At 42.1% G+C, this 72,089-nt stretch overlaps 2 protein-coding genes across 2 annotated transcripts; both read right to left on the bottom strand.

Moving 5' to 3' along the window:
* Positions 1-43,378: 43,378 nt before the first annotated feature.
* On the bottom strand, positions 43,379-49,967 carry LOC117041095 (urotensin-2 receptor-like). Its single transcript, XM_033139459.1, has 2 exons — positions 49,648-49,967; positions 43,379-45,434 (listed from the first exon to the last, which is right to left on the bottom strand). Exon 2 carries the CDS (start codon positions 45,264-45,266, stop codon positions 44,157-44,159), a length of 1,110 nt encoding a protein of 369 aa, XP_032995350.1. The 5' UTR covers positions 45,267-45,434; positions 49,648-49,967; the 3' UTR covers positions 43,379-44,156.
* A 3,280-nt stretch (positions 49,968-53,247) lies between these two features.
* LOC117041094 (sulfhydryl oxidase 1-like) lies at positions 53,248-67,952 on the bottom strand. The gene is made up of 12 exons (XM_033139456.1): positions 67,634-67,952; positions 66,242-66,342; positions 65,246-65,294; positions 64,200-64,305; positions 63,629-63,710; positions 62,578-62,723; positions 61,510-61,644; positions 60,116-60,245; positions 57,420-57,542; positions 55,990-56,134; positions 54,968-55,123; positions 53,248-53,574 (listed from the first exon to the last, which is right to left on the bottom strand). The coding sequence occupies exons 1-12, from the start codon at positions 67,896-67,898 to the stop codon at positions 53,417-53,419; spliced, it is 1,596 nt and encodes a 531-aa protein (XP_032995347.1). The 5' UTR covers positions 67,899-67,952; the 3' UTR covers positions 53,248-53,416.
* Positions 67,953-72,089: the final 4,137 nt, after the last annotated feature.

The following is a 72,089-nucleotide window of genomic DNA, read 5'->3' as shown; positions in this document are numbered from 1 at the left end:
AGATAGCTTATTAAGTGAGGAGAAGTGTAGAGGCACCATGATTTACAGGGGCAAGGGGGATTGAAGTACATGATGGTTGTCTAAAGAGTGAAAAGTACCTTATGAAGGGTCTCCTGTAGAACATTGTGCAGGAACCTGAGCCTACAGGTAAGAATTTGCACATTCAAATTCCTGAAATACATCATCTAGTGCAGGGGTGGGGGAACCGCGAATCTCCTGATGTTGTTGGCCTACATCTCTTATGATCCCAGACTGTTTGCCATACTGGCTAGGGCTGATGGGAGTTGGAGTCCAACAACATCTAGAGGGCCACAGGTTCCCCATCCCAAACTGCTCAGATAGGAGAAGCAGAAGGGTGGATGATCCCTTAATGAAGTCACATCACTTCCACTAAGTGACTCTCAGCTTGGTTCTGGTTTGTGTGTGTTACTTGCCTGGGGGTGAGTAGGAGGACATTCCTGTGTAGACTGCAGCTGCAACAGAAGTGACTCTGGTCAGGTATTGTTAGGTTCAGAGTTGTTGCATATGTTTAGCACTAATAATTTTTTTAAAAATCAACAGGGTTATAAAATGGAGAGGGGGAGAAGCATGTATGCCAGCTTGAGGAAAGGTAGACATAAATGTAACAAATATGTGAGTGAGCATGGCTTGGCAATTCTACACTAGAGGCATAAACTGTTTTTTTTTCTGTTGTGAATTTTCTTCAGTAGTTACCATATATACCCGAGTATAAGCCGACCCAAATATAAACCGAGGCACCTAATTTTCCTACAAAAACCTGGGAAAGCTTATTGACTCAAGTATAAGCCGATTCACCTTTGCCGCTGTGGAGGAAGAGGAGGAACGAGCAGCCCGAAAGCAGCCCTTTGGGCTGCTCCATCCTCTTCCTCCTTTGCCAAGTTTGCATTTATGCGAGCAGTTCAGGAATGGAACAAGCTGCCTGGGGAGAGTAAAGAACCGCTGTTCTTATACACTTCTTAAGGAATGGTTGACCGGGGAGAGCGGGTGGCGGCACGAGCGAAGAGAAAGGGCTTCTTTCTCGCCGCCCCCACTGCCCGCCTCACTCAAGTATAAGCCGAGGGCAGCTTTTTCAGCACAAAAAATGTGCTGAAAAACTAGGCTTATACTCAAGTATATATGGTATTTGAGTTCTCAGAAATGGGGATGAAGGGCCAGAGAGATGGAGCTCTCTTGCTGTTTTGCTTTCACAGCTCTTGAGGATAGGGTGGGAGTTAAATGGAGGTTACTGAGACATGCAATTTAGAGCCCATCAGGTAATTTTTTGAAAAGCATTGTATCAATACACATTTGTAAATGGCTGACATACTGCTTTGGAGAAAAGTGGTCTCTTTAGTATGTCAGTGAAGAAAATACTGAAACTTTAAAAAGTTGGTGTTTGAGATGAGTTTGTTTCCCTTACATTGTCCCAGAGCTTGCTTGTTGGTTGATAAAAAGACAGTATTTTGACAGCAAAGGGTCACCTGACTGATTTCAACCTCTACCTGCTCCTGTGGCCAGGCTCAGGGGTTTCCTGTTTTTGCTTTCAACAGTTTACCAGGATAATAATAATAATAATAATAATAATAATAATAATAATAATAATAATAATAATTTTACAAACCCATCTAACTGGGTTACCCCAGCCACTCTGGGTGGCTTCCAACAAATATAAAAGCATAATAAAACATCAGACATTAAAAACTTCCCTATACAGGGCTACCTTCAGATGTCTTCTAAAAGTTCTGTGGTTATTCATCTCCTTGGCATCATTTTCCATTACAAAGCCTGACAGTGATGTGTATGCAAGATGTATGCCGTTCCCTCCCTTGGTGTCTGGGATTGAGTCTTCTATTTGCCAACTTTCCCTCATTCATTATCAGACTCTCTCTCTCTCTCTCTCTCTCTCTCTCTCACTCACACACACACACACACACACACACATGCCTTTGTTGGCTGTAACTGCTGTACCATACAGCACCTTCTCTGACGCCACCAGCTGTTCCTTGTGTAGCAATTTGGCATGTGCTAAAAGAATAAAACTCAAAAGAAAGAAATGTGAGATAAATTAAAAGGCTTGCATAAGAAGCTTGTCAAAATGTTCAAATGCACGTTTCCTCGGCTTGGGGAAATGTTCAGTTAATGTGTGTGTGTGTGTGTGTGTGTGTGTGTGTGTGTAGCCCATTCGTTTAAAAAAGAAACTAATCTTCAGAGGAAAAATGGAAGTCATTACTAAAAAGTGGAGGGGCATGCCGAGAAGGGAGTATCAGTAGGGAATAGGAGTTAATGTCGCCTGTTATGGGGTCTACTAAGGTGGTGATCATATATTAAAAAGCCCTATGTATGTCCTCAACTTGTGTGTGCTTGGTTTGTATTGCAAAAAGCCTAACAAGCCCTGACTGGGAGCACTGCACAAAATGTATTGGAAAGTAAATGTGCCTCCTGTGTTAGGCCGAGAACTTAAGTAGCCTGAACCTCTAAGGTTTATGGAGCAAATAATGGTGTCCGATTGTACTTTGGCTTTCTCTTGCATGCTTGATTCCTCATTACTGATCAGGCTTGCTTTAAACACAATTGAGAAAGGCTAGGGAGGCTCAATGCAGTGAACCATGAAAAAGGTTCATTTGTCCCCTTTTTCTAAGCAGTGATTTTTCTAAGGAGGGGTTTAAAGGGAGTGTTGACTCTTAATTCAATGAGAAGCTCACATTCTTTTTTCTTTTTTGTGGGGCCAATAAGCTTATATTAGCCTTCAAAGCCATAAGGCATTTCTGACTCTTTTAAGCAATCGCACTGCAGTTATGCTTCCTGTATGCAGCCCCAGAGATACATTGTCCAAACTTCTTGTCTAGGCATTATATTTTCTCCCTTCTCCTCTTCCCCCCCATCTTTGGGCTCCAGTTTATATTCACAGTAGTTGGCTCCCTTTTTCAATTATTGAATGATACCTCAAAAGGCCCTTTCCTGGTATTAATGTGGCAAAAGGCTCATGCATCTTTCAGTTTCATAAGCCACAAAACGATCATTTGAATGCAGGCACTGTGCCAAACAAAACCAGGATGCTTCTCACGTATGGAGGTATGGTAAGGGGACCCCTGACCATTAGGTCCAGTCGTGTCCGACTCTGGGGTTGCGGTGCTCATCTCGCATTACTGGCTGAGGGAGCCAGCGTACAGCTTCCGGGTCATGTGGCCAGCATGACAAAGCCCCTCCTGGCGAACCAGAGCAGCGCACGGAAACGCCGTTTACCTTCCCGCTACTTTTTTAAAAATGAGGCAAATGACTAGCTTCACAGTGGAACCACCTCAGGGTCCACTTTAAAGAAGCTTTAACAGTGCTGAGGTTGGCCATCTTTTCTCTACCTCATTCATATAGTTCTCATATTCTTTCTGGGACGCTTCACATGAATGCTGCAGACAGCGTGTCTCTGATTCTGCAGTGCATTGTTTTGTCCTTTGTTCTCCATTTCCTGCCCTGCCCACCTCCCCCCCCCACCAAAGAAGCTCTCCTTTACTACTGTCCTGGAAGGAAGAAGGGGAAATGGGCACCATTATCAGTCATTATTACCATGTAACACTGTGCTACATTTTAAAATGCTGCTGCTGCTGCTGCTGCTGCTAATACTCTGGATCCCCCCCCCCGCCCCCCCAGAATTTGCCTCATACTGTGCCTGAGGAGGAAGTGGAGACTTAACCATTCACAGCTTTTAATTCTTTTTCTCTGTTTCATTCTCCCAGAGCTCTGTTTCAGTCTCCTGGACCACATTTATCATCTTTTATGCATGATATTCAAATGGGTTTTCATTCTACACCTGATCCAGGATGACATGTTATCTCAAATCTACTGCGTCTATAATTTAAGCCTCAATATTCTGCTTTCTATTTCCTTCTATGGTTATGTTGGAAATAAAGTATTTCTCTCTGGCTTGTTGCTGCCACATAGATCCTAGCGTGGGATATGGCTCTATATGAATGACAGAGTGAAGGGTAAACAACACATCATTCTAAAAAAGAAAAGAACTACACTACACTACCAATTCCTGTTAAACAAAACCAAAAACCAAAAACACCCTGAAAGTTCAAGAGGCTGTGACTGTGGAGGGTGCTCCTATTTTATGTGCAAAAGAGGCATTTTGAGGGAGCTCGCTTCCTCTCTGATTATCTCAGCAAAACTTAAAATCCAGCAACAGGAAGGTCCCAAAGGGTACTTTAGGGTAAATATGCAATAACTGATTATTCAAGCAAGAACTTAACTAGCAAACTACTCTTTGAGAAGCTGCATTTTCATGGTTGCAACATTTCCTACAGGAAGACAGCTGGCCCTGAAGGCAACAGAAGGTGTTACTTCTAAAAGCATTCCTTGTGTCTAATAAAAGCAAATTAGCACCACCATAGCGCGATCTTCAGTGAAAGGATTCATTTAGCTTTCCTGCGATTCCCTTGTACTCTTTCAGTGCTCCTTTTGCATCATTACCCTCTTAAGAATCCTGATGGCTGGCTGCTTTTCTTGCTTTTCCTGGATTTAAATAAATCATTATTAGCTTTCATATCTAGGAACCTGCACCTTGAAGTCCGGCATGGCTTGTGACTTCACATCAGCTTTGCAGAGCCTGTAGTTTTAATTATTTTTCCTCATTTGGGGGCATGACTTCCACTTTTATAGAACTCTTATCATTTATTTATTTTTTACTTTACTATTTAAACACATTGTTATCATTTTAGACTCATTTCTCTTAAATAATGGAACATCCTATTTCTACCCTTTTAAAGAAATCCACAGCAGCCTTTATAACCTGGAGCTCCAGTAAACGTTGGAGCCAAAGGAAGTGATCATCTCTGTTAGCAGCAGAACTTAAATTCCAGGCATTTTAGTGTGTAAATGGGGGACAGGAATGCAATCGCCCTGAATGTTAACATTTTATTCAGTGGGCATTTAAAGAGGAACATATCGAAACCATTACTAGAAGCTTATTTATTAGCTATTAAAATGTTAACTAGTAATGCATTACAGCCCCTAGTTACATTTTCAATTTCAAGTGCTTTCACATTCTGTGGATTTGTCAACGCTTGGTGAATTAAGTTGCGGTTTATCTACAGCCACCACCATGAGCTGGGAAATGGACTGAGTGCATCAGAGCTCTCAGGTGGGGTGGCAGCACCGTAAAAATTAGAAGTCATCTACCCTTTAAATGTTAATTCTTTGGGGTGAATCTTACAGCTGTCAGTGACACATTGCCCATCCGTTTTGGTAGAGTTGGGATTCTGTTCTGACTTTGCATAGCGCGGGTACCTTAATTGCAGTAATTCAAATATTTCATCCAAATTTCCTTTAATTTAGGGTTAGGGTTTATTTTTAACTGGTAATGAAATTTTCAGACAAAGCAACTTGATTCCCCACCCCCCCCATTTCCAGCCCCAGAATTCATTTTATGTAAAATAAATAAATGAAGCAGCATCAGAAAAGGCATTCAATATGAATGTAATCTCCTGTGAAGTAAATAGGTTTTTCAATAACAAACAAAATACAGAATGCTGATGACAGACCAACATCTAATTTACTAGTGTAAATTCATGCAAAAGTTTGTTCAAATCAGTAGTCCAATGAATGATAGGGGAAGGAATATTTTATACTGCTTATACAAAAAGGACTACCTATAGCAAGCGAAGTGTCATGGAATTATATGACTCCCACCCTCATCCAGTCTGCACTTCTCTGGTAGCAATTCAATACGATCATTGATGGCTAAATTTATGGTAAATATAGCACCGCCTAGTGCAGAAGAATCTACCATCTAATAGGAAAGTTGGATATTCTATGGCAATGGGCAAGATATGCCACATCTCTTTACCCAAACAGAACATGTCTCATCCATAGAGTTTCATACTGGGACAATGGCATTTTTTCAGGAAACGTCACCCAAATTAAAAATGGTAAATACACACACACACACATACACACGGTGTTAGCAACACTAACAAGTTTTTAAAAGCGACCCAACCAACCTTTTGGGAGTGATGGGAACCACATTATGCAATATATAGTCAAAACATGTAAATAAAAGATTGGGAGATGGGAATTGAGATCAGAACCACACACCATTGTGTATATCCAGGAGGCATTTAACCCTCCTCTCCAATAGCAATTGGAGAGTCCTAATGAACACTCCCTGCTCCCCACATGTGGTGAATGGTGCTGTGAGGCTTAAACTTGAAAGCATTGCAGATACTCTTCTCTGGGGCTGCTGGTTGGAAGGAGAAAATGCAGACAAATTCCAGGTGGGCACTCTCGCTGCAGCCCCAAATATTCCTATTCCATGCAGTCTGGTGAAACTAGGAGGTCAATCCAGTTCTTGCGACTTAGTAGCTCCTAGATCAGCTGGTGGGCAACTTGTCACTGAGGGAGGCTGCCAGGTTCTTCTGCTGTGTTGCCAGACTACTTTGGCTTGTCCACTGCTCAAGGGATTTACATTATACTCTTCAGCCGAGCACCTAACACAGCAGAGGATTGAGCTAGCTGTCTTTTTATTATTATTATTATATTCTCTGTCCCTTCCAACTTGGAGTTACCCAAGATGCATAGAGTATGCTCTGTGGTTTGTTTGTTTTTTTGGTCTTTTTTTTTTTACAGAGTGCAAATAAAAATGAAAAGGTATAGAAAGATTTTACAGCATTTCCTGCCCCGGTGTCATGTCCTTCCCTGGAGTTGTGCGAGTTGCTTTCATTCGTTCATTGAACCTGCACTGTGTGACGCACAACCAAGCACATTCCCCCCCCCCAAGACCTTGCATGGTGATCCATTCATATAAAATATCTCAATGGTCTCCATGGGAACTGTGAGCTGTGCGATGATAGATGCTCACTGAACAAATACAGAGCACATCTGCTTGGGATCAAGAATGAGAGCTGCCTCCACAATGAACTGTGAAGTACAGCAGGTCAGCAATGAGTATGAATCTTCTTTAGGAGTCAGAGTTGGACAACAGACTTCATACAAAAGTTTCACTCTTTTCTCCCCAGTGGTATTTATACCAGGTTAGAATGTTACCCTCATTAGCCCTCCTTTCTGAAAAGAGACAAATTAGTAAAACTCATTTTCATCAAAGTGTCCATAAATTTTCATAATTTCAGGCTGCTTCTTCTGCCACCTCTGTCTGCTTTGGCCTACTAGAAGAGGGCAGAATGTTCCAGTTTTTCTGGCTTTGACACAAAGAATCATATACTTCAGTCAAAGGATTCTGAGGATTCTCCACTCTCCTGCATTTATTATTATTATTATTATTTAGTTAGAAGTAACGAAGAATAGGAAAGTGGCTAACACATACTGATTTATAATCTTTGTTGACCAGTCTTTTCTCCAGCTGACTTCTGTTGGCCTGAGCTGGACTCTAGGACTTCAGAAGTTCTCACTTCGCCCCACAATCCTTAATCCAAACCAGTTTTACTGTCCTCTTTTCAATACAAGGAAATCCATATGAGGTATGAGGGCTTTCCAGAAATGTAGATCATCTACATGACAGGGGCAGACTTTGGTATTTCAAATTTCAGCGTTGCCCTGTGCAAGGCCAAAATTTGGCTTCTCTCCCCACCCCGCCTCTCGCCTTCCATTCTGCTCAGTTCACTATGTCGTAGTTGTGTGACACCCTGCAGTACCCCCTAGGCTCAGCACCCAGTGTGGCAGAACTAGTCACACCACCCTAAATCTGCCACTGTGCAATACTTATGTAAAATAAATGCAGCTTAAAGCTCAGTCCTTCTGAGTGCTGATTGGGCCAGAACCCCCACAGCAAAACTCCTTTTTCCCTAGGCATGCTCTTGATAAGGGTAATCATTTAAGAGAAAGCAATCAGATTTGTTCATTTCTTTGGGTGGGTAACCCCCAGCCTGATCTAGCTGTCTTGGTAATTTTTTCCTGGTCTCCCAAGACAGGAACTCACCGGAATTCAGTTCCAGCACCTCTCATTATAAGAGAACAAGGGAGGCATTCATGGTGAGTTCCAGCACCTCATTTTGTAGAAAAATAGCACTGGGAGTTTCTATGATTACCTATCTTCTGAGCCTACCTCTCATGCTATCACTGGCATGAATAATTCAGGGTTCAATTAACCCTGACAAAAATCGTTCAGCAGTTGAACAAAGTTATTTTCATGTTTGGCTGCTTACAGGCCTGATTTTAATTTGACAAATAAGCTAGGCTGATTTGCAGAAAGAAAAGCACACCATGAACTTTACTGCTTGGGAGGGGGTTGGACTGAATGGCCCTTGTGGTCTCTTCCAACTCTATGATTCTATTCTATGACTATTCGGCAGGGGAAGGATTCACCAACTAGGGAGCTTTTATCTATTGATGCAAAACTGCTACCGCTGACGGTGAAAGAGAGACCATCAAAGAAACATCCGCTCTAGAACAAGAATGAATATTTAGGCAAGCAATGCACTGATGATGAATATAGCTTACAGAGTTTAATCCTGCACCATCCCTGTAGCAGTTCATTGTCAAATAGATATGTACAGAGAGTGGTGTTATACTTTACATAAATACTCTTATTTGAAAAGTGACTTGCCCAATTCAACAAAAGGCAGCTTTTCTAGCCAATAGAGCACGAACACAGAATCTGCGGGAGACATTTCTCAAATAGTAGAAAAGGTGCGCTTCTCAGGGGTTTGCAGCTATGGCTTTCTAATCCTGCTAATTTGTTTGTACTTCCAGTGAATAGTGGGGAGAAGATGTAACTCAATATTTTAGTTACATAAAAATCTGCCTGTGATCACAGATGTGACAATTTACTGAGATCATGTGTTAGCCATAACTTGGAGTGCCACATTTCACCTGTCCATAAATCAGACATGATCTTCTTGAAGTCAAATAGGCATACAAGGGCAGTCATGCTGAAATACATTAATTTTTCTCCCTAATCCAATACTTGACATTTGCCAAGCATACAGAAAGCACGGGAATTATATGCCTCATACCAGGCAACTTAACTAATATTTTCATTTCCCCACAATTACAGAAACAATAAATGCTTGGCTGTTTTCATACTGGATGCAAGCTATTATAGCCTGGGTGGAGACCCAAAAAGAGCTTAGCCCAGAGACCAGTATGCTCTCCATGTGGTGGTGCTCTCAGAAACATGCTGCAGCAGAGCTTCAATTTGCTGGAATTCTGATCTGTAATGCCCTTAGGCGGTGTACACACTACAACTAAACTAAGTACATTCTAAACTCATTCTGTCTTTCAAATAATTCTGGACGCTGTAGCTTAGCCCTCATGGATTTACACCTCCCGGCGACGTTTAACAAACTACTGTGCCCAGAATCCTTCAAGTAAAAGAATGCTTTTCAAATGTGCATTAATGTTATTAGTAGCCTACATGCGTAGCCCGAGTTTAAGATCTGATTGAAAGTGATGATGATGGCTGTTTGCACCAAAGGGTTGGCCGTGGAATGGCACCAAGGATTTCTAATAGAATGATGAGGGGAGGAAGAAAGAGGGAGTACATTCACATAAACTGCATCTCCTTTGGGGAGAAACCAGGGCTTTCAAATATTTGCAGTACAGCATTGCTTTTTGTTATCTGCTGCCTAAATGCAATCCCCTCCATAACTGCTTTAAAGGGATGCAGCCACGGGATGGAATTCAACACCTTTGCTATTATAACGGTTCGATCGGCACAAGTATTCCTCCCTGCCAGATGGAATAATCACCCCTCTTCTCTCCCTGAGTGCAGGTAGATTTCACAGCCAGGTGTGCCCTAAAAGCTCATCCATCAACATCCCTCACATGGATGAGCTTTAAGCAACTGTTTGTGCTGACCTTTATGTTTGTTTTCTTTTTTAAGTGAGGAGCAAACAAAATCCCACTGCACCCATCAACCTTATGCAGGAACCTCATACAACAGAGTGATCTAGCTCTCTTTCACCCATCTAGACTTGATGGGTGGTCACGAAGCCCCTGTGTAGCAATGTCAATTAGAGGTGGCTTCTTCATTTACAAAGCTGTCATCCTCCAGTGTCTCTGCACTCCTCCAGTGCCAATTACAAACCTCCAAGGTAGAAATATCCTGCCCCGTTTTATCCATTAGAACTGTTCTCCAGTGAATTACAAAGTGCACCTCAGCTGAAAGCAATTATTATCCTATATGTAACCTGAGTGGACCATAATTACACTTGTCACTTAAGAGGCAGTATATAAATTGCTCCTTAACTGCTACTCTTCAGGTTAATAACTACCTAGTTACTCCCCCCCCCCCACTTTGCTCATGCAGGTGCACATATGCACACAACCTTATGTTAGTGGCCTTTCTCTTTCCGATAGAAAAGTTTTGATTTGCCCTCTTTTAGTCCTGAAACATAACTACCCGTGATTACACTTCCTTTAAAATGGTCACAAAAATAATCACAAGGCACTTTGCCAAACTGGATCAGTAGCATCAAAGAAGTTGGCACCAAGGGTGCCACTACAAATTTCAGTGACGGTGAGCAAACAGATTTCACGGGAGATAACAAGATCTAGGGCTGCTACCAGATGGCACTGTGGGTTAAACCACAGAGACTAGGGCTTGCTGATCAGAAGGTCGGCGGTTCGAATCCCCGCGACAGGGTGAGCTCCTGTTGCTCGGTCCCAGCTCCTGCCAACCTAGCAGTTCGAAAGCACGTCAAAGTGCAAGTAGATAAATAGGTACCACTCTGGTGGGAAGGTAAACGGTGTTTCCATGCGCTGCTCTGGTTCACCAGAAGCGGCTTTGTCATGCTGGCCACATGACCCGGAAGCTGTACGCCAGCTCCCTCGGCCAGTAACGCGAGATGAGCGCCACAACCCCAGAGTTGGACATGACTGGACCTAATGGTCAGGGGTCCCTTTACCTTTTTACCAGGCTGCAGAAGTTGCTTTAAAGCCCAGGAGCACAGACCAGTAAAATGATGGCAATTCTAGGTGTTGTTGTTAGATGCACTCATGATGCAATGCATGTGTCTGTGGTACATGAAGGAGTCCCCAAGCCTCTAAGTATCCTTACATGGACATTGGCAGATGAAGAACTTCTCTCCAGCTAATATTTCTCTGTACCCGATTCATTCTTTCTGCCTAAAAACCAACCTCTGTCAGTGTGGGGCAGTCAACATGAAAAAAAGAAGAAACTGAAACTCTCCTGTCTCTGCCCTGTCTAGGCAAACCATTTTAGTAGAGATTCTTATGATCAACTTGAGATGGAAGGGGTATGTGGAGAACTGGGGTGCCTGAATTGTTCTAAGACAAAATGGCAGGAAATTGGTGGTCTCTTTGTCTAGAAGTTGGGGGGGGGGAGGCAAGTGCCATGCACTGCTAAGAAGATTAGAGTGCCTGTAAGGAATTCCATAGCAGGTGCCTGGGTGCACTTTTATTTCCTTTGTGTCACTTTACCTTTCAATTAAACACTTTATGTGAATCAGGCTTGAAGAGGTGATTGCATTACTTGGAAAGTACATTTTTAAAACGAGCTGGTTAAAATTTATCCTTTCCAAAAGTGAATTAGTTCCAGTTAAAAGTCTGTACTTTAAGAAGGTTAACTAGTTCTGCTCAAGGTCATCAAAATGACATATTTTTTTTAGTTCATAGAAAGGTTTATCCTCAGTAATTTCTCCGCAGCATTCAGAATGTTATTAGCTGCTGTATGGGATCCAAAAGTAAATCAGGACCACACACAAGTAATTAAAAATGTCAACAAGTAAGGCTTACTCTGTTTAAATTTTGTCTGCCTCACAGCTGTTAGAGGCATCATTCCCTTTGTTCCAGTACAGTACTTGTATTTCTCACTGCAAGCTGCTCCTGTTGGAAAAGAATGTATCTTTTCAGCAGGGAAGATACAGGAAATGCCTCACATTTCTTCCTTCTGATTGCTTGGCAACAGAGATTAAGTGATTAAGCGACCTTAGCACCAGCAGCACCTGCATATCTGCCTAATAAGCCTTAGAATGTTGCCTCTACTGTTTGCTTTATAACTTTCTTTATATGTCTAGCTGACTTACTTTTTAAAGAAAAGAAAGTAAAGCATTAAGGGTCCCTGGTGGGGTGACGTGTGTGAATATGAAGACGAACTACAAATTGTTCAAAGGTCTATCCCAAAATGAGCTTAATTTACACTTAGTTCACCTGGCAATTATGGGAACTACTTTCAGGTGCTATTTGTAAATTTTGTGAACTAACTCAGTGAACTTTGTTCAAGCACACTAGTTCATTTCGACTACCGGATGATTGGTTAGGGATGAGGAACCAAGATAAGCTATTAACTTTTTAGGGTGTTGCATTCTTTACAGGGGCAATGCTCCTTTTCTGATTCTCCTCAAGCACACGGAGAGACTTGGGAGAAGGGCACCACAGGTAATGCTGTGGTTCCTGAGCAGAGTTTGCTTGCACTTTGAGCACCTGAGGGACAAACAAAATCCATGATCAGATCTGCAGATGAGTTGGAAAGCTGAGTAAATGTTGCTGTTTTCCTGATCTAAATGTCCCCCATAGGGGGATTTGCTCCACCGGTGGGTTATCTGATAACCGGTGGGATTCAACTAATGAGTCCCAATAGCAGAGGTAAGTGCAATATCTTCAGCTAGCACAGTGGGGCTTTGCCCCTCTCTCCTGCCGCCCTGAATTTGGCTTGGGGTCAGGGAAGAACTTCTAGAACAGTGCATGGGGAAGGAGAGAGGATTGTTCTGACTGGTAAGTTTAAAAACATGCACTGACAGAACAATTTCCATTGTCTTACGTTGAATCCCTCCCATGTCGTCTTTATGCTTGCTCTTCCAATGATATGGCTTATAGTGTATTTACATCTGTAGTTGTATTTACAGTTGTAAATGTGTTTATATACATACAGTGCAGATGATGAGTTAATAAACAGCAGCTGATCAAGTTCAGTAGCTCCTGGAATGAGTGCCTCTAGCCCAGAGATCTCTTTTACATTTTTGTATTGACAAGCCAACCAGCTGGTATGATTATCAGTCTGTGCCTCAGAATTCAGATGAGAACCAGATGTGGTAAAAGACAGCATGTTCTTATGTGAGAAATAAATGCAAGGCTTTGTGGATAGTATATAATATGGAGGGATGTGCTACTGTTCAACTTCCACGAAAGGCCAGAGGGCCACGTGTGCTCAGTAAAGTGAACAATGGGAGCAGGGGTAGTTGTTTTGTTCTGCATCTCAGTCTCTGTTTATTTTCAAAAATAGACACACCCCTTGGCAACGAGACTATGCAGTAATCCCGTTTTTAAACTCTAAGCAAGCCATTTTCATGCTGGTTTATGACATCACAGGTGGACAAAGTGTTCTCAGCAACAAGGCAAGGTTTTGTGTTGTAGCAAACCTCTGACAGTTTGCCTTTACCTTTGCACGATCATGTTCAAGATATGGATGCCAGCATTCTGTGTTTTCCACAGAGTTGGACTTTTCTTTGTCATGAAAAGCTGGCTTAGGAAGTTGAATCACAGGTGCATAATCTCACATATGCATGCATGAAACTCATGGTGGGTAGCAGCACCCTCAAGACAGGGCTGACATTTTGTACACACAATCTGGCATTAGGGAAGTCCTCACAACAACAGCAAACACTTCAGAACAAGCCAAAAGACAGGTGGCAGAACATTGCACTGCTGTGGGAATTCTGTTTCACCCTTTCCTACACTTGAATTGGCTTGAAATTGGGAACACAGGGATGTTTCAAGTGGCAGCCAGGAATGTAACCATGTGTAGGGAATGCAAACTGAATTTGCTACTCTGCAACTGTTGGCCTGCACACATATGTTTTGCATACTGTTACCTAACCATGCATGGGATGTGACAGTATTTAAAGCTTGTCGAATGTGGGTGATTCTTAAAATGGAAAAGTGCTAGAGTCCATGCCTGCATGAAAATCTTCTCAAATGCATAGAAGTTATCCTTTGATTACTTCCCAGAGAGGGATCCTGAATAGACTCATAAGCACAAACTTCACATAGTCTTAACACTAAAAGATGTCACCAAAGACCAATATTATGACAAGAGAGAAATCTGCATTTTTATGATTAACATGATGTTGACAATTTCATGAACCAAAGAAGCATAATCTATAATATAAAAATAGTGTTAGGAGTTTGGGGGGTGCCAGACTGCTCTAAATTACCAGATCCAGTAAGTGCTAGAAGCCTCTTGAATGTCTGGATCCAGCAAGGGTTCAAATATAGGGCAGGACAGTTTCCTGATAAGGTAATCATCTGGGAGATAAGCCATTTAGAAAACAAAATGTATCTGGCCATTAAGAAAGCCAAGGAGAGTGGAATCTGTGTCAGATGGCAGCTGGGTGGGGCCCCTCCTCCAGCTCAGAGATAGAAGATAAAGACAAAGTTTGAATTAGAATATTTTGAGTTGGCTGTGAAATGATTAAAAAGGTTTCATGCTGGTGGCGGCGGCAAACTGGATAGAGAGTCAGAGAGCGATGGTGAATTTCTGTTTGCATTCAAAGTTGCAGCAATGGGAGAAGCAAGACCCCCATGGGGTGCCAATGCTATGAAACCCTCCATCGTAGGCTCAGGTTGTATATATGAGTAAATAAATCAAATATCATAAAGACACCACAGTCTCTGCTATGCCTCTTTTCCAACAGGAAACATGAACCCTGGGCGAGTGCCTGGAATCTCGCACCACTTGGAGATTGAGGTGGCGCACAAGAATAGTATGCTCTTAATTCATACAAAAATGCAGTGTTCAGGAAGTTCAATGCACACTTCCACAGCTTAATGAGGAGCAACTCACACAGATGTTGTCATGGACTCAGATGGAAGATACTACCGAAGGGACAATTGGCTAACACTAAAGCTCATCTATTACAATGGCTCAAGTCTCTGAGGTGAGGCTACACAAGCAATTTGCCCCTTTCCCCCTGGGTACCACAGACAGAAATTGAGGAACTATTTCGTGTACAAAAGGGAGCATATTTACCAGTCATCTTTTTTCCCTGTTTGCTTGATTGTTTTAAATCCTAGAAACAGAAGCTTTGAGAACCAGATCAGGACACTGATGGAAAACCTACATATTTGTAAAGGTTTTGCAGCAAGAGATAACACCACAGACAGCATTTCCCATCTTCCCTGCCATCTTTCTACCCCATTAACATAGTAAATAAAAAAAGCATCTACACACTGACAGAATTTCAATAGAATATGCCTCTTCTAATCAAGCCTTAATGGAAGTGCTGAAATTTCCATGTCAGCAGCACTAACTACCAAGCCAGTTCTATATTTTCCACCCTCCCTGATTCATCCCATCTCTTATTGAATGAGGAATGAGGGTTAAAAGGCAAGAGATGCTTGTCTCAGCAATTAAAATAATTATATCAGTTTCTGCTTTGAACTAATTTTGATGAATTTATTTAGAGAAGAACAAATTAGGAGATTAAGGACATGAGCACAGGTGGGGGGAGGTTTAGGAAGGAAGAGAGGGAGGGTGCATGTGACAGTTTTAACGATCCTATTAAGAAGCCATTCATTCCAATGTCCAATAGCCCAGCAACCTCATTAAGTTATCTAGGAAAGGCAGATGTGAATGAAGATACACTAATAAGAAATTATATTGTGCCAATGGAAGCAATGCACTCAGATCTAATGTCAGCAAACTTTTTCAGCAGGGGGCTGGTCCACTGTCCTTCAGACCTTGTGGGAGGCCGGACTATATTTTTTTTTTTGGGGGGGGAATGAACGAATTCCTATGCCCCACAAATAACCCAGAGATGCATTTTAAATAAAAGCACACATACTCATGTAAAAACATGCAGATTCCCAAACTGTCTGCGGGCCGGATTTAGAAGGTGATTGGGCTGGATCTGGCCCCTGGGCCTTAGTTTGCCTTCCCATGGTATAGATCTATCAGTGCAAATGCAAAAGCCTATTTCAATTAACGCTTTGAAGAGCAATGCAGAGGCTACTAGCTAGAGACATTTATACCACATAGAATGTGCTCTGTGTGGGTGTTTAACAACAACAACAACAACAACAATTTATTATTTGTACCCCGCCCATCTGGCTGGGTCTCCCCGGCCACTCTGGGTGGCTTCCAACCAATATTAAAATACATAGAAGTACTGGAAGCATGATGAGATGCTTGCGGTATGTTCAACGTGTGTTGTTATTGTTAAGTGACACTGGTTTTCCACAGTCCCAACTGCACCACGATAGGTGGTAGTTTCTTTGGTTTCTTTAAAAAATAATAATAATAATAATAATATAGTAGAAAAGATCCTTCTCCATTTATATTCAAAGAACACAAGAGTCCCAATAGTGGGATGTTTAAAATGCAGTCAAACTAATAATTCATGTTTTGCTGGTAGCCACATGATAGGAGATGAAGCTCAGAGTTTCCCTGTAAACTTGCTGGAGAGAACTCTGTGAGAGACGCTCCCACTGTCCCTGACAGGAAAACGGTTGTAGCCATATACCTATTCTCCTACCTACCTAGGAACACCTTCTTCCTCTTTCCATCTCTTTCCGCTCTGCCAGCAATGTGAGAACATCTAAGTCTGAACTCCATTGCTCAGACTACATTTTAAACTAGAATTAAGTAGGTCTTCGTAACTGAATTACCATTTTAAGCCTGCCTGAACAAAGCTGCTGTATCTGTTACTTTCCAACAAGCATTCTGAGTGAGTCAATGTTATTTTTACCTTTTGCAGGACTGTTTTGTGTGTGATTGGATTTTCCTGGTATTTTCCCCTTTTCTCCGCCTTAAAATAACAATCTGCCTTAGAACATCCTGGAATACTTAAACCTAAAAGCTAAAACTAGCCTATCTAAGCTTTCTTTTAAGCTGCAAAGGGATGCACTCTGCTGAACTCACAAACGTGAGCAAGGAAGGATAATATCTAATAAATATATCCAGTGCTTTTTTCTGGCGGGGGGGGGGGGGGGACGACGCAGGGGGACGCATACCCTTAAACATTTTGTGAATCTAAGTTTAGCCTCATTGAGGGGGAGTATTTCAATATGAGTAGGAAAATGAGAGTACCCCCAGCCTAAACATTTTTTTAAGGAAAAAAAGCACTGAATATATCTTCTCCTAGCATCTATTCACATTCCAACACTAACAGTCCATCTACTCTAGCATCTTGTTTTCCACGGTGGCCAACCAGATTATCTCCAGGAAGCAGCACACGGAGGCACAACTTTCTGCAGCAAGTGGAGATCAGTGGCACGCTGTTTATCTGAAGGATATTCTGTTTAGTTATCATGGCTAATGGGTATTGAGCCTCTACCAATTGGTGTAACACCTTTTAAAAGCAATCTAATTCAGCAACCATCAACACATCTTGTGGTCATTTATTGTGCTGTGAAGCAGCTAGAAAATGCTGTATCTTCTGGATGCAGAATGGGCTTTTTAATGAATGTGAAAGGTGAAAAGTAGAAAATAGAAGAAATTCTATTGTTTTTGTACACAATATTTAATTGGTAAGCAGAATCTGAAGCAGCCAAGCACTCTCAGAATGATGGTGATAATAATAATAATAATAATAATAATAATAATAATAATAATTTATTAAAACGGTCTCAGACCAGCTCCAATGGTGATAAATAGAGTCAATAAAATATTAAGACATGGCTAGAAACCTTATGCTTTGTAATGAGACACATGGTGCATGAATAAGGCCATGACTATGTATCTTCGTGGATGGATGTGATCTGTGGCTATTAGCCTCCAGTTCAATATCAGATCATTTGTTTGGCCATTGTACAGAGATAGTACTGTATTATCACATCCATACAAAAGCTAGGACATTAAAGCTGCAAAACAAGGGCTGCACTTTACAGAATGACTTGATAGTTCCAAAGTAGAGATGAGTGAATATGTCGATTTTCATTTACCGTATATTATTATTATTAATTAAATTTGTACAATGCCCTTCATCTGAAGATCCCAGAGCCATTCACAATATAAAAATGCAAAATGAGAATACAAAATACATAATAAAACAAGAACAAACCAATAACCTTCCTCCCATAAATACATTTCAAAAGCCATAGAATGTTAATCAGCCAAACGCCTGATTGAAGAGAAATGTTTTCTCCTGGCATTTAAAGATATATAATGAAGGCACCAGTCAAGCCTCCCTGGGGAGAGCATTCCACAAACAGGAAGCCACCTCATTTCTCCCTGTTTCTAATATTTCCATTTAAGTTCAGTTTTCTACCTTTCCACATCCAGTTTGCAATATTTATTAAAAAGTTCTCATGAAAATCCATCAGGTTCTAAGACCAGATGAGACATGAAGGATGAAGAATGGAGGAAACACAAAGGGCAACTAGAATATGTGAGGTAATGTATGTATAATAGTCCCTCACAGTTGAAGTGATGTGGGTACCAGGTTCTACCTGTAACTAGTTATCTCTTTTTAGGTGATTCCTAGCTAGGTAGACCTCAGTATTTTTAAAAATGTATCGTTAGGAAGCTTGGATTAATTTTGCACCCTTCCTGAATTATTTAAACTTGGAGCTTCATACCCAGCATTGCTCAGGTATTCTAAGAAGGCTCCACCCTCAAATCAGTACAGATTTGAAAGATGTGGTCCACCATCTTGATTCAAAAGGGCACCCAGCTGTAGACAAATGTAGACTAACAGGACCAACATGCAAAATTTGGTTATAATATCTTAAGAGGTGCCCAAACACACAGTGAAAAAATAAACTATGTAGTAGATAATGTTGAAATTTATTTTCCTTCTAGTCAAGACAGGAGACTTGTACAACCTTTCTAACTTTTTACACTCTGCTCTAAATAAGTAGGTTTGTGACACGTGCATGGATTAAAAAAAAATCTATTTAGAGGCCAGAGATGTCTGGAAAACAAACTTTATTGAATCCCTGATGGGAAAACTGTAGAACAAATGAGTTGCTAACACTGACTCACCATCTGGAAAGATAATTTAGTTGGTTGGTGTATCTCATTTGATGGCAAAGCTATTATTCAGTTGCATTCTCCAGGATACAGTTTCAGCACATATTATTGGCGTATTCGATTTTTGCTGGCTTTCCATGGTGCCTTGAATATTATTCATTGGGTGGCTGTTAGCAAATTGGTAATGTCTCCTTAGAAAATGTAAATAAAAAACAAAAAACCCTGTTCTGTCCTTTCATCAACGGTGCTTCCTTAAATGTATAATTAAGATACTTAGGGATGGATTCAAATTACCCATTGTTACGTCAGTAAATAGGCAAACCTTCCTCCTTAGGGCTTGACATGTTGAAATGTTCTTCTTGACATGAACATGCTCAGTGACCATGGAATGCTGAGCAACTTGGTGTGGGAGGTTGTATAACTGTGTTTGTATGGAATATCCTAGACGAAGATGTGGCTGGCCGGAACCGTGAGCAGAATCACACATTACTGCAACGTTGAGGGTCAGATTCAACCACCCAGTTCTGTTAGCACAGTAGCAGACCGTGGCATCTTAACTTTCAGTGGTGCCCTGTACGACACCAAAATCCAGCACTTCCCTGCCTCTCTCCTTCTATTGGAGTAATAGTGGCATTGCCAGCTAGCTCCGGTGCCCCAGAACTCTGTGCCTGGTGGAACCACACTGATCATGCTCCCTTTAGAGCCACCTCTGGTTAACAGAAGCCAATGCAAAGTCCCCTTCTAGCTCTCTCCTTCCCCTGCATACCTGCCCCCAAACTACTTTTGATAGTCAGGAGCCGGGGTAGGCAACCTAAGGCTTGTGGGTCAGATGCGGCCCAATCGCCTTCTCAATTTGGCCTGTGGACAGTCTGAGAATCAGCGTGTTTTTACAAGAGTAGAATGTGTCCTTTTATTGAAAATGCATCTCTGGGTTATTTGTGGGGCCTGCCTGGTGTTTTTACATGAGTAGAATGTGTACTTTTATTTAAAATGCATCTCTGGGTTATTTGTGGGGCATAGGAATTTGTTCATTTCCCCCCTCCCCAAAAAATAGTCCGGCTCACCACATGGTCTGAGGGTCAGTGGACTGGCCCACAGTTGAAAAAGGTTGCTGACTCCGGGTCAGGAGAACCCCCAGAACTGTGCCGGGGGAGGAGAATGGAGATCGTTTTGTCAGTTAAGCCAAACTGCTTGCTGCTCTGATGGAATGAGCTGCTTAGCACTACGTTGAATCTCACCCTCCGTTGCATGCCTCAGTTGCAATTGTCATAATATTGCTGTTATGAAGCTCACTTGTTTTTCAACAAAGTTTAGGATCATTTATTTAATGAGATTCTACATTAAAGGCTAAACCACCTGGTAAAGTGAGTAAGAATTGCCTTCAAGGCAGAAGGGGGTTGGGAAACAAGGAGATTTACAAAAACCAGTTGTTGTTGTTTTAGGCCAGTAATTTCATGCCATGCAACTGTTTTCAGGTAGAGAAGCCACCTTGCATCCCACCTTTCTTTCAGTGTGAATCCCAAGATGGCTTACAATATATAAATATACAAACACAGAGTATCTGACTAGTAAAATTTGGTGGTGGGGATCTTCAAACAAATACCTGATGAAATACAAAAAAAAGTCTGTACTTGTATCTTAAAACTACTTACTGTGGGGACAAATGGTAGTTCACCAGAGAGGGAGTTTTAGAGTTGTGGGGGCAGGGTTTGAGGCTTTGGAAATTCCCTGTCCCATGGCAGTGTGATCCATCAAGACATTCACAAGAGCATCTGTTAAATGGCATGCAAAATTGGTTTTGTAAATCAGCTCTCTTTCCTGGACTATGCTGATATTTCACAGCTCTAATCTATGATTTCCAGACCTTGAAGCAAACAAAATTGCCAGCAACAGAAACAAAGCCAATAGCTGCCTGAAGAGAAATGCTACAGACTATCACAGAGACAGACAACTGGCCAATGCTTAAAAGTTGTAAGCTTCAGGAACTGCTTGCTGGTTTTTCCCTCTGGGGGTTTCTGCTGCAAATTGGAAGACTTTCAACCAGGGATGTTGGTGATAACTACTGAACCACTTAGCTACTTGTTCTGCTGGAGTTAATTATTATTTAGCTCTTATTTCGGCATGGTGTATTTAAGCTGATTTTTGCTGTTTAAATGCTGCTAAATTTCTCTTTAACTTTTTCAACAAAAGGGGGCTGTAGGCTGAGTGGTATGGTATCTTGCACGTTAACTTGGAGTATTCACATAGGCATTTGGAAGGCAGAAATGGGAAAGCAAGGAAGAGGAACCTGGTGGTTTAGCAAGATGAAAGCTGATGGCTTTGGATGTTGCCATCCTAAATAAATATTCTATTCATTTTTGCAAACAGTTCCTGATACTCTTCCACTCCGAAACATAAATAAGCCCGTGGCCAGTGACTAACTTTCCTTGGTAAGCATTGGTAGACAAAGAGGCCTGAGGACCGGAGCTTGTCAGTATAAGAACTCCATTCTGCCTCCCAGGATGGCTTAGCTGTGGTACAGGATCCAATATGTGCGTGACTGCACACACGCGCATTGCGTTGAACCTGGAAGCGACCCGAAAACATCACAAAAATGTTACAAAAAGGGGTGGAATGTGGCGGGGGCTGAGTGGAACAGGGTGTTTCAAATATACATGATTTACGTTAAATGCACAGTACCTTGGAACATAACCCCTGTGCAAATTGCGAGTTGCCTGTGATGGAATTTTTAAATGTCACAACCATAATTAGATTTGACTTTGTATCTCATGTTGAGTTGGGATGGACTAACCAGTCACAATTTCTAGCATTTAAAATTTTTAGAATACAGAGATAAAAAGGAGATGGATTGCGACAGATGCCTGGAACAATCCAGAATTCCTGAGAACAAAGAGAACAGGGGAGTAGAAGGTTTGGCCGGGTGCCTGCTTCTCAGGGTAAATTATACACAGACACCAAATTCTTTCCAGTGCTTACAGACCATGACATAAACCTTTTGGAGCTTGGATGTATGCTCTTTCTTGCTTTCTTTTTGCCATCTGCTTTCTCACTTCAGTCTTCAGAATTCAAAGGCTACTCCTCTTTGTGTGGTTGATTTGGGGAAATAAGCTGTACCAAACAACCCACTGGAGACTCTGAGTCAGGAAAAATACTGGAGTAAGTGTTATGATTATTATTATTTTTTTAGCCATCAATGTGCTGCTAATTGAACTGCTTGGCTAATGTACATACCTGTTGCATCATTCCTGGGATTACAGTGGTACCTCTAATTATGAACTTAATTCATTCCGGAGGTCCGTTCTTAACCTGAAACTATTCTTAACTAGAGGCATCCATTTGCTAATGGGGCCTCTTGCTGCTGCTGCGCCGCCGGCACGCAATTTCCATTCTCATCCTGGGGCAAAGTTCTCAACTCAAGGTAACGCTTCCAGGTTAGCGAAGTTTGTAACCTGAAGCGTTTGTAACCAGAGGTGTTTATAACTCGAGGTACCACTGTATTATTATTTTGACATAGTGGTAACTCTGCGTATAACGGAGGGTTTTATCCAATGAAGCTGTTCCATTCACACAAGGATTTCTGTCTGCTTTCTGTCTCCTCTCCCCACAAAATCTGCTCTATGTTAGGAGAACCCCTAGAACAAATTTTGGGAGCTGGGAGGGGAGGAGTGAGAGGGGAAGTTCCATTGCACAAGCAGAAGGCCTTGTATGGACAGAAAGACTTTTGTTGGATACAACCCAGAATATGTGAAGATTTTCATGGGATGAAGAAGTTATCTCTCACTTCCCAGAATGCACATGCAAGAAGACCAGCAGACAGGGGCAATTGTTATGGTGCATGTGCTCATTTTTTTTCTTGGTTTCCTTAAATGAACTTTAAGCTCTTATTCTGGAAAAAATCAGGTTCATCACACTATTGAAGGCTGTGTATTGGTCTGGGTAGTTGGCTTCGCTTCCCACCCAGTGGAAGAAGCTCCTTTGGTTAAAAGGATGCCATGCCTGTTTCACCACTTGTTGACTTCTAGGGAACAGAAGTTGCGGAGGGTTGTTGTTGTTGTTGTTGTTGTGCATTCCTTTGACAAGTCTAGGTTCTTTTACTGTAGAGTCAAAGGAGTCAGTTTTCACCGTCTTTGTGTTTCTGTTGACCTTTTCTTTTAGCTCTCATGATCATATCAAACAACGTTCTGCAATTCAGGTGTTGAGGTTTGGGCTGGGATGTTTTTTGATACAATAGTCTGATACTGGGAGGTGGCTTCTCGGGGTTTAAAAGGGAGTCCTGCAGATTTAAAAGAGACTCTGTCAGCAAACAATCCTTTATTTCTTCTGCAAGAGCACCATCCCATCTAAGACATCTAAAGCCAGCAATCACTAAACCTGTCACATCAGAAAAATGCTGGAATAACTTTTGCCAGCTGGTGATCACTGAACTCATGCAGAAGTAGAAAAGCAGAAGCACATCAAAGTTAATAAATGTATCTTCCACCTGGCAAGAGTATACAAGTATAATCCAGAGACGATAATGTAAATAAAATGCCCACAGCGCTCCTATGAGCATTTGCCATTGTTGTTGTTGTTTTTTGAAATATTTCTATTCCCTCTCCCTTTTCTTGTGCAGTTCAATGTGGATACAAACAGAAGGAATAAATACAACAAAGGGTGACAAAATATAGGGACAATAAAATGTAAGGGCAACGAAGCATAAGAATATAAAGGACAATTTACTGGTCTTAAGTTTCAGTTAAAGACTATGATCCTCTTATGATCCAGCCAGACCCTTCTCCTTCCATATGCAAAAGTCTTGCCATTTTGTTAGCATTTCCGCCAATACGGTCATTAATGTCCCTACTGACAATGGAGCCAACAAATCAGGACTCCAAAAGCTCAATTACAGAACACAAACCATTCCAGATTATTATGGTATGCCAGTTTGAATTCTTGACAGAATATAAATATTTATTAATATCAGCAAGAATACCATTTTTTTTAATGGTAAGTATCTTCTAGCCCAATCTCTTAATAAGAAGTGCTAACTTTTCTGTTGGCCAAAAGGGTGAGCTCACCTGCAGATCTGCATTTAAAAACTGGCCAACTTATCTACCTTACTTTAGATATTTTTTGTCATCTTCACAATTTGTAGTCCAGGTTTCTGGGAGGCGGGTATCATATTTCTTAAGGAATGCTGAAAAATTCTCCTCAGGGTAGCAAGTATTCCAGCCAGTAATGTTCCAAGAAGGAATTTCCAAGTGGCTTCTAACCCATTATTTACTGTTCTGAGGTGGAGCTAAAAATGATACACTTGTCCAAGAAGAATGGTACTCATTTCCCCCCTTATTAAATTTAAATATGTATCCTCTTTAAACGACTCTTTAACCCAAAATCATTTGGGCAATAGGTTGACACAAAACCTTATGGAGGACCTTACTCATCAATGATAATTGATTTGGTGGTGTGATAGTGATGTCTCCAGACTTTTTCTTTATAATCCACAGTTTAGTATTTGAACACCAAGGAGTCAGAGCTGGATCTATTTTGAATGTTTGTTTCCAGACAAGTATTTGTTTATGTTTCTCACATGCCTCTAAATTAACTTCTAGGTAGGTTATTTCATAGTAAAGTAGGGAAGTCTTCTCTCTATCAGGAGATTATGCTCACTAGGTTACATTCCCCCCCCCCCCCCAATAAAATATGTGCAATTTTAAAACTTGTGAAGTGAAGGAATTACTTTCCTTTTGAAAATCCTGATAATGAATTCATGCCACAGAAACTATTGCAATGAGATGGAAATCCTAAAGACTGATAATTTAAATAAAATGTGTTTTTTCTGAGATTACTGTAATTTGTTATTAAGGGGTTGGTGTTTTTTTTTAAATAAAAAAAGCAAATACAGAGGCAACCCAACAGTCAAGGGCCAAATATATCCCTATATTATTTCTCTCCAATAGACTGCAGGACCTCTTAAGAATGAAAGTGCCATGGTGTAGTCTTTTGTTTTTATCGTAGTTATCTTTTATGCAACTGCCGAATCACTATTTATTTTATTTGTAGGAATTTCCATACCGCTTGACATATAAAACACCAGAGCTGTGGACTTTTTAAGACGTGTAAGTGTATGCAAAATGAAATATAGAAAAATAGTGAAGCATGTTCAGTAGTATGGACAACATGGCTGGGTCACACTGCAGGGAAGGCCTAGGACCTAGGGGAATAAGATAGCATTAAGCAAGTGTGTGTGTGTGTGTGTGTGTGTGTGTGTGTGTCTTGATGACAACTACCCTCAGTGTGGTGTAGTGGTTAAGAGTGGTATACTCGTAATCTGGGGAACCAGGTTCGTGTCTCCGCTCCTCCACATGCAGCTGCTGGATGACCTTGGGCTACTCACACTTCTTTGAAGTCTCTCAGCCCCACTCACCTCACAGAGTATTTGTTGTGGGGGAGGAAGGGAAAGGAGAATGTTAGCCGCTTTGAGACTCCTTCGGGTAGTGAAAAGCAGGATATCAAATCCATACTCTTCTTCTTCTTCTTCTTCTTCTTCTTCTTCTTCTTCTTCTTCTTCTTCTTCTTCTTCTTCTTCTTCATGTTCAACAATTGTCTCCTCCACAGACAAGATGGTCAATGTGATTCTCTGCTGCACTAGCAGGTGGTTAATTATGTGTAGGACCATAACTGTCAACTTTTCCCTTTTTTAAAGGGAAATTCCCATATTCCGAACAGGATTCCTCACAAGAAAAGGGAAAAGTTGACAGCTATGTGTAGGACAGGAGAAGATCCAACTGGTATAAAATAAGAGCAAATCCACAAGTAGACTTTGAAGGTGGGCAGTGAAGAGTTAACTGAATCTTCAGATGCTGGAGGCCAGGGATCTGGTCAAGAAAACATTATACCAGTAAGCAGTTTGTTTCAAATTAGAGCTGGTTTAATTAACTCTTTTAATGAGCAACCAATTATTTAACTTTATTGATTTAGCTAAACAGCCTGAATATCAAGGTACTGATAAGATCACATTGTGAACAAAGAGTTTCTAAAGAACGGCAAATAATGGCTTTATTTGATAGCAGTGCAGCTGCTTCTCTACAGAGGATTCAATTCCTCCTCCTTCCTCCACTGAATTTCTATCTTTAGCCAGGAACAGCTCATTCCAAGCATCTAGCAGTTCTGCTAGTTATAGGCCTTCATTAGATGGTAAAATCTAAAAACATGTCACAAGATCAATTTCCTCTAAATGCCAAGTTCTCTTCCAGAAAATTGCACACTTGTTTCATTTGTATTTTCAAGAATGCTAAATCAGTACCACAATAATTTAGCACAGATATATTCCTATGAAAGCATCAGTGGACCTTGGCAGTTATCTCTTTGAAGGAGAGGCTCAGGAGTTTCTTCTTGATTCCAGGGCATTTTTTCCCTAGGTCAGGACAACATGAAAATCTATTCTAAAAGTTCTATTTTCTCCTAGGTCATTCTGACAAATCCCAAGAATTGTTGCATAATGGATGAAACTGAAGACAATTTTTAGATAATTGTTTTCAGTGTTCCCCCCCCCCCCATCGTGAAGCTACTGTAGATATGTATCCAGATGCAACGTGTTGACAACATTTACCTTCCCCTACTTTGTGAGACTGATTCTTTGTTTTTAGTCTGGGCGTATGCCCCTGCAAGTTGCTAGCAGGTCCGGAGGGGTGGCGGCGATCGCTCTACTTGCCTGTGATGACCTTTCTTCTCCTCTTCCAACTGATGCCTCCTGTTTAACTTTTCTGGCCTTTTTACCTGCCGACCCTCAAGCTAATCGTAATCCAGCCGCACAAGTACAGTAAAAGGTTGCACTACATAGCCTTTGACTTGCCTTGCAAACGCAGCAGTTGCCTACAATATCTCTGCTTCCTGCAGAGGGTTTCCAAATGTTTTCCTGGGGCAGTGCGTAATCTGAGAAGGAGCATCAAGAATTAGAGATGCTAATGAGAGAACACATAGATGTAGGGGAGGACATTTGCGCTCAGTGAAATTTCTTTGGGCTGGAGGCCGTTGTATTTGTCAGCTGTTCACTTTTCTGGTTGCCCAAGTATCTGCAAAGATTGAATTGTGGGAGTGAGCAAAAGACATCAATTTCAGCACTCCTTCTGGAGGTGTGTGTGTGTGGGGGGGGGAATTCACAATACCCACCATTATATAAACCAGTTGTATCTGCATCTTAAACTGCATGTACCTCTCTTTCCCAGTCCTGCAAAAAAAAGGGGGGGGGGAGCAGAAACTAGCTGAAGCCCGCACCAGGTGAGGGCATATCTGAGGGTAGGTGTGCGGTATTGAAACAGCAAGTAGGACTATGTATCTCCTAACTCTATCTGCCCAACAAAACCATTGAACAGCTAGAGTGCCTGGCAAATGGCAAATGCCAGAGCCTGTGGCGAAGTGATTCTTTTCCCCAAGCTGCTTTCTCATATGCACTAAACTTGTTAAGGGGGTTGGGGGCTGTGCTTGCTAACCCCACCCCCAATATCCATGAGATTAGCATTTGGAAAGGGGAGCACATTCAGCTGTATACGTTGGCTCCCCATTGGGGGCAGGCCACAAGCAAAGCCATAATGTATGGTCCCACACTCCCCATATTTATGTGTAGAGGCAGGTTATGGAAAGGACTGTAGAAGTGATTAATATGTTAATCATTTGCGGGGAAAGTTACTAGGGTCACTAGCGGAGGAAGAGGGGGGCAGTGGGAGCGCACCACCCCCGGGCAGCGCGATCCCGGTGGGGTTCCATCGTGGCTGCCCCCTTGCCCACACTGGGCATCCCATCCCCACAGGCGCCGCGCCACGTCCCCAGGACACGTGTCATGCCCCTGTGGGCAGTGCGCCATGCCCCCAGGATGTGCGCCACGCCCATGCGGGCAGTGCGCCCTGCCCCAGGACACAAGCCGCCACGCCCCTTTTTGCGGCGTGCCCTGCCCCCGGGACACATGCCAGCCCTGCCCCCACCTGCTGTCTGCCCCTGGTGCTGGAGCATGAAGTTCCACCTAGGGTACAGATACTTAACTGTATTAAGGCACTTAGTAAGCTGAGCAGAAGGATTCACTGTTTGTTCAGCTGAGGGTGCTTCAGGAAGATTCGCTCCTCACAGGATTCATTGCTGGCCAATAACAGGAATGCATTCAGAAAATCCAAGAATGAATGACATGAATATGCATAACTATTCGTTAAAACAAATATTAATAAATCAAATGGTTTCTAAAGGCCACAGCTTCACATGTTCTTGACTGGGCATTGTAGAGTGTTACTGGGGATGAGGGAAGTGTCCTGGCAAAATACTGTTTCTTCCATGTATACTCTTGCAATTGAAAGGGGTCAGCTGTGCAACCTAGACCACCTGTCCTGGTCCCTGTCAGCCTTGTCAGGGAAAGTCCTCACATAGCCTGGATAGCTCAGTTGGTTAGAGCATGGTGCTGATAGTGCCAAGGTTGCGGGTTCGATCCCTGAATGGGACAGCTGCATATTCCTGCACTTGCAGGGGGTTCCAACTCTACAATTCTAGGGTTCTCTCTGTGCCCCCATTTTCTCTCTAAGTAAATCCAAAACCCCTGTGTTGCAGCTTGAATGCTGAATCAAAAAACAAAGCAACACGAGACCACAGGCAAATATTTTGTCGAGAAAACGCATACGTAACTTTTTCTCTCGGCCTTGTCATTTCATGTACGAGAAGAAACCATAACACTTTCTTCTCTGCTAAAAAGGGAGAAAAACACACAAATACGTTATCAAACCATTCGGAGACACAAATTAATCAGTCCTCCAGATATAGTTGCAGAAAGAACTTTATTCTTACAAATACATTTCTAAGAAAAAGTTTGGATAAGTGCCTCTAGCAGTGACAGAGATGGGATTAATGAGCACGACTTGGCTTCCCCTTGCATCTCTAACGTTCCAGCTCCACATACAACCCTGTTATCTGGTAATTAGTTAATGGGAGCTTATTCTAAACGTCTTTGCCCATGCAGACAGCCTTTCCCACCCACCACCAGTGGTATTTTATGCGTTTTGGAAAACACCCAATAAGAAATGCACAGAAGAGAATAAGAGCAATAAACTCTCTCTTTGCCATCTCCGATTCGCTTTTTTTTTTTTTTTTTGTAAATAATTTTTATTGGTTTTTTCCATTGCATTTTAACAAATAATTTAAATAACAGAAATAATATAGAAACAAGTATAACTTAAATTTAAATAATCCAAAAAAATTGTACCACTGTTGTGATTTACATTTAAAGGTTTGAGTCCCTTCCCTTCTTCCTTCTTATGTCTTCTCTAACTCATAAATCAATATATCGCACATCAGTTCTTCTTATTCCAGTTTGAACAATAAAGATAATAAATGAAAAATAAAAATACTCTTGTCAAATTTCGGCTTATTCTTATACTCTTATATCCAAACTTAAATTTTACCTTATTTCTTATATATCCATTTTTCCAATAGTAGTAATCAACGCCAAGAGTTATATGTCATTCTTTACGTCTTACACACCTTATCCAGATAGTCTATAAATTTTCCCCATTCATTTCTTAATGTTTCTTCCCCCTGCTGTCTGACTCTCATTGTAATTTTTGCGATTTCCATATATTCTGTAACTTTCTGTTGCCATTGCTGCACAGTTGGTACGGTTTTTTGCTTCCAGACCTGTGCTAATAAAAGTCTCGCCCCTGTGGTCGCGTATAAGAAAAACTTTTGATCACCTTTCTTTATCTCTGACCCAACCATTCCTAGGAGGAATGCCTCCGGTATCTTTATAAAAGTATATTTGAGTATTTTTTTAAGTTCATTGTATATGTCTTGCCAGTATTGTTTTACAATCTCGCATGTCCACCATAGATGAAAATACTCCCCGTCTTTCACCTCGCACTTCCAACACCTTCTACTTCCAGTTCTGTATAATTTCGACAATTTAATTGGTGTGAGGTGCCAGCGGTACATCATTTTATACAGATTCTCTTTAAGTGATGTACATGCTGTAAATTTAATTCCGCTGTTCCAAAGTCTTATCCATTTATCAAATTCAATATTATGGCCAACGTCTATTGCCCATCTTATCATTACACTCTTTATCTCCTCATCTTTTAGATTCCATTCGAGCAGAAAGTCATAGATCTTGGATAGCATTTTAGTACTGTTTTGGACAACCACCTTCTCTAGCCATGATTTTTCTTGATTGAATCCCTGGAGTTTCTTATCTTTTATAAATATACTGTTCAGTTGGTGATATTCTAACCAGCCAGTTAGCTTGTTATTTAACTCTTCATATGGTCTTATACTTACATTATTATTTTCCATAAACAACATTTCTCTATATGTTAACCAGCTGGTTTCCATATTAGGTTTTTTTATTGTGAAAGCTTCTTGTGGCGACACCCACCCTGGAGTCTTTTTTTCAAACCAATCCTTATACCTCCTCCAAACCTGGTACAATGGTTTTCTGATGGTATGGTTTAGGAAGCCTTTATGTACTTCCACTTTGTTGTACCAGAGGTAGGCGTGCCACCCAAATCTATTTTCAACCCCCTCCAGGTCCAATAAGTCTGTATTCTTCAATCTAAACCATTCTCCTAGCCAATCGATACACGCCGCCTCATAATATATTTTTAGGTCTGGTAGAGAAAACCCACCTCTTGTCGTTTTGTCTGTCAATAGCCTATATGCTATCCTCGGTTTTTTACCTTGCCAAACAAATTTGGCAATGATCTTCTGCCATTCTTTAAAGTACTTCAGATTCGTAATAATGGGGATGTTTTGATACAGAAATAAAATCTTTGGTAGGATCGACATTTTAATAGCTGCTATCCTTCCCATAAATGATAATTGCAATCTTCCCCATATATCAAGATCTTTACGGATTTCCTTCCAGAGAGATTCATAGTTGTCTTTAAACAGGTTAGCGTTCTTGGTCGTAAGCCAAATACCTAGGTATTTAATCTTTTTGACCACCTCAATCGTTGTTTCTTTTTGAAGCTGTTCCAATTGTTTTCCATTTAAATTTTTTACCATCATTTTGGTCTTACTTTTATTAATCTTTAAGCCTGCCAATGTGCCGAATTCTTCAATAATTTTTAATGTTTCTCCAATTAATAGATGTGGATCTTCAATTGTAATAACAATGTCATCGGCAAAAGCCTTGACTTTATATTCTTTCGATCCATATCTTATTCCTTTTATTTTATCTGATGTTCTAATTCTTTGTAATAATACCTCCAATGTTAGTATGAATAGGAGAGGTGAGATCGGACAACCCTGTCTTGTTCCTTTAGTTATATCAAAATTTTCAGTTAAATCATTATTTACAATCAGCCGTGCTTTCTGTTCTTTATATATAGCCTCAATACATTTTCTAAATTTAATACCCAATCCTATTTCTTCCAGGTTCATTTTCATAAAGGTCCAGGACAGGTTGTCGAACGCTTTCTCGGCATCTAGAAAAATTATCGCTGCCTGTTTATTTATTCTTAAGTCCAGATAATCAATAATGTTTAACATCATTCGTATGTTGTTTTTGACCTGTCGCCCTGGAAGGAAACCTGCCTGATCCGAGTGTATGTGGTGTACCAATATCCTTTTTAATCTTTGGGCCAAGATAGTTGTAAATATCTTATAATCAGTATTTAATAACGATATTGGCCTGAAATTTTTCACGTTGGTAAGGTCTGAATCTGGCTTTGGAATCAGCGTTATATGGGCCTCCTCCCATGTCTTTGGTAATCTTCCCTTTTCCATTATGTTGTTCATTACCTCCCTCAGGGGTGAGATCAACTGCTGTGTTAATTTTTTATAATATTTTATTGTAATGCCATCTGGGCCCGGTGCTTTGTCATTTTTCCCCTGTTTTATTGCCTCAATGATTTCTTCCTCTGTAATTTGATTTTCTAGTAAGTCTATCTCTTCCTTATTTAGCATTTTTAATTTATATTGTTGCAAGTATCTCCTTATTTTCTCACAACATTCTTTTGGTGCCTTGTATAGCTCTTTGTAATATTTGAGAAACATGTTTCTTATCTCTTTTGGTTTATCCACCGTTGTATTGTTATCTACTAATTTGTTTATAGTGTTTTGAGCTTGTCTTTTCTTTAGTTGCCATGATAACAATTTACCTGTCTTATTTAATGTTTCGAAGTTTTTCTGTTTTAATAACTTGATTCTCCACTCCACTTCCTGGTTTATCAAGGCATTTATTTGTATTTGTAATAGTCTGTAAGTTTGTTTTAATTTTAGATCTGCCGGCTTATTTGTCATTTGTTTTTCTACTTCCTTTATCTTTAATAATATATCCTCCTTAGTCTTTTCCCTCTTTCTCTTCAATATACAGTTTTGTTGTAGGAGGAACCCCCTCATGATAGCCTTACTAGCGTCCCATACCATATTTACATCTGTCCCTTTATTTGAATTTAATTCGAAATAAGTGTTCAAATATTGTCTAGATCTTTCCAAGATCTCATTGTTGTCTAGTATATTGTCATTAAGTCTCCATCTAAATTGATTAGATCTTTGAATATTTAGTTCCAATGTTATTGCGTTATGATCCGATATAGTTTTTGGCAGTATTTCCGTCTTTCGGACTTTAGTCGTTAATTCTTTAGATAGCCAGATCTGGTCTATTCTACTCCAACTCTGGTTTGGCTCCGAGTAAAACGTAAATTGTTTTACCGTTGGGTATTTAAACCTCCATACATCCACCATTCCATGTTGGTCTATTATATGTTCAAAAACTTTCGGTAATTTCCCTGAATATGATTTTTGTTTCTTGCCTGACCTGTCCATTTCTATTGATGGGACCCCATTTAGGTCTCCCATCAGTATCATCTTATAATCCACATATTCCATCAGGATTTTATTGAGTTTTTCGTAAAATTCTGCTTTTTTTTCATTCGGGGCATATATCCCCACTATCAAGAATTTTTGTCCTTCAATCTGTACTTCAACTCCTATTATCCTTCCTTCATTATCTTTAAATTTTTGTTGAGCAGAATATTTATTTTTAATATATAGTACTACTCCCCTTTTTTTATGTACATCAGACGTAATAAACTCATTTCCTAATCTAAAATTCTTCAAGACCCTATTGTGTTTTTTAATAATATGTGTCTCTTGCAGACATATTATGTCTGCTTTCTGCTTATTTATTAGGTGTACCTCTCCGATTCGCTTTGGTCATATCCACACCATATCCACACCATACATTTCAAGGACATGGCTACCCCCAAGGAATCCTGGGAACTGTAGTATACTTCTCACAGAGCTACAGTTCCCAAGATTCTTTGAGAGAAGTTATGTGCTTTAAATGGATTGTATGGGTGTGGCCTTTGTTTCTACATTGTCTGGTGTGGGCAGCTCTTAATTTCTCATCTGAGGCTGCCTATACATCAAACCTTTGAAGTATATTCAATGCACAGCTCCACCTCCCAACACTGTAGTTTACCTCTCATGGAGTTACAGTTCCCAGCAACTTCCAGCAAACTACAATGGCCAGAATACTTTGACGGGGGAAATGTGTTTTGAAAGTGCTTTGAACGTATATTGTGAACCACATGCATGTGTTCTGCCCAACTTTGGGCAGGAGTGTGTGTGCCGCACTTGTGTTTGACATAACGTACATGGCGCGGTGAGATGACACACTGCAGGAGGCCCACCACCGCAGCAGGTAAACCCATTGGTGCCCATCATAGCCACAGGAAGGCCCAATGGGGCCTTTCACAGCCATGGGAAGGCCCAGCAGGTGCATTACAGGCTTGCAATATTGGGGGCCCAGTCCCCTCCTTGAAAATTTGGGGGTCTTAGTCCCCCACCCTCTAGATGGGTGTCTCTGGTGTGAGCCTGAGTTGGCAGGTGTCTTTGAGTTTCACCTATGTCATACAGAACATAGGGAAGGACTTAGGCTGCAGTTTACACACCACTTCACACCTGAGTACTTGGATCAAAACTGATGTCAAGGGACTACTACACTGAATTTTGCATTACAAATTTGTTTGGAAGTAAATCCATTTTAAATCACTGGTGCTTAATGCCAGCTAAATGTGTTTAGCATTGGTGCATAAATCTCATGTCTAGCTATTCTAGACTGTGGGTAGTGTACGTAGTATATACACATAGCTGTCAACTTTTTCTTGAGAAGAATCCTATTCAGAATAAGGGAATTTCCCTTATAAAAGGGGGGAAAGTTGACAGCTATGAGTATATACAATACCATATTGGAGCAATGCTTGCTGGATGCACAGAGGGAAGCGGCGAGAAGAATGGGCAACTGTATTCAGCTGGGCTTTCTGCTTGAGTGCCAGTCTCCTCTCACTCTCACAGACAGGTATTTCAGCCTTGCTCTTGCTGGAGGCGTACGCCAAAGGGCCAAAGGCTCTCAGTTGGGGGGCAACCCAGGGAAAGATGAACTTCCTTTGCATTCCGGATGAGAGGTGGATGGCTAGGATCATCTGAAGTGCTAAGGAGGAGTGTAGAACCATTGGCATGCTGCAAGGACTGAGCTCATGGTCATGGTGATATTGATGCTTGTTTCGTGTCTTCTGCCCTATCTGCTTGTTTTGTGGTCCCCCTACTGGTGTTGTTTATTTGACATGAGGTACGGCTGCTCCATACTACGTGTGGTATGATCCTGTGTACACAATAGTTGAGCTCTACCCATCAGCAAGTGCATACTCTTTCACACAAACACTTGTACTTATGTAGAGACAGCTTGTGCCTGCGTTCAGTGTAGTATGTGAATAAGCCTACTGGCATTCCTTTAATGGTAATGTGACTCCATGATAATGGGATTTACTTCTAGGGTTCCACTACTTTCTCCTGCTTTCCATCTTTTGAAAGTTCAGCTATCTTCATCAGCTAATGGCAATGATGGCAATGTCCCAGAACAATCTAATGAGCACCTCACTGCAGCTACTCCGAGCGGCAGAAAGTGGAAGAACCTGCGTTTACAAAAAATGGTTTGGAGTCTATCAAAGAGCGAAAAGCATTTGGCCGTCGTAATTCAGCTTCCCAAAATCTTCACTCTCCCTATAATGGATTTCTATGGTCACTGCTTCCTTGTAAATTAAAAAGAGAAAACGATGTTTCAAATGCAATCTTGCAGAAACGTTGCAGTGCCCAGCTCAGCAAGACCTTTTAAATGCCTTCCAAATTCAGAGATAAATGGGTTGAGCAAGTAGAACTGAGAAGCTTTCAGATCAGCTCCAGATCAGAAATTCAGGCTATTATATATAGTAAACATAAATGTGAGAGAGAAGACTTACTTAATTCAGTTTCAATCTGCCAGCCTGGGCTTTGCTAAGGCTAGGGCTGTAGCCAGCCTTACTGTGTGATCCCAACACTGTGTGGTAGTATGGCTACCAGAGCTATAGGAAGGAAGTACGGTAGTTGTTTTAATAATATGATTTCACTGTTGATTTTGTTGGTTTGTAAAATAAATAGTGAATGAGATGCAGCACACATGGACTTTTGGGCCTAGAAAAGCACATTTCACACGGTCGTTTCTGAGAATGACTATTGCTTTTAAGTTGTTCAATGTAGGCTCTGCTTTCCCTGACCCTTAGTGAGATGGACACTGTTCTTACATTAAATGGGGCTTGTCTCAAAAGCTGCAGAGGAGACAACAGAATGCACAACAACCTACCTAGAATCAGCTTAAGGTTTCAGGACCGGAAACTGTCTTGGTCTGGTGCAGTCAGAAACATTGTTTTGCATTATCCTATGTACATAAGCATGGAATGTTGCAACATCTATTCTAGAGTTGTCAGCTGAAACCACAAAAACCATATATGCAGGAAGAAAGAACTTGCCAAGAATTAATCACATCTCACGAAGTCCTGTTCTGTGTTCTCCACTTCACTTCAGAAAAAGGAAGTAGCTGTCAAGTAACCTAGCTTGTGTGTATTTTTCTTTCACTGAAAAGAGCATGCTTATAAATATCCCTTCGGCACCTGAGAATGATGCCAAAGATAATTGCATGCTCCTTTGCGCCTGACGCATGCAAGTGGAGTGTGCACCTCATCCATCTCCTAACGTCACAGCAACACAAGAGGCTGTTCCATATTCACAGAGTGATGAACATAATAAAACTTTTCAGGCCTTTGAGGCATTTTCTAGCATGCCATGGAGATGATGGAAAGGGACCAGGGATTTCCTTAATATAATAACATTCTTCAGCAAATGCCATCACTATAATGACCTTTGTGGTATCTCGTGGTCTGTACTAGCCAGCTAAGTGTTACTTACCTGAGTGAGGTCCATATGCAATCCATCTGAGCTGAAAAAATCTGGGTTTTTAGCCAAAAACCCTTGCTGACTCTTGCAACATCATTTCCCAGTCATTTGCTGTGTGCAAATGCAAAAGCCCCCCAAAATTGTGTGCGTGCGTGTGCATGTGTGGTGTAGTGGTTAAGAGCGGCAGACTCATAATCTGGGGAACCGGGTTCGTGCCTCCGCTCCTCCACATGCAGCTGCTGGGTGACCTTGGGCTAGTCACACTTCTCTGAAGTCTCTCAGCCCCACTCACCTCACAGAGTGTTTGTTGTGGGGGAGGAAGGGAAAGGAGAATGTTAGCCGCTTTGAGACTCCTTCGGGTAGTGATAAAGCGGGATATCAAGTCCAAACTCTTCTTCTTCTTCTTCTTCTTCTTCTTCTTCTTCTTCTTCTTCTTCTTCTTCTTCTTCACACATGCAGCTTCTATTCATTTCAGTGGAGTTCCCTGGTGGAGTCTGACTCGCATTCATGGCAGAGATCAGGGTGGTTGGGATTCCATTTGGATGTTCTACTGTGGGTACAAAAATTACTCGAGCGAACCTTGTTTATGAATTGGCCCCATGTCCCTTGCAGATGGATGCTGGTAGAACCAGTTTCCAGGATGTTGCAGTGGTTATTCAGGGGTTGTAGCTGGTGTCAGTGGGGCCCACAATGATGCATGCAAAAGACTGGGTAAATAGCTTTTTCAGCATTCTATCATTACAAAGCATGTAAATTCTATTCCTGATCATATGGTGACAGTTTGTCCCATCGGTAGAAAATTTGGCATGGGAAATCTACTTTTCCACTGGAGAAGCAACGGTTTCTCTGGAGATTTCTCATTTTGCTGTTGTGTTATTTTAAGATGCCAAAGAACTCCAATGGGAAATGCCAGCAAATTGATCTCTGCTCCGTTTTGTCATCCTAGTTATTATTTGTTAATTTTAGTTCCAGGCAGGCTGTGTCCCTGCTCCAAGCACTGGAGCATTAATCTAGCCTTATTAAGGTTTATTGTTGAACAAAGTGGGCTGAACACAGCTACCCTGCTTCAAGTTTAGTAAGGTCCAAAATAGATGTGTGCTTAAAAGATAGGCAGTGTTATGTACTGAAGTTCTCACCCTAGGCCACTAGGGTGAGAAGTGTATATAGTTTCACTCTGCCTACCGTGGCTGCAGTTCTCACTCAGGTCTGCACATGCAAATGAAGGATTGAGGGTGCCGCTCACGGATTGGGTAGCTAGAGAGAAAGTTGCTACTGTTGCATGTTACTGAATACTACATAAGCAGGCTGGCTCAGCCCTTCAGTTCAGTTCTGTTCCAGCCTGAGAATAAAGAGAGTTGCTTGGAGAATCACTGCTATGTCCACCCACTATTTAATAGGCAGTTATAGATCTTATTTCTCCTTAATTCAGGGGTGGGGAACCTCAGGCCAAGGGCCAAATGCAGGCCTCTTTATCTGGCCCTTATCAGACCACACCTTCTTTCTCCAGGCCACACCTCTCACTGGCTTTGCATTGCATCCTCTGTTAAGTGCTTTTTCCTGGCTGGAACTCTAGCTTCTCTGGCCAGACAATACAGAGGGGTTTGTGTAATGGGAGTCCCTTCCAAATCTATAGCTCTGTGATTCTATGAAATTGTTGTGGAGCTCAGTGGTGACAAGTTCCTGCCCCTCCCCCCATTATAGAAAAAAGAAAACTATCTACATTTGTTTTTGCAGATGACATTTTTTTTGTATTCCCTTATACTCAGGTGGGCTTATCTAGTAAGCTGCTAGCAACTCTGGTTTGTAAAAAGAATTCACTGTATACTAATTATTCTAAAACTGAGGTGAGTGCTTTTTAATGGAACAAAGGAGGATTTTACTCATTCAGTGTTTTGGGAATAAATAAAAAAAATCACTGATATGATTTTACTCATCTAGTGTTTTGGGAATAATATTCCCAAAACACTAGATGAGTAAAATCATGTCAGCATCTTATTTGCCAGCTCAGGGAATTGTAAAAATTATTGAAGTGCTGCTAAACTGAAGGTTCAGTTGTTTGTATAACATCCAGTCTGAGGTTCTGGAGCATCAGTGGATTGAAACAGAAACATAAAATAAGATCTAAACTTTTATAATTTTTCACAAAATCTGAAAACAACATTAGTCACATCAGAACTCTTCATAGAAATGATAATCCAATTAATCTTTTCAACTACTTGACTAACAGCACAATCCAAAGCATATTTACTCAGAAGTAAACCCCATTTCTCTCAACAGAACATTACTCACTGATAAGGGTGCTTACAACTGCGGCCTGCATTAACATCCCAGGTACCAGAAATATTGACTAACAGAGCAATTTATTTTTTCCAATTGTTAAATAATATTGTGGGGATATTGTTTTTGTTTGTTACTATGCTATGTATTTTTGTTTTTTTTATTGTAAACCTTCCTGTGATCCTTGGATGAAGGGCGGTATAGAAATTTAAATAATAATAATGATAATTAATAATAATATTTCCCCCCAGCAAAAACTGGAACATGTTGTCCCACGCAGTACAGAAATAGCATTAAATGGAAACTTACAAACACAACTAAATTCATCCCTGACTTACAGTGTGAAAACCCATGCAACATAACAGAACAATGCTTGCAAGGGGTCAGGACAATCCAAGCAGCCCTGCCTGCTTCTGTTTGTCAGGGTGCAAGGCTGGGGTGTGGCTTTTTCTTTGCTGTGCAAGCTCCTGGCTGGTGCAACAGAAGGGCCTCAGAGGGGTCCATCCTGGAACAGCTTTGGATCCAGCATGCCTAATTCCAACCACTATGCAGCAGTTGGTCAAAGGTATGCCTTCGTCTGCTAATATGAAGGAGTACAATACGAAAGGGAGCCAATTCTCTAAACAGCCTTGGTTGCTGCAGTGGACTGAGGACTTCTCTCCCACTGCATTTTTGCAAGACGTTCCTCCACACTCTACAACAGCACTTGCTGCTATGAAAACTGTACACAGTACACAGAACAAATACAGTTGCGCCTCTCAGTTTGCCCTTTAGTTTTGTCACCGGCACTTATTTATTAGTGTTACTGTATGGTAACCAGGTCATCATTCGATTTAAAAAAAGATATCTTTTAAATGAGCTCATGTTGAGACGTGGTAGATGGATGAGTATTTTACAAATAAGTATTTTAACTATTAACTAAAGTGCTAAAGGTGGGGTGGTGGACGGTTGCTGGCAGAGAGAAGTGCAGTTGCTGTGGGATCTCTGCTGTAGCAGAAGCCCCAGCTCTGTCCACAGCAGCCATTAGAAAAGCCCCACACACAAGGCATTTGAAGTTATTTTACACTGTTTTTAATATTGTGCAGTATTGCATTTTTATATTACTGTTGTGTTTTAATTGTTGTAACCTGCCGTGGGACATTCGGGTGAAGGGTGGGGTATTATTACAGCCGTACCTTGGTTCTCGAACACCTTGGTACCTGTACGTTTTGGCTCCCGAAAGCCGCAAACCTGGAATTAAGTGTTCTGGTTTGTGAACATTTTTTGGAAGCTGAACATGTGACGCAGCTTCCGCTTGACTGCAGGAAGCTCCTACAGCCAATCGGAAGCTGCGCCTTGGTTTTCAAACAGTTTCGGGAATTGAACGGACTTCCGAAATGGATTAAGTCCCATGGTTCTCTGGAGGGGGCCAATCATCAAGAGCCTCAATTAGGCCAGCCTGAAACTGGGGTAACGAAAACATCCCCAGAAGCCAGCAGAACCTCAGAGATTGGCAAGGAGAAAGTGGGTAGTGCTCAGCTGCTCTCGTAACGTTTACAGTATTTCATCTAGTCTATGGACCTACTTATACTTGGATGGTTCTTCTCTCCTTGTTGGCAGTGGGATAACTCGGAAATGCATTGTTCCAAATTCCACAAAGCGAAACACTTGGTGAAAATACCTATTGACCAGTTTTAAGACTGAATGATTCTTCATCTGTTATCCTCTCTTGCCTGCAGTCCCTGTAAGGGCTTAGACATCCTTTGCATTGCTATCTGCAGTTCTAATCATGGAACAAAACAAATCCTTTACTCCGAGAACAGAGTACCAGTGACTCAAAAGAAATCCTAGATGAAGCAGTTAGGTTTGGAAAATACTGCCTGTTCTTGATTTATTGGACTCAACAACTCTTTGGCACAGGAACCTGTACAAAAAAAATTAAGGGCATAACAGTGTATTTTGGCATAAACAAAGCTCAGAAAATATGGGCTGAGATCACTTGAAGTTAAACTGTGGAAGTAATGTGATCAAGCCAGATGGCTGTCCACGCTTTTGGTCATTTTGAAGCCTGCACACTCAGTGTCTAAATGAGATAGGTGAGCTCCCCAGCCAAGTGTGTGGGTTTTGGTTGGGTCTATTTGTTGTTGTTGTTGTTGTTGATGATGATGATGATGATAAAATTTATTATTTCTTCCCCAGCCACTCTGGGCAGCCTCCAACAAAAGATTAAAAATACATTAAAATATCAGTCATTAAAAACTTCCTTAACAGGACTGCCTTCAGATGTCTTCTAAATGTCAAGTAGTTGTTTATCTCTTTGACATCTGATGGGAGGGCGTTCCACAGGGCGGGTGCCACTACTGGCTTCTCATAGTGAGGGAACCGCCAGAAGGCCCTCGGTGCTGGACCTCAGTGTCCGGGTTGAATGATGGGGGTGGAGACGCTCCTTCAGGTATACTGGACCAAGGCCGTTTAGGGCTTTAAAGGTCAGCACCAACACTTTGAATTGTGCTCGGAAACATACTGGGAGCCAATGTAGGTCTTTCAAGACCAGTGTTATGTGGTCTCAGCGGGAAACATATCCTGTGGGAAACATATTCTTTGAATACTTAAGGAGAGTTTCTTATTATTTCAGTATTCAAGGCCTAAAACATGGAGCTTCAGCTTAGTAAACCCAGTAGTATGGGGCTTGCAATGTTAAGCAATATGCATTGAGGAAATCATGTTATGTTGTTAAAGAGCGTGTAGCAGCTAAGAATATTGTTTGAAAATTCTTTTGGATCTCTTTACTCATTTACTTTTTTAAAAAAACCCTCATTATAAGAAGTGCAGTCCTTCATTGTTGATATTCTTAACTTGACCTTCACTTCTGTTCCCTGGCATTCCTCCACTGGACTATAGACAAGGATGTGAGAATCAAATGCCTGATCACAGAGGAAAGAGGTGTGCATTGAAACCAATGTGACAGTGGCTCCCAAGCCTTTCGCCCCCTGAGCCGCTTGAAAATTGCTGAGGGTCTTGGCAGACAACTTAATGACCTTTCTGCCCATTGCAGGATTTGTAATGCAGTGTGCTAGATGCAACATGAATAGTATTTCCCCTGCTTCTTCCCCCCCGCCCCCTCCTTAGATTGCATTTTATGGTATCGCAATCTGAATTCCACAGAATTGGCCCTTCTGAATGAAGCTCATGGACCCCAGTTTTGAATCCCCTATTATAAATTCTTGTAATAGGGAGGTTGTGATGCTTCTCCAAGTTAGTGTTTTTACTACAACCTTGCTGCATTTGTTGACTTTGGGACATGCTGGGAATGTGCCCCCCGCTGCTCATCATCCAAAGCAGTCTTATTCATTGGGGGGAGGGTATCTTTTGCAAGAGATAATTTGTGTGGAGAAGAAGTAAAGGGGGAGATAAAGAACAACACTGCAATTCTGCTACCACTCAGAAGAAGTAAGCCCTATTGAGTTTGGTGAGACTTACCCCAAAGGAAGTGTGTATAGGGTCGCTGTCCAACACTCTTATTCCTGGTTAGACTGACACACATAAACACACATACATTCACCTCCACACACTGTGTGAATACAACGGAGCACCCTTCTTCTTTCTGTCCCGCAAAGAACCGAAAAGCAGAGGCGACATGCTGGCATTCCTGCCTTTTATATTCTGGGGGAAAGCATGCGAAAGTAAAGGCACAGTCTTAGATGTTTGAAAGTAGATACATTTTACCAGAAATAACCAACAGATAAGGTGCAATAATTATTTTGCAATGCCTTTATCCAAGCTATTCATCTCCGCAGACAAGGAGGCAGGCATCTCTTTTGTCAGGCTCCAGTGACTGTGCAGTGAACATTTCACCGACTGGGGCTGCAGTTCATATTTTCAGTTCTTTAAAGTGAGTTATGGCAAAGAAACCATTTTCAGCTCATACATTCTCCACCCCCCTGAGCTAGCCAATAAAAGAGAAATACCAGGAGTGCGGGGTGGGGGGTGGGGTGGGGAGGCAGTGGCGGCAGTGTGCAGTCCTATCTGAAGAAGTGTGCATGCACACGAAAACTCATACCAAGACAAACTTAGTTGGTCTCTAAGGTGCTACTGGAAGGATTTTTTGTTTTTGTTTTGGCAGTGTAGTTTGTGACTGACAGCTGTAGCTTCAGGCCAGAAAATTATTTTACCTGGTTTCTGCCATTCTTTAACTTCAAATATGGCTTTGTGTGACTGATTAACCATGTTTACATGTATACTTAGTGCTGACAGCTTCTACCCAGCCGATCTTGAGATACAGAGAGGAATGATCTGGTGTAACTCTTAAATAATCTGTTCTGACCAATAAACACTGTTTATCATCTGTATCAAGCATATCATAGAATCACAGAATTGTAGAGTTGGAAGGTACCACAAGGGTCATCTAGTCCAACCCACTGCAATGCACGTGGTCTCCCATCCAGTTTGAAACCATACGCAACCCTGCTTAGCTTTGCAAATTTGCAAGCAAAGCTGCACCTGAATTGTTTCCCCTGCCTCAACAAAACTGCATTTGTTTGGCATGGGTAGCTCTAAGTCATGCCTCTCATAATGCCATCATGCCATGTTAGATTTGATATGGTAAGAGAGATGTGGTAGATTGAAAAAGGCTTTAATGAGGAAGAGTGTGCATCAAACTATGCCAGCCAGCTATTTATTTACTTGCATTTCTTTCCTGCCTTCCTTCCATCTGGAATTCAAGGCAGTGCTATGTATGTGTGGTTTTTCGGCAATCTCCCATCCAGGCATTGACCAGACTTAGACGTGCCTAGCTTCAGCAAGTTGCTGTCCTTGTGTGCCTAACTATGGAAGCTGAGGAACCTCCTTGGGTGTCTGGGTGAGGTAGTAGCAGAGCAGCTAAACAGAGTAAGAGAAGTATCATGCACCCAAACCTGAAACTAGCCGCAATGTATGTATTCAATACAAGACCCCTACCATTTCCCCCCAAATCAACTGCTCTGTTGGTTCTCAATCGCAACAAGACACACATGATCAGAAACAGAAGTCTCAGTTCTTTATTGATTTCACTTATTTCCTCAAACGACTGCTTGGGTGATATACTTCAAAACAACAGTAATAATAAAAAAAAACTTTTGACAAACATTGGTTCAATAATTTAAGTTGACACGTCATGAGATAGTTGGGATGTATTACATGTTTTTGTGATTGAGAGAGTTCACCCAAAGTTACATCTAAGGCAAAAAGCAGTGGATTGGAAACTCTAAGGAGACATAAGAGGCAACTCCTAGGGGCTAAGGTCCCATTGGCTCCACCAATAAAATATTTGAGCCCCTCCCCCAAGTTGATGGGCATTGCCATTCAAATGGTGCACACACACTGTGTCTTGTGATTGATTGTGAGGGGCAGGGCTTACATGGGCCCCTCCAATATTTTTTTGAAGTTGGCACCCCTGCTAGAAGATCATACTCAAAGTCAGGACATGTCTATTCTATGACACCCATTTGATACTTTGTGTTGCATCCAATGGAGCACTAAGTGAATCTTCTGTCAGCACAAGGATTTTTGCGAGTGTTTTCCCTCCTCCCCCCCATGCACCCCCCCCTAAATCTGTTCTAGGGGTTCCACCAAACCTCTGGGGCAGGAGAGGGGGGAAAGACCTACTGTGCAAGCAGTGATCCTTGTGCTGGTGGAATATTTTAGTTGATTGCCACCTTGCTTCTCTGCTTTTGCCATTTGACAACACAGCAGCCTCTCAGTCCAGGTGCTTGGACTAGCCGGTGCTTGGAGGATAGCCGGTGCTTGGAGGTGTCCCCCCACTTCAGGGACTGCTGTTTCCCCCAGGAATGGGAGGGAGCACAAAGGTCTCTGTGTAGTGCTGGCTGCTTGTGGACCATGATCTCCCAGAGATCCTCTGGAACCTGCTTCTCCTCTGGAAGTAGCCGCTGCTGCTGTTAAAGGATCGCTGCCTGTTCCTCAAGTACTCTTTGTAGTTTTTGGTCAGCAAGGTGTACAGGAAAGGGTTGATGCAGCTGTTGCTGTAAGTCAGGCACGTGGTCAGGTAGTTGATGTTCCTGGTGGCGTTGTGAGACACTGGGAGGGGGTCGATGTATTGGGAGAGGAGGTGCCATATCCAGAAAGGCAGGAAGCAGGCCCAGAAGACCAGCACGATAGTGAAGATCAAGTATAGCACTTTTTGGTTGGGCAGCCTCTTGGTCTCTTTCAAAGAAGTCGTTTGGGACACCCAGTAAGTCCTTGCCAGCCGGATGTAAAGGTACCCGATGACAACCCCGGGACCCACAATGCTGGTACAGAAGAGGATGGTGATGTAGATCTTGTAGGATAATTTGCTCCAGGTAGGGAGACAGATGTTCTTGTCCTCTCTTACCAGCTGGATCATGATGAGCATCGGAAGGGTGAGGAGCAGAGACACAACCCATATGATGACGGCAATGCCTTTCCGGTAGCTCTTGGACCTTTTCACGGTGTCCAGGGGCTTCAGCACTGCCAGGTATCTCTCTGTGCTCATCACCATCAAGGTGAAAATACTGGTGTGCATGGTGAGGAAATCCAAGCTGAAAAGGATCCGGCACCCAGCTTCTCCAAAGTACCATCCCCGGGTGAAATATGTCCCAACAATGAAAGGGATGGTGAGAAGGTAGAGTAGGTCTGCTAGGGCAAGGTTGATGATGTAGATGTACATAGAGGCAGAGTATCTCAGATAGTGGCACATCACCACCAAGGTGTAGATGTTGCCTGTCACTCCAATAACGCACATGATGGAGAGGATAGTCCCAATGGTGCAGGTGGCTATGAAGTCCTCTGTGGAGGCCCCATCCCAGGTTGTATTGTAGGAAATGTTGGGGTTGCTTCTGAGTAGGTTGCCCTTATCTGTGCCCACCCTCACTGTTGAGGAGACTGTGCCCTCCATCCTCTTAAATGATCTAACTCAGCAGCCCATGAGCAGTGCAAAGTGAGTTAATCTCAGCTGGGCATTCCGGGCACCATAAGCAGGGCAGAACAGGCTTCATTTTTCAGCTGTTATCGCTTGTGCTGAAGCAGAGGCAGCTTCCCCGAAGTTTACACCAAGTGGTTTATTCTAGGGAAAGGACACAAAGAAACAGAGTTAGGGCAAAGGTGGAAGTTTCAACTGCAGTCTAGATTGTGAGTCTGGATAAGCGACAGGGTTACAAACTGGCAGGCAGCCTGTTTCGTTAGCTAGTTAGGAATTTAGCCCCTTCTCATTCTGATTTTCTGAACAGCTAGTCCAACTCCCTGCATTTGTAGAACAAGAGATTTGCTACCTTAGGTGCCTTAGGTGCCACCAGCAGATTACAGAAATGAGCGCTGTCCAAGGTGACAAAGGTGCCCTATAGCAGGGGTGTCTCCCCCTGGGCAAATGTTTCTGGTCCTCCAAGACCCAAGCAACTTTTATGGTGATGGCAAGAGGGAAAACATAATAAATATGGCTCACTGTGCTCTCCTGGAGATAAAAACCGCCTACTCTCTGCTCATCAGACCCTCATCAATCGTATTTATATGTTGTGATCTTTAGATGAAGAGTGGTATACAAATTTTAATAATAATAGTAATGCTACTACTACTAATAATAATGTAATAAACAGGGAGGGGGGATTTGTGTCCCCATTAGCTGAGAGGAGAGGGCTTATTGTCTCCTCCCTAGACAACAAATGATTGATCTGATGAGCTGGTAGGGAAAGATTTGCATCTCCATTAGAGTACAGTCATACCTCATGTTACGGCTGCTGCAGGTTACGTCATTTCGGGTTGCACTCCGCACCGAACCCAGAAGTACCAGAATGGGTTACTTCCGGGTTTCAGCGCTCGCACATGCACAGAAGCACTAAATTGCGCTTTGCGCATGCACAGAAGCGCCGAATTGCACCATGCGCATGTGCAGACACAGTGGTGCGGGTTGCAAATGCTGTGGGTTGCTAACGCGCCTCCCGCACAGATTGCATTTGCAACCCGAGTGTCCACTGTACTGTTCTAGGCAGAGAGATTTAAACTTCTCCACTCACCCCAGCATTATTATTTTTTCCTGTTTAGCCCAGCACTCATCAGGCCAGTCATTTGATGAGAACCCTTTCTTCTGTTAATCTGCACAGATCAGCTGAGGAGGGGGAACGCGTGTGTGTGTGTGTGTGTGTGTGTTTTGTCGAACGGGTATACATATACACATGCAAGAATGTGGGATAGTCACACCTACTGCTGGCATTCAGACTCCAGAGTGTTGGCCAAGGATGAATGCAACTCTGGCAGAAACAAAAAAAAACAAACATAAAACAAACAAATATAAGGTAACCTCTATAGACGAAGAATACATTTTACTAAATTGAACCCCAACAGCTTTTGGTAAACTGTTCACACTCTTCAATAATGAATCACAATAATGAATTGTATTTCTATGTGGCTAAAGAAATGGCCACATGACTCAGCCTCTGTTTTCCAAGGAGCTCAGGCTGACTTCCAGGCTTGTCATCAGTTTGGGATGAGGTGGCGATCATGGGCATGCTGCTACCCAGTGGTACTGCTTGGCACAACATTCTCATGTTGAACCATCAGACAGCCACATTTTCAAAACCTATGTGTACTGATTTGTTTTCTATCTTTTTTTTTTTTAATATGAGACATTGGTTGGGACCCAGTCAAGAGTTTCTGATGCTTTGGCTGGTAATGGCACACTGGCAGAGGTGTGCAACTGGGGTTCTTACTGCCAGTTTCTTACAACTCAACCTCCACAGTCTCCTCTTAAAGCCCTCTCAGCAAGAGTCCCTCATCTCACCTTGTGGCAAAGAATTTCACCAATTTGTTGCAGGCTGTGTGAAGTTAATTTGTGGGATTGGCTGTTGCCACAAGGTTGGGTGATGGTTTCAGAAGGGTGTCAGAGTGGCAAACGCTAGAAAAGAAGTCTTGTCAGCCTCCAGAATCAGATGGGCTGCTCAGAAGAACAACAACAGGGGAGGGCCATTGCCATGTGGCCATTGGGTTTAGCATGGTGGGGAGCAGGATGCTAGACTAGAATGTACCAGTAATCCTGTCCAGCAAAAGTGATTTCCATGTTCACCCCAAACAGCAGGGGTCTTCCGTGGGCACATTTGGATTTTTGAGATGGTGTAAGGTGGACTCACAAAATGAATGTTGCAGGACATGGCATAACACAAAAATGGATGCCATGTGAGGCAGGATGCAACATCAGATGGCTGCCGTGGGGCGGCATTAATGGCTGTCACACCTGAAAGAGCAGGAAAATAAAAAATGCCATGGGCATGCCCTCTCTCCTCACCTCCCCCCTATCTATAGGTGGCAGGGAAAGGCACCAACACTAGCCACCACCACTCATAGAGAGAAGCTCTTCGCACCTTGCTTCTTTTCAGAAGAGATGGGGTGTTTGCTGCCCAATCTCGGCAACATATGAAATGTGAGCGTGTTTAAGGGTGGAAGGGTGTTCAATGTAGGAGATGCTCAGCCAGTGCAAACAGGCAATGAGCAGGAAGAGGAAAGAGGCTGCTGTGCATTGTGGATTTCTGAAGCCCTTTACTGAGTGAGCCCTTTCACATAAGAATTACCAGCAGAAACATACTGTGCACAATTGACACCAAGCCATTTCTGCAAACGCATAGGTGGATTTTTTTGTGGAGCCACTGCGACCACAGCAATTTAGCACAGAGAGAACACATCACCAGTGCAAACCATGTTTTCCCCATGATCTTGTACATCAGGGGTGGGGAACCTGTGGCTCTCCAGATGTTGTTTGATTCCAACTCCCATGATCCCTGACCATTGGACATGATCAATGGAGTCCAACCACATCTGGAGAGACACAGGTTCCTCATCCCGGTTGTACTCAATTGGGACAGGGTTGCTTGGAGAAAGAAAGGATTTTAAAATTGTGTGAACTCACCCCAAGTTCACATTTAGGTCCAGTTCACATAAATGTAGGCAATAAAAAGTGGGGTTTTTAATGGTCCGTACCACCCAATGTTTGTTTTTGCGTTTCTTAACAATGTTTCCTGAGAAGGCTGAAAGCAGGTCACAGAAATATAGAATCATGCATGAAGTTCTGACAAATTCACTCCTCCCCACACTCTACACTGATTTGGAGAGGGGGGGGCATTAATATCTTTCATTAATATTTCCAAGGAACAAATGATAACAAAATCCTTTCAGGCTTTTGCCATGAAGGAAAATATCTGTGCTGGAGACAGCAGGTGTTGAAAGTGTCACCAGCCTGGCTTGAGCACAGATCTGTCGCCCAGTGGCCAGCACAATTCCTTATGTTACAAAGCAAAGCAACACTGCAGGGGGGATTTTTGTCCAGACTCGGTAGAGGGTAACATTTTAAACTGAGGCTTGCTTCTTGTGGAGGGAGGGATTCAAATTATCTTGTTTGCCTCTCTTCAGGGCCACACACTTCTAAAGTTCCTCTATCCTTAACACAAGCAGTTCAGTCTTCATCAAAGAACAGGTCTGTGAGGCACTTCAGGCAAATTAGATCAATGCATTCATAGACAAAAAGACTGAGACAGTCCGTTTGCTTTGGTGCATATAGTACTACAAGGAATCAGGCAGCCTAGTGCTATGCCTTTTACCTGTAATGTAGCCCCACTTTGCATTCAAGTTGCAGCTTTGACAAAATACAAACAGCACTGGCTGGGGAGCTATTATCAGTATCATAGCAGGTAAGGAAGTGGGATGTAACTGTTTCATCCCCTGCTGCAGTACTGAGGAAAATCCTTCTTCTGAAACTGGTATTTGTTTTGATGGTGAAATATCCCATTGGAGTCAAATTCCTCTTCCATGTACACACACACACACACACACACACACACAAATGAAAAAGCTGCACATTCAATCCAGTAACACATATAATAATAACACTTCTAATTTGGCCCAAGATATCAGCCCTAGTTTAGAAGTGGCACAACGATGCTACTTCTAAAGTACATCTTGATGTGTGCTCAGTTTGGAAACAGGCTAAAAAGACCCAGGTGATAACACACCTTCCTAACAATGAGAAAACACAAAAGATCCTCTTGAGCTGAGGGTAAGAAGAAAAAAAACAAAACAATTTGCATCAGCGTGTCAAAAATGAGGCACAGGCACACATAAGCACATATATACAATGTTTGCATTTTGATGCAGCCCTTGGAGGCATTAAGAAATGAGAACTATCCTTCCTGACCTTCAGCTACATCTTTCGTCTCAGGTGACCAGCACACACATTTCAAGGAGTTGCCCCCAGAAAGATAAATAAACCCCATCCAGAAATGGAAATTCCAGATCCAAACCTGACTTCTGTGAAATTCCAGTTGATGAAGTTTCTTCTTGCGTGAGTGGAGTAAATAAATAATGGGTGGCTTGGTGAAAATGTCTCCAGAGGATCTTCCTAGGATCTTCCTCTTAGACACAAGGAAACGGTGCAAAACCCAGTGCTCAGAGCATCTGGGATGACTGTGTGAAAGAGAGCGAGAGCGAGAAACCTCACTAAGTATGTTTGAAATGTGTGCCCTCCCAATCTTTGCATTCACTCATGCCTGCTATTTATGCTGCTCCCCCGTGACGCTCGACATTGTTGAACTGCAACTGCAGCAGGCGAGCTAGCCGGGATCCTCTCTCTCTCTCTCTCTCTCTCTCTTTTTTAAAGAAGCAGCATTTCAAAAACCAAAGCTGGTTGCTAGCCCAAGAGACAGCAAGCCATGCATTGCACATCAGGACTGTGTCTTCCTGACTGAAAGGGCTACTTATATACTCCTCGAAACATCCTTAGCCTTTCCCCAAGCAGATCTCTGTGCAGGAAGGGGATCCAATATTCTTTGCAGAAGCTTGGGAATGAAAAACAAGTCTGGGGTTTGTGTAAGAAAGGGTTAAATCCTTCTGGGGAAGGTGCCAGCGGGAGACTTGGCATTGAGATTTAATTCCAAAAGGGAGCTGTGAATTTGTTTGGGTTGGAGGATTTATTGACAGCTGATCTACTACTCGGGTATCATAAGTGACACCTTTAAGACATGCTGTCCTGATGATAATAAACAGCTGTCCAACTTGTTTAGGGCTCTCTGCTAATTTCTCTTTCGACTTGGGATGGCTGTGGCAAACTAAAGGGAAAAAGATGAACGGACTGCTTTGAAAACTTTTTAGGACTGGGAGAAGCTGCTTAATGAAGATGGAAGAAAAAGGAGCTGAACGCAGGTAGGGGCTGCAGATGCCGGGCCAAATCACTTGCTCCCCTTGCTCTCCTTCAAGGAGCATTTGTTGTTGACAGAATCATTCTCTGCTGGACCCTTTCAGTGAAGGTGGAATCTTTCCTTATACTACCTTCTTTTAATTATTAAGCTGAAGCTTTGGAGCCTCTCAGAGTGCAGAGCTCAGATTTTCACAATACTGCACTTTCCACAAAACATATTTGTGGACTGATCAATAATGATCCTGTTCAAATACGGAGGCATGTTATACTGGTGTGAGGATACACACGGCACGACATAACAGTGACCGATGTAAGAATGGTGCTCTTTCCCTCCCCACAAAGCATCAAATTTATACTATATGATTGACTAATCCAAAATGATAAATTTCAAATATTGCGGAATGTGTAGTATTGCAAATCTGTACACACAGATATGCAGCCAATTTAAATAATTCTTTTCTTTGAGCATGGTATAGCAAACAGTGGGTAATATAAGACACAAGATATGAAGGCAATTCATAAAACCCTTCGGAACACCAGAATAGTTTTGAAAAACCCTGCAGTTGTACTTTTTAGAAATGTTCAACAGTATACCCATCTGCACAAATATTTGAAATTGTATGTCTCTTAGCTACATTTAATATTTCACACGTTTGTAGAAATGAAGTGGAAGCAGACTTTTGAAAAGCCCCCTTTCTCAGGATATAGTGATGTATACATTATCTCAATCTTCTCTTCGTCGCTAACAAATTCTAGAGGGTACCTAAGGTTGCATCCAACTTTGGTCCTATTCAGATTAGATTCAATAGAAATTAATAGCTAACTTAATGGATTTAGGTAATTTCAGTGGGTCCACTGCAGGTAGTATTTCGTTGGATACAAAACCTATTAGCCCAAAATGGCCAGTTGTCCATTGTAGTTGTTTCAATGGCTGAAAGCTCAATTGATGAAAATTTGCCATCATGGATTAAAACACCCTCCCCAATCAATATACTTAATTTTTTTGTTTATTGTGCTATTGATTATACAATACAGCTCTACTATGGAAACAAGAATTTGGAGAAGGAATTCTTTCTTGAAGTAGTAAGTATTTTTGCACAGAATATTTTTACACTATCTTGACCAGAGCTTGTAGTAGAAATATCATCATTAAAGAGGCTCCCCCCTCCAAGCAGAGTGTCTTTCTGATTTGTCTCATGCCAAAAGATATGAACTTTCCTGCTTAATAAGAATGCTCCCCTAATGCTGAGATTTACTTGTAAAGGGGAACACAGAGTCTGTCTACTTTTTAAATGTTTGACATCATGCCTGCTTTTCAGATCTCAAGAGCCTATGCAGAAGCTTCCCAATATCCCACTCACACAAACACATTTTTTCCCTATTTACAGCAACTATCAGGATCCTTCTTGAGCTCTTTTAGTCTTTAACCCCCCGCCCCCCAAAACATTTTGTATCCTTGGATAATGGTAACTGAACAATTCATTGGAGAGTGTGTATTGACTGCCCTTGGCAGACAGGGGTCATTGGTTGGCTGTGAATACAAAATCCTAGTTTCAGATTTAAAAGCACAAAGGATACTGCAGATGTGTTGATGCTCTTTTTATTGAATTCTATTGTCAAGTGCCTTTTCAGTAAGTTATAGAAAAATAGCAATGGAAGAAAAAAAAATGTGTGTGTGTGTGTAGAATAATATTTAATGTGTATAGGGCTGGTCGTGATCTTTTCAGAGGCAAAAAACAAACTGACAGAGCCAAGAAAGTGACAGGATGCAACTCTTTAGAAAAAAACAACAACAACTTTCCCCCAATTACAGTGTTCTCTGTCCAATTAATATTTCAAAAGAACCATTTTGCTACTGCTCCCAAATTGGCCACAATTAACATACATAGAAAAACTACATATACAAAAACCAGGCAGAGGGCCTTCTTGGTAGTGGTGCCCGCCCTGTAGAACGCCCCCCCCCCATCAGATGTCAAGGAAATAAACAACTATCTGACTTTTAGAAGACATCTGAAAGCAGTCTTGTTTAAGAAAGGTTTTAATGTTTGATATTTTATTGTGTTTTTAATATTCTCTTGGGAGGCCACCCAGAGTGGCTGGGGCAACCCAGTCAGATGGGCAGGGTATAAATAATAAATTACTATTACTGTTGTTGTTGTTGTTGTTGTTGTTGTTGTTGTTGTTGTTGTTGTTGTTGTTGTTGTTGTTGTATTTTGCCCTCTGATTCTTGGAGGACTATAAAAGGTCTCCATATATTGATCAGAATGCTTCCAGCTAACTGCTCCCAAGGAGAGACTATAAAATTTAAGAACTCTCTCTAGCCTGAGGTGTCAGTGTAACTAAAAAGGCTGTTTCCTTGATCACCAGAACCTAATGGATCTCAGGTGACAGAGATGCCCATCAATTAACATCAGAATATTTTATTCACAACTGGGCAGGTTCATGTGGAAGCAAGCCGCCAACTTCTCACTTGACAATTTGTACTTTTGTATAGATATGCAAAGGCTAAACACACACACGTTTAACATGTTGTGAAGGTCTGTCCTAGATGGACACAGCAAGGTCACAGCCTGAGGCTACTGAACTGCTTATGCAAATATTGCAGCATGCAGTTTAGTTGCTCACCAGCCACACAATGTAGCTGCACACACTCAAAAGCCTCAGCAGCTCTTGATGATATTCTGTGAAGGTTTGCTTATTTTTGCTGCCTTGCTCGGGTAAAAGCAGCAGTCCAAAAGTGCAGTAGTTGGTGCCTTCTATCATTTAGGGAATCAAGCAATATATATCCTGTTTCTTTGGATGGTTAATGTGTGAGTAAATTTGTTTATGTGTGGTTTTGGTTTGAAGGCAGGGATGAGGAGTTGGTTCAGGAAACCCTAGGAAATGTTGTCCATTGAGAAATGTTTTTTGAGGAAGCTCAAAACAGCTGCCTTTTTCCACATAATTTTCTCATTCACAATTTCACTGCATGATGGACACAAGTCTTGGGGAGGCCAGAACGTCCTGGGAATTTCGTCGTCCTTGCTTTCAGCACCTATGCAATGTAAAGCAAAAGTGAAGTTCAATATATTACCACCACAAAGCACAAAAGGACATTCTTACATAACTGAAACTGGTTGAAACTGAATTGTCTTCCACACTAGCTGCTGTTTGTGATACTATGTTAGGCATGCCTAAAGTCTGGCCCAGACTCTGTTCCGCCAAATCCCCCAAAAAGCATGCTCACGTCATCAAATCTTGCCCTCTTTGAAAAAAAATTGGACACCCCTGCACTATGTGGATGAGTGGCATTCTTCAAATGAAAGAGTTTGTTTTCCTTTAAAAGGGGGTGGGGTGGGGAACCTGTAACCCTCCACATGTTGGATTCCACTTCCCATCAGCCCTGGCGTGCACATACAATAGCCAGGGATGATGCAAGTTCTAGTCCACATCTGATGGGCCACAGGTCAGAGACATAGCTTACAAAGTTTGAAGAAATCAGATTTTGAAGAGAGAGAGAGAATGATGTAAATAGAATGATAGCTGCCAACACTCAGATTTTAACTGGTTTGCAGTGCAGTTCTGTACAGTGTGTACAAAATTCTAGTCTAAGGTTTTGATACTGTAAAAACAAGGCAAAAATTAAACCTATTAAATTCTGTGAGAAATTTAAGTAGGGTATTCTTGGATAACCCTTCTATCTAAAGAATATATACATAACAAGTTGTTGCGAACATAAAGGACATCAATGATATGCAAAAGTACCTGAATAAATTACAGGAGAGATAAAGTCTTAAAGGAAAATCTGAAAGAGTTGCTACAAGAGAAGACAGGAAACCGGGAAGAATTGACATGGACAAAGACTTTTGCTGCAAACATACACATTTTTCAGTCAGATTTTGTAACTGTTTCAAACAGAGGGAGTCAATAACGATTAATTATCAAGATGACTCTGTTATTAAGAACATTTAATATCTTAGAACACATCTTAACTATGCAAAGTTTATGTTTCTATGAAGAGCTGCATTGGTACAGGTTCATATTTTCAGCAATTTTTTATACGTCTCCTTTCTAGTTTATCTTTCTAAGATCTCCATTTCTCCAGAGGCTACAGATGCTGACAGCAGCAATAAAACCTGTGACTCAAGATCTTGCCCTTCTTTTACTTTCTCCCTCCTTTATTCAAGGACATGATTAACTTAGGTCCAATAATTTCAATGGGTCTACTCTGAGTAGAATTAACATTGGCTGCAACCTCTAGAGACTATTTTTTTGTTATTAAATAAGTCCAATATGTAATTATATTAAAAACAAAGAAACAAACAGAGGCAGATGGAGGCAACTAAAAACAGCTAAACAAAGGAGAATGCTGTAAACAGTCACTAAAAAGAAAACAGGTATATCTTCAACTGCTGCTGAAATGAAAACAACAGAGGTGCCTGACATACCTGTAAAGGTTGACCAAAGCTGGAAAATGGCCTCATCTTGGTCCTTCACTTCGGTGATGAAGTCTGCTGGCAAGCTTGCAAAGCGCTTTGCAGCCGGTGAGTAAAAATAGAAGTTTGTCATGAATTCTCTTGCTGCAGGAAAGACTTCCGATGATGCTAAGGGAAGGCAGAACAGAGAGAAAGGGCAAGGATGTAACCATGAGAATCACAGATCAGTAAGGTGGTGGTGGAGGAAATTGGCCTGTCCACACATACAAAACATCTTAGGCCTCGCAAGGTGAATTCAGAAACAGGCTCTTTTCTTTCCTCAAGGACAAATACTTTGCAGTCACCGCAGATAAGAAGAGCAACAAGATGTGTGGCAAGTGCTTTTCCACCTCTACAGCAATGGTTGACTTCAGCAGTTAAGTACTTCATTTCTGTATCATTTCACTTCTGCATTGTCCACACCACGCTGCCAAACACTATTTTTTTTTTTTTTTTTGTAGCTGAGGGAAGCACAAGGGAAATGACTGCAGGACCTTTTCCCTGTCTGCCATTCTGGACAATATTTCTGTTAGGCTGAAGGGAAAAGAGGCAGAGCCATGCACCTGGCCTCCCATCAGCCATGAGCTTACCTGGAGGGACAAAGCAATGGGAGCTTGGTGCAGTAGGAGTGCAGCAGCAGAAGCCCATCAGATGCTCCCTCTGCTGTGCCCACACCACACTGACCTCTCTGCCACCTCCTTCCTCCCCCTCTGGGTAAGCAATAATACGGCTGAGGGGAGGCCACGTGTCTGGCAGATCCCCTTCCCCCCTTGTTGTAATGGCACTGCACCAGAGGCCCCTTTTCAAGATAAGAAGAGGGCTTTCCTCTCCCCCAATTTTGGTAGAGGGTTGGTGGGCCCCTAGAAGTGGCTCTGTGAGTCTGATCTGCCCTACAAGCTGCAGGTTGGCCACTCTCTGCTGCCGTAGCTCAAACAGTACCAGGAGGTTAGTTAGAGCTTCAATATGGAAAAACAAACAGAAGGAACTTTGCTTACGGTTTGCCCCATCGCTTTTCAGTGCTTCCTGCACTGCCAGCAGGTGGAAGATAATCCGGAGAGAGCATAAATGACTTTCGAACCCGGGTATGTTTCCTTGACATCCCACACAGTCTGGAGTCTCTGGAAAGCTGGCATTCAGACCCTGAAAAGCATGAGGAAGCTCTTTTAATGTAATAGTAGTGGAGGGTGAGCTTCGTCATCACTCCTCATCTTCCCTCGTGTGTGTGTGCGTGTGCGCGTGTGTGTCACTTGGCACATTGTTTTTTCTTGCTTTTATTGTTGAGTCAAGAAATCTGATACAAAAAAGAAAAATCTCCTGAAGAGAACAGAAAGAAGAGGGAAAGAATATGCATAACATTAGCCCTTTCTTTTGCCTTCCAATACATTATGTCGACTGAGTAGTTCTTGTTGAGGCATCAAAACAAAAAGGAAAGAAATTATAAATGGCACTGTTGATCACTTAACTTGTGGTTCATGGGCATAATGGTGTGTGTGTGTGTGTGTGTGTGTGTGTATGTGTGTGTGTGTTCTTTAAAGTGAAAAATCCCTTTTATAACATTTGTAGCTAAATTGTATTTATAGTCCTTTTTAATTTACAACGTAACCTGTGGGAAAGGAAAGGACTATGTACACAACCAAAAGCAACAATTCAATTACAGGAGTAGGTATGAGAAAGTAGCTATTTTCACTGCCTTATTTTGTATTATCGTTCTTTTTCTTATCATTTCCACATTTTTGCAGCTGTCGAAGACGTGACGAGGCGGGGCACAGAATGCATATCATTCTAATTCAGATAAAATCTCCTAGTTTCTCTATTTCTCTCATTCATCAAACTTTGTGTGTAATTATTTTAGCCTCTGCAATTTCCCACACATCACACAGGATATAATTTCCATCCTTTATATTTTGATACCACAACAATTTTCTCTGGTTTTTATTTTTGTTTGTGTATATAAATAAGATGAATTAAAAAAAATAAGGAGATCGAACAGTTCTCCACATATTTCTCAACTAGAATAAGCTAAATCTATGAAGATATACTTTGGGTACACTCTATGTCTCTCTCAGTCCAGGCAGTGGTGGTCTCAGTGGTGGTCAGGACCTGACACACATGAATGTGAAGCCAATGCAGTGCCTTCAAGTACAACTCGCATCATCCCTAACAATTGACTATGCTGGCTGAGATGGGAGATGTGTCCAAAACAGGCATCTGCTACCATTGAACATTCCCCCAAGAACCCCTGTACCTTGCAGAGGACATTCCACAGCAAAGATGTAGAAGTTTCTTGGCACATGGTGGCTTGGGGAAAGTTCTCTGAAGATAAACGTTTAAACGCTACTCAGAAATTCTGGAAAATGGGGGTTAGGGGAAGAGATGCCATGGACACATCTTGGGTAGAGAGAATCTCCTTGTTTAGTTCATGTACCTCTTTTGCAGCCTTTAGAGCTTCTATCCATTCAACCTGCGAAATATTTGTTGACAAGCTGGACTCCTGCCACACTTCCAGTTTGAGAAGGTAGTTGTGGACTGCAGAGCGCTCAGGAAAATACTGAAACAAAGCAACAGGAAACAAGATTAACAAGAGGAGCCCAGTAAACTTCTACCCATGATGGAACTGAATGAAAAGTGCTGTGTGTGTGTGTGTGTGTGTGTGTGTGTGTGTGAGAGAGAGAGAGAGAGAGAGAGAGAGAGAGAGAGAGAGAGAGAGAGAGAGAGAGAAAGAAGCTCTGTAGGCTATTCGCTGGCCTGTGTACATACTGCAGGGTTATGTAAAAACAAAGTACGGCTTGTACACCACCAACTCATCCCCAAAGAGCAAGGATGTCAACCTGCATGATTTGATTTCATGAGAGAGCAAATTGGAAGTTCCAATGTGCAGGTGGAAGTCCTTGCACTCAAGGGAGAATTTGGCTGGGAACAGAGTTCAGGTACTTGAGAATCTTAGTTTTTCTTTCTTTCCAAACCCAAAACTCCCCTTGTACCCAGGTAGGTGTATGTACCAGGAGCTCAAAGGCACAATTTAACTTTAAATGTATGTCAGCTTGACACATTATATGAACCAGGAGTCCTGTTCCTGCTACAAAGGAGCTAAGGTTAAGAAATCAGCCGTATTGAGCTGCTATTATCAGAATGCTGATTAAATATTTGGATTTAATATACCTTCCAGGTAGAAACACAAAGCACTGGTACCTGAGGTAACCCAGGATGATACAGTGGTCCATGGTGCTGAAAGTGTCATGCCCCCAATATTATTATTAAACAAACAAACAAACAAACAAACAAGCAAATGAATGAATGAATGAATGAATGTTGCTGGGGATTGAACCCAGGGCCTTTTGCACACAAAGCAGATGCTCTAGCACTAAGCTATGGCCTTTCCTCACTGCTGGTAAGAATCTTCTGGCACCAAAAGTTAGATATCTCCAACACGAGGTCCAAGTGTACCTCTGTCTGCTCAGGCAAAGCAGGGTAGACAATACAACCAGAGATTCAGTCCTCTCTTCCATGTTTTACCCAAAGACTGGGTTCATATATTGCAAGGGGTTATTCTCACTGATCCTGTTTTGTTTTGTTTTGAATCAGGCACCTTCCCATGCAACCCACAAGCCAGAAGTATAGAATCAACCATATGTTTAATTCATCACATTAAGCAAAGAAGAATTACATTAGGGCATTAGGGACCCTTCCTTTCCCTCCAGGTGTCTCTGGCTCCTGTTTCTTGCAAGTGAGCAGCTGCAGTAATTCAGGCAGTTGCTCAGTAGCCTGGATGCTCCAAGCCTCTGAGTAAGTAGATCAATCAATCTGAAAAGATGGCTTGCCATCACAGCATGGGGGTACAACATGGAGCGTTAAAACCACTCCGGTGTCACGATGTAGCTTTCTCTTCAGTAGTTCAGCAGACAGACACCTCCACCTGAGCTATTCTTCCTCTGTTGTCTCTCCTTCTCTCTGCAGGTTAATTTGCTCAGATTTGCAAGCTCAGTGTGCTCAAAATGGATCAGGAGCCCACAGAGCTTTCTCTGAAGAGCAGCAATCCATTTCTTAGCCTAGTGATTTTTTCCCCCCAGGCAACTCAGTCAATAGGTCTGTGATCTCAGCCCGCAATCAGGAACAGGCTCACAATCCTTTCTAAAGTTCCCAACAACTCTTCCCTTTAACCAAACCACGTTGTTTCAGAGGGGGTAGTTTAAGGCCTTCCTTCTAGAATGCTGACTCACATTTCAAACAGTCTAAGCAGCATACCAAGCAGGAAACTATTCTCTAGTCTAGCCCAAACTCCCATAGTTCTTTTGTATTCTCTTCCTAGTATTATTATTTTTTCGGGGGAGGGAGGAACCCCACTGCTAGATTGTATGCAGGAACCATTGTACTATTCACACTATGTCTTCCTTCAAAGCCTTACATCGGTGTCCAACTTCAGGTACAAACTCTCAAAATTGGATTTTTTTCCAAGTAAGAAGCTCAGAGTCTGAGATGGAACTCGGATAGATTTATGACATTTATATTCTGCATGTGGTTGCTAACAGGCAGACAGAAAGACACATACACACAGAGAGAGACAGACAGAGAGAGAGAGAGAGAGAGAGAGAGAGAGAGAGGAAGGAAGAGGGAAAGGTAACTGGAGAAATGACAGGGTGACCAGGGGATGGGCTGAGTGGGACAACAGATGGAGAGGAAACAGGGAAACTGGCTTGTTTAAACTTTTAGGGAAAGTTTGCTTGCTGATGCCAACCACGGCAGAGCTTCAAACGTAAAAGCCACTTCCCCTCTCAAACAAATCTGCATTTAGCTAAGGGAATATCACAAGGCTAGGCCAAAATTATGCAGGAATGCAAAAGAATAATCTTACACAGTTAAGTTTTTAACTTGACCATGTCTAAAAGCCACTGACCAGCCTACTTCAGGAACTGTTTTCCTCCTCAAAACACAGCTTTTTTAAAAAAGAAAAAATGTACAAGCATGGTTTTTATTTACTGCCCCAAAGGACCAAGTAATCGCTCACAGAGAACTTTTGAAAATGGGAGAGCCCAAAAGAAAATTAAAAGATCTTGCAAAATGTTCAAAAACAGAGTCGCTACTATACCAACAACAGAGAAGCCTGGGTATATGTAGAAAACTTACCTTCGCTAGTATATGCACATACTGCTTCAATGCAGAGAGCCGCTCTTCAGTGAAGTTGGCTAAACTTACTTCAATTCTGTGCAGGCTGCAAAGCACAGCATTCTCCAGGTCAGCCATGCACAGCTGTGTCCTGTGACAGATAAGAGGGTGGAAAGACAGCCTTCATCATTGAAGCAGCCATGTCATCTGTATCACAAGAGGGCAGACTTCAGGGATCATCTGTGGCTTTTTTTTACCAGAGATGAACCAATTGGAGCCTAGTGCAAAAGACACCCTAAGGAATTTTTAGACCTGGAATTTGGTTTTTTGAACACCAGAGGCATACCTTGGGGTTGACTAGGTTGGCCCCTGCCAAGGGCACAGGCCTAGGGAGATGCAAAAATTGCACCTCTCCACTGTGTCTTGGCTCCTTTGGCAAGGGACAGGGGATGGGGCACCAATGCAGCTCCTTGCCAAGGGCACAAGGGAGCCTAGGTATGCCTCTGACCAGAGCAGAATGCAGTTCACAGCCCTTTCACAGAACAATCTATTCCTGGTTTCCTTTAGCTTTTTTCTATTTCCAAAGCATCGTTTACGGTAAGGAGAGCATTTTGGTTTAGCTGCTGGGAGTCAGAGGTCCTTGCCAATTATTGGAAGTCACCTAGAAATCTATACCACTCCTGATCTACCCTGCAGGAATCAGGAACTGGCTTCTGAAGAACCAAATCAGGGCACACTTTGGCACCATCTGGACCACATCTCAGGTTGCTGCTCAGAGTCATCTGCAGTCTTTGCAAAGTGTCACAAGGCCACACATGGTAGTCCGTTGCAGGAAAATAAGCATCTCAGAGAGAAAAGAGAAGGCAGGGCTAGAACCTTCTCCCCTGAGCTCTAATTCTCTATATGAATTCAGGTTTTAAAATTATTTAAATGAAGGTGCTTTCAATCTTGCATTCTCCTACATACTCTAAAGTGGTTCAGTCCAGGAACAGTTTTAGGTGAAAAGTTGCTTATCTAGAGTATCCTGTGCCCTCATTCATTTTGCATCAAAATTCTTATATTCAGTCACTGCTAAGCATACCACTTGCCTTGAGCATTGTGATATCACTGGATATCAAAGGATATAGATATAGATATAGATATAGATGTAGATATAGATATAGATATAGATATAGATATAGATATAGATATAGATATAGATATAGATAGGTATAGATAGATATAGAGATGGTCCCTTTGCCTGCTGGTCCCTCCTTGTCCATTATACCTTGCCATTTGGTTTGTTGAGCTCAGATAGGCCTTCTTCCCTTCTGCACCCAAAGCTGTGCCTGATCACTGAATGCTCACCAAGTGTCAAGGATGACCAGTGTTACATAAATGCAGTGAGAACAGAAGAAAGGGGGGCTGCTTCTTACCTGTCTGCTACCTCCCAGGAGTCAGGGGTAGCCTTTGTTTCTGCTATTGGTGGCTTAGAAGTACCAATGATTTCTCTCTGGACCCCAGGTAGTGTCCGCAGGAAGTCTGTGTAGAAGGATCTTGAATTGTTTGCCCTGTGATGGAAGTAAAATATGAGAGGAGACTCTAAGACGGTGGGCAATTCTGACCTTCTCATGCAGAAGGTCTCCCTTTGCTACAATGCCATGGGCCATGCTGGCTGAGGCTGATGGGGGTTGGACTTCAATCACAACTGCAGGTCACCATGTTGGCTATCCTTGTCCTAACCCATTTTATGCAGCCTCTTCAGTTCAGCTGTCATAAAACCTGTTCAACCCCATTCAAGGTATGCAAGAGACAAACGGTGCAGGGCACTCCATTGCTTAGCATCAACATGCACCTATGCACACGGCTGCACATCTCCGGCACCACTGCCAAAAATGTTTCAGATTTTGTGTTAATGAAGTCCAAATCTGCTCCCAGAATGAGGTATACCACCCATTATCTAAAAACTGAATTGTGCAGAATTATAGGGCTAGAGCAGATCCCGTCAGGTTGCAATTTGACATGCAATTCAGCATATGCAATATGATATGGACCATGTATTTCCCCCCAAAAAAATTCCTGATGCACATCATTGATTTTAGTGGCTGAACTTTAGTGGCCACTAAATTCCTTCAGATGATGGAATTTAGGATCTTTTGGTTTAGACCTCAAGACACACAGGCCCCTTCTGCACCATGCATTTAAAACAGTATTATACCATTTAAAACTGCCATGGCTTCCCCCCAAAAGAATCCTGGGAGGTGCAGTTTGTGAATGGTGCAGAGAGTCATTGGAGACCTCTATTCCCTTCACAAATCAACAATTCCCAGAGTTCGCAGGGATACCATCGCAGGCTGTGTAATAGGAAGACATACGGTAAGTAATTGCTCAATGGGGGTTTAAAGGAATGTAGCTTATAAATCATATGCACAAGCACCACGAACACTGTTATGCAAAAACAGCTCATATATGTATGTCGATTATGGATACCAGCAGTAACTCACAGAGGGATGGGTGTGCAAAGGCCTTTGCTTGAATACAGGAAGCCAGAAGGGAAGGTGGTGACCTTGCATCTAGTCACTAGCTCCACATTGCTCTTCAAGACTCTCCTCACAACAATGTTTTCATACTGGGCCATGTCCAATATGACCTAAGATCAGAAGCGCACATTGTATTACACATGGAGTTGCTCTCTTAGAGTCATAAGCAAACCGTCTACCTTTTCTCTAATGCTTGTCTACCAAGTGATCAGATCATCTCTGCTGCACCTCAACAGAGTCTTAGTACTTACTTCCTTGAAGATGGTGCCGCTCTGGGTAACATGCATACCTCTGATGGTTCCTTTACAAACAGCTGAGGGTGTAGGAGGGCAAAAGCAGCAGTAGACAGTGTCTATGCCCTTTTCTCCCAGAGAAAGCCCAAGATGGACCAGTTAACCTTTCCCCACACAGAACAATAAAAAGTATTAACTGCTTACACTGGGTAGAAGTTTAGGCAAGAACCTTAATCTACAGCTGCCCTTTCTGTGTGTGTGCATGCCACCCATATGTTCTTTGTAAAGTAAATCTGCAAGTTTCTCAATGTCTCATTGAAACTGAAGGCATTTTAATTCTACAAAAAATCCTACAATTAATGTGAGTAAAAGTTACTTGTCTTTAGCTGGTGACTTATCTACAGAGTTATGCAACATGCAAGTCTAACATATTTACAAGCCTAGTATAATGCACAGATTAATCTAGGGGTTCAGAATTCAGGCATATGGGGGTTACTTTGTTTTCCACAAAACCCTTGAGATCCACCAACTGGAGACAAATTTCTGGACTCATAATTCTTTTATTTTGAGTATCGGAACTTTAAAAACCTCATGGTCATAATTTCATAATTCATTCCCAGTTACCCTAATCTTTCTTCATCCAGCAGTATAATTTGGGGTCATCTTGTTGCTGATATTGTTGAACTGCCAAGAGTCCAAAAACTTTGCTGATCTAATGTGAATCACACAGATCTAGATCTACTCTGCCCAACCCTGTTTTTAATCAACCAATTAAAAATCACCTCTCTGCCCAAAAAGGAGTCCTCCCCCTCGAATATCAGGACCACCTTCTTTCCCTGAAGGGAGTCAACAAATTCTGTTGTACTGTAAAATAACAAAGAGAATAGCATGTTAAACAAAATTTGGACTAAGTCCCACATGAACATTCTTTTCATGCAAATACTGGTCCTCCCAATAGCTCAACATTTATTCCTGGGCATAAATCATGCACTGATCCCTTGACGTAACTGGATTTGGCATATTGACATGTGACACTGTGGGAGATTAGAAAATTAAAATGTGTTTTTTTAAATTTATGAATAAAGGCATTTATATACTGCCAACCTGTGTAAAATATCAAGGAAGTGTACGATATATTCAGTAAAACATAACACATCACCAATGATTGGTTAATCAAGAAATGTAAACAACTGTCTGCATAAAAGGTCTTCCAAGCCTGAAAATCAATAGTAAATATGCTTGCCCAATTTCTGCTGGAAGAGTATTCCATAGCATGGGACTGATGACACTAAATACCTGACTTCTTAACATATTTTGTGAGGAAATTGATTGAAATATGCCTAAAATACTTACCTGAGTGGAGCCAACAGTGGGGCATCAGGGGACCACCAACTAGTTAGATGTCTCTCTGCAAAGGTGATTATGGCTTCTCTCAGGCTTTGAGGGTCATCTTTAATTTCTGTGAGGGGAGGAAAAGGCTGATCATGACTTTGAGGACAGTCATTATGCATTCTGCAACCAAAACACCACTCACAAACAGATGCCATGTGACAGCAAAGGCTGCTTGCAAGCCAGATCCAATTTCTCACACATTTTGAATGTGAGCTTCCCTTTGCCCTTTAAACTTTATTTATAAGTATTTATATCCTAATCTTCATCTCAAAATCTCAGGGCAAGGAACATTTTAAAACTAACCCATTAAACAGTAAAATCACTACCCACACCAAGTAAAAGAAACCTGCACAGCAACATCTTTAAAAATCCCAAGCTGAACACTAAGAATTTCCAAAAGCTTGAGTACGCAGCCATGTTCTAAGGTTGCTTTGGAACAGAAACTCTGAGAAAAATAGTGCTGAATTAAAAACAAACAAAAAACCATCCCTAAAATATAGTCTGGCAACCACTCTGACCTTACCTTCTTTATGGGTATTGGGTTGTAGGCTGTGTAAAACACATATCAGGAAGTCAAGTTGCATCTTGCCTTCAGGACCAGAACATACATTCCCGTGACTCATCTTAACATATATAAATATTTGTACAGTGTGCATGAATTTCCAATTTGCTAATATATTTCTATATGAGAGTGTGAACTCCAAGCTGCTGATTGTGAGAAGAGGGGCAGGCTATTCTTTTAATTGCTGACTAAACGTGAAATGGCACAAAAAAAGAGAAAAAGTGGGTAAGGCCAGAGAGATTGTGTCTGTCCTAGCCATTTGCACTGAATAACCGCCCTCCACCTTGGAGTGGGGAATTGGAAGGAGGGAGCAAGAAGCTCAGTTCTCCCTCCAGCTAGTCTCGGCCTAGCAAATTAACCTCTGACCCTCACCCTCAGCGGCGAGAGAGCTCTAGATTCAAATAAATAATTAACTGAGGTTTAGAATCAATTTCAGGATACATACCTTCAAACTTTATGCTATCGCCAGCATATGTAGAGAATGGCTTTAAAAACTGGAAGGAAACAAACCAGCGAGTCAGGTTTTGCTTTGCGCACCATATTTTCAAGTCCGCTGCAGTAACTTAAGGTAGGCACCATTCTGCTTAAACACAAAGTTGCAAGTTGGGGACTGCACCCATCTGTTTAGAAGTTCTGTCAAGGAGGATGAAGTCCTTTTTGGACATTTTGGTGCTGCTGGTTTCTTCTGGTGGTGACTAACTGGATTGTTCTGGCGGCCTCATCTTCTTCCTCTCCCCCCCCCCATATTGATTTCTATTTGTTATTGCTGCATATTGCAATATGTACATAGCAGTTGTGAATGTTGCACATCTATAAGGAATGTACAGGGCCAGGGCCAGGGAATGGTAGTGCAAGGCAGCTGCCAAGGACCCTAGGAACCCAAGAAGAGCAGAGACACCACTTCCTCCTTGATCAACTGCTACCTGCTCTCTCTTTCAAATGGAAAGCACAGGGACAGTGGGACCCAGTGCTACTGCTGCCAGTAAATAAGTTAGACCTCTGGTCTTCAGCGTGCAGCAGAAGGTTATCTACAATAAATGAATGACCCAGGAAGGTGTGGATGTATAAATGAATATATTTGCATTTTGCAAAATGTTACGGGAAAACAAGAAAATCAATCAAAAGGCATCCTTACAGTGTGGGCGGAACTTCACCATAGGCTGGAACAGAGCTAACATTACGAAAATCACTTACAAAGCGATTAACTTTTGTTACAATTTAAGACTATCACCCGTTATCTTTATAAGGATTTCAACAGCTTTTGAAGGAAATACAGAGATATGAAAAAGGAAGAAGCCAGTACAGTAACTGTAACTGGAATTGTAATTATGGTGTTGTATACTACATTTAAAACAGAACGCCTGCCCGCCCCCTCAAAACAAAACAAAAATCAGGTGGATTTCATCAAACTACACCATCTGAAATTTCACATTATCATTACCTTCACAGTTGGGTATGCGGTGACTTCAAAGTCTGAACACATTTTCTCGTTGCACATCTTGCCACAATCTATCACACCCAGCTTCAAAGTAGGTCTCCAGTCTGAAAAGGGATAAAACCATATGGGGTGGGGAAAAGATTTAACAGGGGATGGCTGCTTAATCTATCATAGAATGCAAAGTTAAGAGCGCTCAGTGAACGCAGCAGGTTTTAAACATAAATGTGTCAATAGCGCATATATACGGTGTGTGTGTGTGTGTGTGTGTGTGTGTATACCAGTATATATATATATATATCACAGTCAAAGAAAGGAGATTGGAAATAGTGTGTGTTCCAGAAGAACAAGGGGATGAAAGGATCAGAGGGTGGAATCTGAAAGAAAAAGAACATAGAAACAAAAGAATCTGCCTTCTACTCAGTCAGACTATTGGCCATCTAGCTCAGTATTGTCTACTCAGACTGGTAGCAGCTGTCCGGAATTTCAGACTGGGGTCTCTCCCTTGATGCCTGGAGTTTCTGGGGATTGAACTAGGACCTTCTGCATGCAAAGGCCTTCAGCTGCTGAGCTACAGTTCTTCCCATAAAAAAGAAGGCCTTGGAGACAGGACAAGCAAAGAAGGGGTGCATGCGCCTGCAGAGATGAAGGCTGACATCTACATCAAGGGTGCTGCCAACTTGAATAAAAAATTGGGGGGGGGGGAGAGAGATAAGCCCCACTCTGCATATCAAACATAAGACATGGTGCACACATACCATTTGAATGACCATCAACTTGGGGGGTGGCGCCCTCAAATATTTTATTTGGGGCAGCGAAGACCCCTCAGCCCCTAGGAGTTGGCTCCAATGCCTTACAAAGTGCAAAATAAGAGCCATTAGCTGGGGCATCTAACCTTTTTTGCCTCAAGGGCCACACCAACCCATGTTCTATGGGGCAGGGGGTTGTCAAAGTGGGCATGGTCACTTTCTGCTGGCATTCAGAGACCACCTACTCAAATGGGAGAAGCAAGAGAAAGGGTGGGTGGTTCAAGCGGGAAACACCATGGGAGCGTCACGGAGCTTAAACTCAAGGAAGAGAGCTGGCTGGTGTCTCGAGGGTTGAGCAGAGAAGGGGGAGTGCACGGGCTACTGTCCCTTAAGATGCAGCAGTAGCCGCTCTCTCTGAGCATGACATGGGCTTTCTCTAAATAAGTTGGAGGGGCAGCATCGACGCCTTGATAATCCTGCCTTGGAACAGCGCGCAATGCGACTGTTCAAGAGAAAGAAAATCTCTGAGCGTGCACAGAGGGTCCTTCCGTCACATTCACCAGCCACCAACGCCAAATCTGACGGTGAAGGGGAGTGTGTGTGTGAGAGGCAGGTGTCCCGGCAGCACAATTAGCCCGGCTTGTCCTACCCTTTATATCCTGGGCGAGCGCTCGCCACGTGGGGGCGAAGGCGGCGGAGGCGGCGGACCAGCGCGCGTAAAACTGGACAACCCAGGCGCTGCGAGAGAAGAAGAGGCTTTGCAGCGTGTCCGGCTGCAGCTCCACCATGGGGTCGTGGGTTCCGTAGCGAGAGATGCCGCAGGCTTGCGACGGCGGCGAGAAGAGGCAGGTGGCGGCCAGGAGGACCAGGCAAACGGGCAGCCCTGGCCCGGCTCGGGGGAGACACCTCGGCATGACGAGCAGCAAGATCTGGGGCACTGGGAAGGAGAGAGGCGCGCACACTGCTGGGTGTGCAGTGGGGGAGAGCGAGGAGCTTTTAATGGAATCCACCAGGCCCGCCCCCAGACCCCCCCCCTCCATCATGCGCACCCTCCAGACTTTGGAGGGCGCACGATGGGGGCAGGACCCTCTGCGACTCCATCCAGTCCCGGAATTGGAGGTCTTCTGTGCCAGTGTCCCCGACGTTGTTTGCCCAGGGCTTCGAAAACAAACTCGGCGCGACGCCGCTTCCCGCTCAAAGGGAGGGAGAGGAGGAGAAACATAAAGTAAAGTTGTTCTATCACCTTACTGGAGACAAAGGGCAAAAAACCTCACACACAAAACCTTCCTTTTTTCTTCCAAATCTGTGACTGGTGTGGAAACCCATAGGGGTTTAATGCAGCAGAGCAACTGAACATATTGGGAGATTGTATGGGTATGGCATCACTGTGGACCTCAGTGGGGCACCTTTGGGGCTGTCCTGCAGTATGCCTACTTGTGCTGCTGACAAGGGAGAGTTGCTCCATCAGCCTGCATATTGCTTTTATCTTATCAGACTCACATTACAAATGACTGCTTTCAGCAATAAAATAATTCCTGTTCCTCCATCCTTGCTTAATAAAAACTTTATAAGCAGTGCATTAAATGTTGTGTCTGGTAATCACTTATCATAATATAAAACAGAATGGGGTACTAATAAAACACATGCGCAATGTATTTTCCTGAAACTGGACAGGAAGATGGAATTTCCTTTATTTCAGGGAAACCATGGGTGCTTGATCTTTGTCACCAATGGGCAAGGTACAGCAGACCAGGATGAACCAGGTGATGTGGGTGGCGCAAGGCAGAAGTTAGGACAGAAGAGGAAGGATCAACCCAGAATTGAAGGCCAACCAACAGATACAGGAATGGAAAGCTCTTGTTGTTCAAATAAGACTTAACTGGAAGAGGGGGCCCTCTGAAAGTACTTTCTGTCCCAGAGAATCCAATAGCCAATCTAGATGGACAGAGCCAGGTCACAGCCTGAGGCTACTGAACTGCTTGTGCAAATATTGCAACTTGCAATTTACCAGTAGTTGCTCACCAGGCACACAGGGTAGCTGCACACAAACTCAAAAGCCTTCCAGTTCAAGCCCCAGCAGCTCTTGACGATCTTCCATGAAGGTTTGCTCATTTGTGCTGCCTTGCTCAGGTAAATGCAGCAGTCAGAAAATCTTTGGTCTCCCCCCCCCCCAATGACATCAGCAGTTTGTTGTTTATTGTTTCACTGGATAACATGGATGAGGAGGTCACAGTTATACATCTGATTGACAGCAGCAAAAGAGCACATCGTGGCTTAGCTGAAATGTCAGGAGCAATTCCAGTCCTTTAAAAAAATTGTTTGTTCATTCTTATCTTTCATACCAATGAATTTTAATTTTGCTGTAAATTAAGATCCTGCGCTATTGTCCCAAAGTTCACTACGGTTACATGTAAGCAGGAGATTGTGTTGGGTTTTGACTTATAACAGTAGTGCTTTACTTCCCTATGTAGAAATAACCCTTGAAATTTAATGGGGCTCCATATGAAAGGCTAAACCAGGGATGGGGAACCTATAGAACACTCTCAGTTTCTATACTTAAAACAAATTAACCCAAACCATATGAGGACACCTAATTTTTTTGGGGGGGAGTGCAAAACCTCTTCTTCACCTTCATCTTTGTATATACAACATTTTGTTGCTCCCATAAAGTACTCCTGTTTTTGCACCTTTGAGATATATTGTATCCTGCATGCTCCTTTTCTACAGCCAATGCAAAACAGCTGGTTTGAGGTCTTGCTTAACATATTAGAAGTGGATATCAAGACAGACATTTTCTGTTCCCACAGGTAGCTGAACCCTGCTTTTACTTTGCTTGCACCTGTTTAGTTACCAAAGTATTTTATATGCCACTATATCATAAAAAATCAAAGCGCTTTACATCAACCATAGAATAGAATAGAATAGAAACGTACAATAGAAGCCAGGTGAAAATTTAAGAGATCATCAATGAACTGTTACAGAAAGAAGTTTTCTTGATTGCCTGCATAAGCTTGGAAGCACAGAAATGTTTTGAGATGGCCCTGAAGGATTAAAACAGAAAGCACCGGCTGGATTCCACTGGAAGAGCATTCCACAGAACAAAATGTATATAAAACAATAACACATCTTTGCAGTGTATTGTCCATTCCTCTGCTTTAGTATGTGACAAACCCAATTGCCAGTGGAATAAAAATGGAGACCCACGAGGAGAGTAACTGCAATGCAACTTCATAGGCCCAGAGAGGGAAAATTGTTTAATGAACCATGAGTGCAGATGCTCCGCTGCATCAAAGAAGCATTGATTTAATGTGTACTTCCAGCATAAATATAGCAGCTAAGAAATGGGAAATGCACTATCATATCAGAAGCATGGAGTGCCCTTCTGAGGAAAGGGCCATATCAGAGAGAGAGAGAGAGCGAGAGAGCGCTGTGGCTCAGAGGTGGAGGACTTGCTTTGACTGACCAAGTCTCCTTTATGCTTTACATGTAACTGCTCCCAGGTTCAATGCTTGGCATCTTCAAGTAGGGCTGGGAAAGATTTCTGTAGTTCACTACAGGATAAACAATACTGAACTATTCCTTTATTTAACAAAATGTATATACGCGGGTGGCGTATATAGAGAATTAATGAAGGGGAAGGCTTCTCCAAGAAGAGGGCAGCAAAATTTAGCCAAAGGAAAGCACTTTTCATTAGTTGACTTGAGCATATGCTTACATCTCTGCCAATAAGATCAATGCGACAAGCAGCACAATCCTGTATATGTCTACTCAAAAGTAAGCCCCATTGAGCTCAAGACCAATCATATTTGCATTTACTTGGGAGTAAGTTCCATTTAACTCAATGGGATTTACTTCTGTGTAGACATGCATGCCTAAGATTGCTTTGAACAGGATCATGGGCCTTGTCTTCTAAGGCTTGGAAGAGGCTCGGTTTCTTAATTGCACTTTATTGAAGGATATTGATAATGGTTATGCCAATTAGTCAACATTCAGATCTGAAAAAGATCAAAGACTGAAATAGAGAGGTACAAAATCGGCAAGCTGTTCTGTGAAAATAATGTGTTGTCTCTGTTTTTGTTTTTTTAAAAAAAACAGGTAACAGAAAATAGCTTCCCCACACTGTAAAAATGATCAAAGCCAAAATAGAATTTCTTGTAATTTGATGAGATTTTGCTTTCCATCACAGCACCAGATTATTCCCATATGTACCCAATTGGACAGGCTTCTTTCAATTTCTTCTCAACACTGCGTACAGTAAGCTGAGATTCTGCTCTGAAGGAGTTCACTGTGTTTTTATTTATTTCTGAAGGTTTCTGCTTCCAAATTAATGAAGAGCAAATGATTCAGGGGCTGGATTTAGATCATGGCTCCATTTAAAATGTCTAAAAGTTCTTTTTCATCACAAGTCTTGCCCCCAAAATTGCAGCATTAATGCTCAGACAAAACACATATAACCAAGGATATGAGTCCTGGATAACAGAGAATTGTTATTTTAATTGACAAAAAGTCTAAAGAAAGATACGGTAGAAAGAAATTTTTTTTTTGCAAGCATTCTCCAAACAAACAAACAAAAACCTTTTTCTGTTTGGCAAACCTGTAAGTTCCCAGATATAAAACGACAGGAATATATCCAATGGGATGAAATGCAGTCTCACTCCCAACAGCAACTATAGATAATTTTCTCATTACAAAACATGATGGAACAAAGGTATATCATTTTAAGATGGACATTTCACCAAGACACTTTTAAGATTCAAACAACTGATCATACATGCTTGTTGTTAAATACATTTTATTATCTGACACAACCTATGAAAGTTCATGTTCTTACAATAAAACGGCACTCCCGCCTGAGCCCTTTGCACATTTACTCAGAAGGAAGTCACACTGTGTTCAGTGGTGCACACTCCCACATAAGTGTGTGCAGGATTGCAAATTTAGCCTTTAAGCTGCTGCCAAGACCAACTATTTTATAGTTCTAATAGAGATCCACAGGCCATCAGGGCTGAACTAGGGATGTAAAAAGGCATCATTTTCTGCTCCACCTCGTACCCACCACATGCAGTGTTGTTTCTGTGCTGCTGCAGTTTGGTTTCCACGGTAAG

The sequence above is a fragment of the Lacerta agilis genome, chromosome 2 (genome assembly GCF_009819535.1).
Source record: "Lacerta agilis isolate rLacAgi1 chromosome 2, rLacAgi1.pri, whole genome shotgun sequence".
Taxonomy (NCBI): domain Eukaryota; kingdom Metazoa; phylum Chordata; class Lepidosauria; order Squamata; family Lacertidae; genus Lacerta; species Lacerta agilis.
Note: the sequence above shows the minus strand (reverse complement) of the source record. Positions and strands in the feature narration are given on the sequence as shown.

Bases quoted from the DNA above. Each gene is read 5' to 3' on its own strand.
- LOC117041095 (XM_033139459.1), bottom strand. From the start codon at position 45,266: ATGGAGGGCACAGTCTCCTCAACAGTGAGGGTGGGCACAGATAAGGGC.
- LOC117041094 (XM_033139456.1), bottom strand. From the start codon at position 67,898: ATGCCGAGGTGTCTCCCCCGAGCCGGGCCAGGGCTGCCCGTTTGCCTG. The intron at 57,543-60,115 runs GTAAGTTTTCTA...GCTTTGTTTCAG, and splicing joins ATGTGCATATACTAGCGAAG to TATTTTCCTGAGCGCTCTGC. The intron at 56,135-57,419 runs GTACATGAACTA...CATGCTTTTCAG, and splicing joins CTCTAAAGGCTGCAAAAGAG to GGTCTGAATGCCAGCTTTCC.